This window comes from Dama dama, chromosome 12 (assembly GCF_033118175.1).
Source record: "Dama dama isolate Ldn47 chromosome 12, ASM3311817v1, whole genome shotgun sequence".
NCBI lineage: Eukaryota > Metazoa > Chordata > Mammalia > Artiodactyla > Cervidae > Dama > Dama dama.
In genome coordinates this window covers 71719822-71791910 of record NC_083692.1, presented here as the reverse complement: position 1 = coordinate 71791910, position 72089 = coordinate 71719822, and the positions used below count along the sequence as shown (strand labels likewise).

General features: G+C 40.3%; 1 protein-coding gene and 1 non-coding gene across 4 annotated transcripts; both read right to left on the bottom strand.

Moving 5' to 3' along the window:
- Positions 1-40525: 40525 nt before the first annotated feature.
- Positions 40526-40632, bottom strand: LOC133067618 (U6 spliceosomal RNA). The gene has a single exon (XR_009695385.1). It is a non-coding gene; the product is annotated as a U6 spliceosomal RNA (small nuclear RNA).
- A 6011-nt stretch (positions 40633-46643) lies between these two features.
- GREM1 (gremlin 1, DAN family BMP antagonist) lies at positions 46644-61551 on the bottom strand. 3 transcript variants are annotated; one of them, XM_061157640.1, is made up of 2 exons: positions 61400-61551; positions 46644-50629 (listed from the first exon to the last, which is right to left on the bottom strand). In XM_061157640.1, the coding sequence occupies exon 2, from the start codon at positions 50626-50628 to the stop codon at positions 50074-50076; it is 555 nt and encodes a 184-aa protein (XP_061013623.1). In that variant the 5' UTR covers position 50629; positions 61400-61551; the 3' UTR covers positions 46644-50073. The 3 variants fall into 3 exon arrangements, with proteins under 3 accessions (XP_061013623.1, XP_061013622.1, XP_061013625.1); XM_061157639.1 differs by lacking the exon at positions 61400-61551 and adding an exon at positions 60806-61146; XM_061157642.1 differs by lacking the exon at positions 61400-61551 and adding an exon at positions 59992-60280.
- Between the last annotated feature and the right edge of the window lie 10538 nt (positions 61552-72089).

The following is a 72089-nucleotide window of genomic DNA, read 5'->3' as shown; positions in this document are numbered from 1 at the left end:
AACAGATAGCTAGTGCAAGGTGCTATATAACACAGGGAGCTCAGCTGGTGCTCTGTGACAACCTCGAGGGGTGGGATGGGGTAGGGGAGGGGAGGAGGTTCAAGAGGGAGGGGAAATATGTATACTTATGGTTCATTCACATTGTTGTATGGCAGAAACCAAAACAACATTGTAAAGCAGTTATCTTCCAATTAAAAAAATTTTTTTAAGTACTGTTCTAGTAAAATAATAATTTGGTAAACACTAAGGAACAAAATATGGAGTTCAAAAATAGACTCACGTATATTTTCAACTGATTTTCAACCAAACTACCAAGTAGAATTCAATGGGAATAGGAAAGTATCTTTTTCTTTGTTTATTGGCTTACAAAGAGTGAAGTGTGAAAGTGAAAGTCGCTCAGTCATGTCTGACACTTTGCGACCCCATGAACTGTACCATTCATGGAATTCTCCAGACCAGAATACAGGAATGGGTAGATTTTCCCTTCTCCAGGGGCTCTTCCCAACCCAGGATCAAACCCAGGATCGAACCCAGGTCTCCTGCATCACAGGCGGATTCTTTATCAACTGAGCTATCAGGGAAGCCCTGCTTACAAATAATGCTAGAACAAATAGATATCAATGTGGAAACAAATGATCCTCAATTCTCACCACGATCTATATATAAAAGCTAATTTGAAATTAATCACGAGTGAAACAATTGAATATTTAGAAGTAAGTGAAACAATTAAATTTTTAGAAGAAAAATTAGGAGAGAAATATCCATAGCCCTGGAATAAAAACATATTTCTTAGATAAGATGTAAAACATACGACCCACAAAAGGAAAATATTGATAACTTGAACTTCATCAACCTTTAATATGTTTGTTTCTTAAAGGACACCATGAAGAAAATGAAAATGCAAGTCACAGATTGGGAGAAAATATTTCTAACTCATATATAAGAAAAAGAATAGGTATCTAAAATGTATAAAAACTGCCTATAATACAGTGAGATGAATAATCCAACAAAATATGACAAAATATTTAAACAAATCTTCCCAAAAGATGGCATGTGGATGGCAAATAAGCATACAAAAAAGATCTTCAACAGATAAAAATTAAATTTAAAGCCATAATGAGATATAACTACACACTCACTAGAATGAATAAAATTTAAAAGACTGACAGTATCAAGCGTTCCTGAAGGTATGTAGCATCTGGAGCTGTCATACTTTCTTGATGAAGTATGTCAACAAAGTAAAATGTAAAATGGTACAACTTTGGAGTGTAGTTCTGTGGTTTCTGATAAAGTTAAACCTATACCTACACCACGTGACCTACTGATTCCACTCCTAGATATTTATCCAATAAAAATTAAAGTGTTTGTCCCCAAAAATATTTCACAAGAATATACACAGCAGTCTTATGCATAGTCACCAAATAATTTAAATGTCACTTGACAGTTGAAATAAATAGTGTGTATTTAGGATGGATAAACACAATATCCAAAAACAAAATGTAAGAAACTACTGATATATCCAACATAAATGAATCTCAGGAGTATTACATACTGTAAAAGAAAGCAAATATAAAGGATACATATTGTATGGTTCCACTTACGTGACAGCAAAGAACAAATAAAACTAATCTATAGTGATAGAAGATAGCACCAGCTAATTTGGCTCAGATGGTAAAGAATCTTCCTACAATGCAGGAGACCTGGGTTTGATCCCTGGGTCAGGGAGATCCCCTGGAGAAAGGCATGGCAACCCATTCCAGTATTCTTGCCTGCAGAATTCCATGGCCAGAGGAGCCTGGCAGGCAACACTCCATGGGGTCACAAAGAGTCATGACTGAGCAATTAACACCTTCACTTTCTTTCATAGTGATAGGGGAAAAAAAGAATGAAAGAAGGGACATGATATATCACTACAGAGGCTACAGAAGTTGACAGAATTATCTAAAAACTGCATGCCAATGTATTTAAGACATAAGTAAAATGGAAAATGTAATATCCAATAACCAAAACTAAGAATAAAATATCAAGGACTGAGATGGACCAAGATAACAGAATAGAAGACCTTGAGCTCATCTCTCCATGGACACACCAACATTACAAATATTTACAGAACAACCATCTATGAAAAAGACCAGAACCTCATCAGAAAAGATCTTCTACAACTAAAAATATAAAGAAAGCACCAAAACGAGATGAGTTAGGAAGGGTCGAGTCACTGTATAGTCAAGTGTTTTACACTCAGGTGGGTGACACACAAACAGAAAAGTTTTGTTGCAGAAGTCCTCCCCAAAGAGTGAGAGATCTGAGTCCCACATCAAGCTCCCCAACCCCGGGGATCCTGCAACAGGAACACAAGCCTCCAGAATGTTTGGCTTTGAAGGCCAGTAGGGGCATACTCTGGGAGTCCCAGGGGGCTGAAAGAAGTAGACTCCACTCTTGGAAGGTATAGACAAAGCTCACTTGTTTAGGGATCCAGGAATGCATTAGCAATTTGAAATGAACCTGGGTCAGACCTACCTGCCAATCCTTGAGAGCCTCCTGGAGAGGCAGGAGGCAAATGGAGCTCATCCTGGGACACAGACACTGGTAGCAGTCATTCTGGTGAAGCTCGTTCTACTAGGTCGACATTGGTGCTGGAAAGCACCACTTTGGAATCCTCCCTCTAGCATATTAGCCTCAGAACCCAGCTGCGCCCTCTCCAGACAGCGTATAGGCACCAGGGCAGAGGCCTGGCCCCAGGAAACAGTAGCCACAGTCGCAGACCTAGCCTACCCGCCACAAAGCCAGCACCAGTATTAAGACCAATCACCATCAGGCCAACACAAGCTTCAGGACACCCTGGACCCCACAGCCAGCCGTGTCAGGAATCAGCCTACCCACCAGCAGCCTAAAACCAGCTCTGGGTCCCCTGAGCCCTACAATCAGACCACAGGACCCAGTTCTGCTTGCTGGTGGCCAGACACTAGACCTCAGGACCAAGCTTTACCCACTAGTTGGGGGCAAACCAGTCCTAGGCTCTCCTGGACCCCAACTTTGCTCACTCAGGAAACAGCACTAGTCCTGGGGTAGCACAGTCAGCCAACTTGTGATCCCAGCCCTGCCAGCCAGTGGTCAGCAGCCTCTGCAAATGTAAGGCTCATCAGTCAACTGGACAGGGGTACCAACCAAGCCTACAGACTGCCCACAGCCATGAGCCCACATAAAGGACAGCCCTAGAGCACAGAGCCCTGGTGATGAGAGGGAAGTGTGATCCTGGGACATAGGTCATCTCCTGAAAAGGCCACCTCCTAAAAAGGCCATTTCTGGAAGACTGGAAAATGTAACCAACCTACCAGATAACTAGAAATAAGAAAAACAAAGTTAGGCATAATGAGTCGACACAGGGACACATACTAACAAAGGAACAAAACAAAAACTCAGAAGAAGAAAGATTATTGAAGAACTCTGAAGACTGGATGCACAGATATACAAGTTAGAAGTTTTTAAACAAAGCAAAAAAAAAAAAAAAAATAGAAAAGATCAATGAAAATAAAGCTGGTTCTGTGAAAAGATATACTTGATAAATCTTTAGCCAGACTCATCAAGAACAAAAGGGAAAGGGTTCAAGTCAATGGAATTAGAAATGGAAAAAAAAAAAAAAAATTACAGTGGACACAACAGAAATACAAAGAATCACAAGCGACTACTACAAGCAACCATGTGCCAATAAAATGGACAATTTAAAAGAAATGGACAAATTCTTCAAAAGGTACAATCTCCCAAAACTAAACCAGGAAGAAATTCCCTGGTGGTCCCATGGTTATGTCTCAGCATTTTCACTGCCGGGAGCCTGGGTTTTGTTTCCGTTCAGTAAACTGGGATCACACAGGCAGTGCAGCACCGCCAGGGAAAAACACACACACACACAATTCAAAACCAAAAAACTCCCAATAAACAAAATTCCTGAACCAGATGTCTTCACAGGAAAATTCTATCAAACATTTAGAGAAGAGGTAACAGCTACCCTTCTGAACCCATTCCAAAAAACCTGCAGAGGAAGGAACACTCCAAAACTCATTTTATGAGGCCATGATCACCTTGATACCAAAACCAGACAAAGATATGACAAAGAAAATTATAGGCAATGTCACCAATGAACACAGGCACAAAAATCTGCAACAATATACTAGTGAACTGCATCCAACAATACATTAAAAGGATCCTACACCATGATCAAGTGGGATTTATCCCAAGAATGCAAGGATTTTTCAATATCTGCAAATCAATTGGTATGACATACACATTAGCAAATTGAAGAATAAAAACTGTATGATCATCTCAATAGATGCAGAGAAAGCTTTTGACAAAATTCAACAACCATTTATGATTTTTAAAAAAACTCTATAAAGTTGGCATAGAGAGAACATACTTCAATATAATAAAAAGCATATATGACAAACCCACAGCTAACATAATACTCAATGGTGAAAAGCTGAAAGCATTTCCTCTAAGATCAGGAACAAGATAAGGATGTCTACTCTCACCACTTTCATTTAACATGGTTTGGAATTTCCTAGCCAAGGCATCAGAGAAAAAAAAGAAATTAAAGGAATCCAAATTGGAAAAGAAGACATAAAACTGTCACTGTTTGCAAGTGACATGATTCTACACATAGAAAATCTTAAAGATGCTACCAGAAAGCTATTAATTAATTCAGTGAGGTTGCAAGATACAAAATTAATATACAGATATCTTTTTAATTTCTGTTCACTAACAGTGAAAGAGAAAATAAACAATTACAAAAAGAATATAATACCTAGGAATAAAGCTACCTAAGGAGTCAAAAGACTTGTACTCCAAAAACTACATGACACTAATGGAAGAAATAGAAGATGACAGAAACAGATGGAAAGGTATACCATGTTCTTGGATCAGAAGGATCAATATTGTCAAAATGACTATACTACCCAAGGCAATCTACAGATGGAAAAATATACCATGTTCTTGGATCAGAAGGATCAATATTGTCAAAATGACTATACTACCCGAGGCAATCTACAAATTCAATGCAATCCCTATCAAATAACTAACGGCATTTTTTGCAGATCTAGAACCAAAAAAAAATGTTAAAACTTGTGTGGAAACACCAAAGATCCTGAATGCAAAAGAAATCCTGAGAAAGAAAAATGGAGCTGAAAATCAGGCTCACCAACTCCAGACTGTACTATACAGCCACAGTAATCAAACAGTAGGGTACTAGAACAAGGACAGAGTTTTATTCCTTGGGATAGAAACCCAAGGAATAAACCTGTGCAACTACAGTCAATTAATCAATGACCAAGGAGTCAAGAATATACAATGGAGGAAAAAAGATGGTCTCTTCAATAAATGGTGCTGGGAAACTGGACAGCCACATGTAAAAGAATTAACTTAGAATATCCTCTAACACCATATACAAAAATAAACTCAAAATGGATTAAAGACCTAAATGTAAGACTGGATACTACAAAACTCTTAGAGGAAAATATAGGCAAGAACACTCTTGGACATAACTTGCAACAGTATGTTTTTGGATCCACCTCCAAGAGTAATGATAATAATAACAAAAATAAACAAATGGGACCTAATTAAACTTAAAAGCTTTTTCACAGCAAAGAAAACTATAAGCAATTAGAAAAGACAACCCACAGAAGGGGAGAAAATGTTTGCAAATAATGTAACCAACAAGGGATTCAGTTCAGTTCAGTCACTCAGTTGTGTCTGACTCTTTGCGACCCCATGGACTGCAGCATGCCAAGCTTTCCTGTCCGTCACTAACTCCTGGAGCCCAAACTCATGTCCATCGAGTCAGTTGTGCCATCTAACCATCTCATCCTCTGTCGTTCCTTTCTTCTCCTGCCTTCAATCTTTCCCAGAATCAGGGTCTTTTCCAATGATTCAGTTCTTCGCATCAGGTGGCCAAAGTATGGGAGCTTCAGCTTCAGCATCAATCCTTCCAATGAATATTCAGGACTGATCTCCTTTAGGATTGACTGGTTTGATCTCCTTGCAGTCAAAGGAACTCTCAAGAGTCCTCCAACACCACAGTTCAAAAGCATCAATTCTTTGGCGCTCAGCTTTCTTTATAGTCCCACTCTGACATCCATACATGATTATTGGAAAAACCATAGCTTTGACTAGACAAACCTTTGCTGGCAAAGTAATGTCTCTGCTTTTTAATATGCTGTCTTGGTTGGTCAAAGCTTTTCTTTCAAGGAGCAAGTGTTTTTTTTTTTTTTTTAATTTCACGGCTGTAATCACCATCTGCAGTGATTTGGGAGCTCAAAAAAATAGTCTCTCACCATTTCCATTGTTTCCCCATCTATTTGCCATGAAGTGATGGGACCGGATACCATGATCTTATTTTTCTGAATGTTGAGTTTTAGGCCAACTTTTTCACTCTCCTCTTTCACTTTCATCAAGAGGCTCTTTAGTTCTTCACTTTCTGCCATAAGTGTGGTGTCATCTGTATATCTGAGGTTATTGATATATCTCCCAGCAATCCTGATTCCAGCTTGTGGTTCATCAGGCCAGCATTTCACATGATGTACTCTGCATATAAGTTAAATAAGCAGGGTGACAATATACAGCCTTGACATACTCCTTTCCCAATTTGGAACCAGTCTGTTGTTCCAAGTCCAGTTCTAATTGTTGCTTCTTGACCTGCACACAGATTTCTCAGGAGGCAGGTCAGGTGGTCTGGTATTCCCAGCTCTTGAAGAATTTTCCATAGTTTGTTGTGATCCACACAGTCAAAGGCTTTAGTGTAGTCAATAAAGCAGAAATAAATGTTTCTCAGGAATTCTCTTGCTTTTTTGATGATTCAGTGGATGTTGGCAATTCAATCTCTGGTTCCTCTGCCTTTTCTAAATGCAGCTTGAACATCTGGAATTTCACAGTTCACATACTGTTGAAGCCTGACTTGGAGACTTTTGAGCATTACTTTGCTAGCATGCAAGATGAGTGCAATTGTGCGGTAGTTTGAGCATTCTTTGGCATTGCCTTTCTTTGGGATTGGAATGAAGACTGACATTTTCCAGTCCTGTGGCCACTGCTGAGGTTTCCAGATTTACTGGCATATTGAGTGCAGCACTTTCACAGCATCATCTTTCAGGATTTGAAATAGGTCAACTGGGATTCCATCACCTCCAACTAGCTTTGTTCGTAGTGATGCTTAAAGCCCACTTGATTTCAGATTCCAGAACGTCTGGCTCTAGGTGAGTGATCAGTCTCTCCCATCAGGAACTTCCAACAAGGGATTAATCACCAATATATACAAATAACTCATGTAGCTCAACACCAAAAAACAAAACAAGCTAATCAGAAATGTTTGCACTAGAAAATGTGTTTCAGTGCTCCTCTCTCAATTCGTCCCACCCTTTCCTTCCACTGCTGTGTCCACAAGTCTGTTCTCTATATCTGTGTCTCTGTTCCTGCCCTGAAAACATGTTCATTAGTATCATTTTTCTAGATTCCATATATGTGCATTGATACATTTGTTTTTCTCTTTCTGACTTACTTCACTCTGTGTAACAGGCTCTAAGTTCATCCACCTCACTAGAACTGACTCAAATTCATTCCCTTTTATGGCTGATTAGTATTTTATTATATATATGTACCACAACTTCTTTATCCATTCATCTGTTGATGAATATCTAGGTTGCTTCCATGTCCTTGCTATTGTAAATAGTGTAAATTGGGCTACATGTCTTTTTTTTTTTTTTACATGTTTTTTTAAACTATGGTTTTCTCAGGATATATGCCCAATAGTAGGATTGTTGAATCTTATGGTAGTTCTATTTTTATTTTTTTACGAATCCTCCATACTGATTGCCAAAGTGGCAGTGTCAATTTTCATTCCCACCAACAGTGTAGGAGGGTTCCCTTTTCTGCAGACCCTCTCTAACATTTATTGTTTGTAGACTTTTTGATGACTGTTCTGACTGGTGTGAGGTAATACCTCATTGTAGTTTTGATTTGCATTCTTTAATAACTAGTGATATTGAGCATCTTTTAATGTGCTTTTTAGTTATCTATATATCTTCTTTGGGGAAATGTCTATTTAGATATTCTGTCCTTTTAAAAATTTTATTTTAATTGAAGGATAATTACTTTATAGTATTGTGTTGGTTTCTACCAAACATCAACATGAATGAGCCATAGGCTTACCAGTGTTCCCTCCCACTTGAGCTTGACTCCCACCTCACTCCCCATCCCACCCCTCTAGGCTGTTACTGAGCCCTGGTTTGAGTTCCTCAAGTCATATAGCAAATTTCCATTGGCTGTCTATTTTACACATGGTAATGTGAGTTTCCATGTTACTCTGTCCATACTCCCATCCTCTCCATCCTCCCCCAAAAGCAGCCATGTCCACAAGTCTGTTCTCAATGTCTGTGTCTCCATTCTTGCTCTGCAAATAGGTTCATCAGTAACATCTTTCTAGATTCCATATATATGCGTTAATACATGATATTTGTTTTTCTCTTTCTGACTTACTTCAACATGAGGGAACAGAGAAACCTGTGCTAACAAAGGAATGAGGCAAAAATCCAGAAGAAAGATTATTAAAGAACTTAGAAGATGGGATGCACAGATTAAGAACTTAGAAGTTTTAAACAAAGTGTTAGTCACTCAGTCATGTCTGACTCTTTGCAACCCCATGGACTGTAGCCTGCCAGGCTTCTCTGCCCGTGGAATTCTCCAGGCAGCAATACTGGAGTGGGTTGCCATTCCCTTCAGGGAATCTTCTTGACCCCAAGGACTGAACCTGGGTCTCCCACAATGTGGAGAGATTCTTTACTGTCTGAGCCATCAGGGAAGCCCTGATAGCTTTAAACAACTCTTTGAACAAAGAGTTGGAAAATGAACCAAACAGATTAAGAATAATTGAGATGAAAAATACACTAGAATGTATTAATAAACTAAATGATACGTTCCATTCTATCAGCAAGCTGGAAGACAGTAGTGGATATCACTATTCCTAAACAGAAATAAAAGAAATAAGGACAGTTTAAGAGATCTCAGGCATAGTATTGAGCATACTAACGTTTACATTATAGGGGTCTCTATGGTCATATATGGGGCTTCCCTCATAACTCAGTTGGTAAAGAATATGCCTGCCATGCAGGACACCCAGGTTTGATCCCTGGGTCGGGAAGATCCCCTGGAGAAGGAAATGGCAACCAATTCCAGTATTCTTGCCTGGAGAATCCCATGGACAGAGGAGCTTGGCGGGCTACAGTCCATGGGGTCACAAGAGTTGGACACGACTGAGCAACTAAAGAGAGAGAGAGAGAGAGGTAGTTATATATAAGAGATATAGGCAGGGGCAGAGAATGTATTTGAAGACCTAATAGCTGTATACATCCCTAACCTGGGAAAGGAAACACATCCAGGTCCAGGAAACACAGAGATTCTAAACAGAGAGGACCATACCAAGACACATTGTAATCAAAGTGGCAAAAATCGGGGCCAGGGACAAGACAGCAGAGTAGAAGCACCTGAGGTCACCTACTCATGAAAACACCAAAGTCAAAACTAACTGCTGAACCATCATTGACTGAAAAAAGACTAGAACCTACAGAAAAGATATTCTACTTCAAAAGACAAAGAAGCCACCACAATGAGAAGGTAGGAGGGGGCACATGTGCAATACAAACAAATCCCACACCCAGTGGGCAGGCGACCCACAAACTGGGAAATAGTATCATAGAGGTTCTCCCACAAAAGTAAAAGTTCCTGGCCCCAGGTCAGGTTCTCCCAACTGGAGAACTCCAGGTCTGGCATCGGGAGGAGGAGCATCCTGAGCATTTAACTTTGAAGGCCAACAGGGCTTGATTGTGGAAACTCCACAGGACTGGGGGAAACAAATTCTACTTCTGGAGGGTGCACACAAAGTCTCATGAGCACCAGGACCCAGAGGAAAAAGCAGTGACTTCATAGGAGCGAGGGCCAGACCTACCTGCTGGGTTTGGAGGGTCTCCTGGGCAAGCAGGGTTGGCTGTACCTCACTACAGACAAAACACTGGTGGCAGAGTTAAATTTTAAAAATTTGAAATCATATCAAGCCTCTTTCCCACAACTATGAGATGAAAAATCAACTACAAGGGAAAAACTATGAACAACACAAATATATAGAGGAAAAACAATATGCTACTAAACAACCTGTGGACCACTGAAGAAATCAAAGGGGAAATAAAAAAAATTACCTAGAGACAAATCAAAATAAAACACAACAGTCCAAAACATTTGCAATGCAGCAAAAAGCAATTTTAAGAGGGAAGTTTATAGCAGCACAATCTTACTTCAGGAAACAAGAAAAATCCCAAATAAACAACCTAACTTTACACCTAAAGCAACTAGAGAAAGAACAAATGAAACCCAAAGTTAGCAGAAGGAAAGAAATCATAAAGATCAGAGCAGACATGAGATAGAGATGAAGAAAATAATAGAAAAGATCAATAAAACTAAAAACAGGTTCTGTGAAAAGACAAAACTGATAAATCTTTAGCCAGACTCATCAAGAAGAAAAGGGAAAGGGCCCAAATCAATAAAATTACAATTGAAAAAGAAGTTACAATGGACACCACAGAGATACAAAGGATCATAAGTGACTGCTACAAGCAACTATATGCCAATAAAATGGACAACTTAGAAAAAAATGGACAAATCCTTAGAAAGGTACAGTCTCCCAAAACTGAACCAAGAAGAACTCGGAAATGTGAACAGACCAAACACAAGCACTGATACTGTGATTTTAAAACTCCCAACGGAAATTCCCTGGTGGTCCAGTGGTTAGGTCTCAGTGCTTCCACTGCCGGCAGCCTGGGTTTGATCTCTGGCCAGGGACCTGGGATCTTGCAGGCCTTGCAGCACAGCCAAAAAAGAAATTACAACCCCTCAAAACAAACAAAAAACTCCCAACAAACAAAATTCCTGGACCAGATGGCTTCACAGGAAAATTCTATCAAACATTAGAATAGAGGTAACGCCTATCCTTCTGAACCTACTCCAAAAAAACTGCAGAGGAAGGAACACTCTGAAACTCATTCTATGAGGCCACCATCGCCCTGATACGAAAACCAAAGATACCACAAAAAAAAGAGAAAATTACAGGCAATATCACTAATGAACATAGACACAAAAATTTACAACGAAATACTAGCACACTGAATCCAATAGTACATTAAAAGGATCATACACCATGATCAAGTGGGATTTATCTCAGAGAGGCAAGAATTTTTCAATATCTGCAAATTAATCAGTGTGATAAACACATTAACAAATTGAAGAATAAAAACCATATGATCATCTTAAGTAGATGTGGAGAAAGCTTTTGACAAAATTCAACAACCATTTATGATTTAAAAACTCTAGAAGTTTGGTATAGAGAGAACATACCTCAACATAATAAACAGCATATATGACAAACCCACAGCTAACATAATACTCAATGGTGAAAATCTGAAATCATTTCCTCTAAAATCAGGAACAAGACAAGGATGTCTATACTCTTGCCACTTTTACTTAACATGGTTTGGAATTTCCTAGCCAAGGCAATCAGAGAAGAAAAAGAAATGAAAGGAATCCAAACTGGAAAAAAAAAATGACATAAAACTGTCACTGTTTGCAGATGACATGATCCTACAGATAGAAAATCCTAAAGATGCTACCAGATTAATTCAGTATAGTTGCAGGATGCAAATTAAATACACAGAAATCTCTTGCATTTTTACGTACTTACAATGAAAGAGAGATTAAGGAAATATCTACATTTATCGTTACATCAAAAAGAATATGACAGCTAGGAATTAAGCTGCCTAAGGAGCTGAAAGACCTGTACTCTGAAAACTGTAAGACACGAGTGAAAGAAGTATCAATAGAAGATTACGGAAACAGATGGAAAGATATACCATGTTCTTGGATTGAAAGAATCAATATTGTCAAAATGACTGTTCTACCCAAGGCAAAATCTCTATCAAATTACTGATGGTATTTTTTGCAGATCTAGAACAACAACAAAAAACCTTAAAACTTGTATGGACACACAAAAGACCCTGAAGAGCCAAAGCAATCCTGAGAAAGAAAAACAGAGCTGGAGAAATTAGGCTCACTGACCCCAGATTATACTATACTAGAGAGAGAGAGAGAGAGAGAGAGAGAGAGAGAGAGAGATTCATATTAGATAAGCCTGTGCTGTGCTGTGCTGAGTCACTCAGTAGTGTCCAACTCATTGTGACCCCCTGGCAGGCTCCTCTGTCCATGGAATTTTCCAAGCAAGAATACTGGAGTGGGTTGCCATGCCCTCCTCCAGGGGATCTTCCCAAACCAGGAATTGAACCCAGGTCTCCTGCATTGCAGGTGGATTCTTTACCATCTGAACTACCAGTGAAGCATGCACGTGTGTGTGCACACACACAAACACACACACACAAACACACACACACACACACTCTAAAGCCACAGTAATCAAAGAGTAGGGTACCAGCACAAAGACAGACTTACAGATCAATGGAACAGGACAGAAAACTCAGAAATAAACTTGTGCACCTACAGTCAATCTATGACAAAGGAGGCAAGAACATAACAATGGAGAAAAGAGTCTCTTCAATAAATGGCGCTAGAAAACTGGAAAGCCACATGTAAAAGAATTAACTTAAAACATCCTCTAACATTTTACACAAAAGTAAACTCAAAATGGATTAAATACCTAAATTTAAGACTGGATGCTACAAAACTCTTAGAGGAAAACATAGGCAGAACACATTTGACATAAATTGCAGCAGTATCTTTTTGGATCCGCCTTCTAGAGTAATGATAATAAAAATAAAAACAAAATAAACAATTGGACCTAACTAAACTTAAAAACTTTTGCACAGCAAAGAAAACCATGAACAAAATGAAAAGACAACCCACAGAATGGGAGAAAATGCTTGCAAATGATGCAATCGACAAGGGATTAATCTTCAAAATACACAGATAGCTCATGCAGCTCAATATCAAAAAACAAAACAGCCCAATCAAAAAAATGGGCCAAAACTCTAAATAGACATTTCCTCAAAGAAGAAATAGAGATAGCCAAAAAGCACTTAAAAAGATGTTCAACATCACTAGTTATTAGAGAAATGCAAATCAAAACTACAATGTATTATTTCACACCAGTCAGAATGGCCATCATCAAAAAGTTTGCACACAGTAAATGCTAGAGAAGGTGTGGGAAAAAGGGCACCCTCTTACACTGTTGGTGGCAATGTAAATTGGTACAGCCACTATGGACAAAAGCATGGTTTCTTAAAAAACTAAAAATAGAACTATCATATGATCCAGCAATCCCATTCCTGGGCATATATCTGGGAAAAAACTATGCTTTGAAAAGATACATGCACTCCAGTGTTCATTGGAGCACTACTTACAATAGTCAAAACATGGAAGCAACCTAAATGTCCGTCAACAGATGAAAAGGCATATATATAATAGAACATTACTGAGACATAAAAACTAATGAAATAATGTCATTCACAACATGGATGGACCTAGAGATTGTCACACTAGGTGAAGTCAGTCAGAGAAAGACAGATGTCATATGATATCACTTGTATGTGGAATCTAAAAAAAAATGATAAAAATAAACTTATTTACAAACCATAAACAGACTCACAGACTGAGAAAACAAATTTATGGCTACCACAGGGGAAAGGTGAGGGGAGGATAACATAGGCGGTTGGGATTAACATATATACACTGCTGTTACTGCTGCTGCTAAGTCGCTACAGTCGTGTCTGACTCTGTGCGACACCATAGACGGCAGCCCACCAGGCTCCCCTGTCCCTGGGATTCTCCAGGCACGAGTACTATAGTGGGTTGCCATTGCCTTCTCTGATATACACACTACTATATATAAAATAGATAATCAACAAGGAGCACAAGGAATTCTACTCAATACTCTGTAATTACCTATATGGGGAAAAGTCTGAAAAGGAATAGATATGTGTATATGCATAATTAAATCTCTTTGAGATACACCTAAAATTAACACAGCATTGCAAATAAACTATACTCCAAAATAAAATGAAAATTAAATGGCAAAAATCAAAGATAAATATTAAAAGTAGTGAGGGAAAAAAACAAGTTACATACAAAGGAGTTTCCCATAAGGTGATCACATAACATTTCAGCAGAAACTCTGCAGGCCAGAAGGGAATAGCATGATGTGTTTAGTGATGAAAAGTAAAAACCTATAACCAAGAATACTTTACTCAGCAAGGTTCTCATTCAGATTTGTTGAAGAGATCAGAAGGTTTACTGACAACCAAAACTTGAGTTCAATACCATCAAATCAGTTTTGTAAGAAAAGTTAAAGAGACTTCTTTAAGCAAAAAGAGAGGCCACAACTAGAAGCAAGAGAATTACACAGAAAGAAACAGTTCATTGGTGAAGGCAAATATACAATAAAAGTAGAAAAGTCAAATGTGCAAAGCTAGTAGAAAGGTTAAAAAAATAGAAAATCATCTATATCTACAGTAAGCAGTTAAGGGATACACAGAAAAATTAGATGTAAAATATAAGGTCAAAACTAAGAGGAAGAGTATAATTGTAAGGTTGTTAAAAAAGTATTTGAAATTAAGAGATCACCAACTTACCTTGTGTATATAGCTGGCTTTATATAATCTCACAGTAACTACAAACCTTGAGAGTCCCTTGAACTGCAAGGAGATCAAACCAGTCAATCCTAAAGGAAATCAATGCTGAATATTCATTGGAAGCACTGATGCTGAAGCTCCAATACTTTGGCCACCCGATGTGAAGAACTGACTCATTTGAAAAGACCCTGATGCTGGGAAAGATCGAAGGCAAGAGGAGAAGGGGACGACAGAAGATGAGATGGATGGATGACTTCACTGACTCAATGGACATGACTTTGAGCAAGCTTGAGGAGATGGTGAAGGACAGGGAAGCCTGCCGTGCTGCAGTCCATGGGGTTGCAAGCAGTTGGACATGACTCAGTAAACGAACAACAGCAACTACAAAGCAAAAATCTATGATAGATAAAAACTATAGAAAAAGGATCCAAACATAACACTAAAGAGTCATCAACTCACAAGGGAAGACAAAAAACAAAAAACTATAACAAACAACCCCAATACAATTAACAAAGATGACAATAAGAACATACACATTCCTTTAGACATAAATGGACTAGACAGTCTAATCAAAAGACAGAGTGGCTAAATGGATATAAAAACAAGACCTGCTGCCTATGAGAGACTCCCTTCAGATTTAGAAACAAAGTGGTGGTTATGGTTTAGTCACTAAGTCGTGTCCAACTCTTGTGACCCCATGGTCTGTAGCCCACCAGGCTTTTCTGTCCATTGGATTTCTCAAGCAGGAATACTGACGTCAGTTGCCATTTCCTTCTCCAGGGGATCTTCCTGCCCTAGGAATGGAACCCAGGTCTCCTGCATTGGAGGCAGATTACTGCATTACAGGCAGATTCTTTACTGACTGAGCTATGAGGAAAGTGAGGGAATAGATAAAGGTATTTGATTCTAACGGAAATCCAGACAAAGCTACGGTAGCAATACTTGTATTGACAAAATAGTCTTTAAAAGACAAAAACTGTTATAACAGACAAAGAAGTACAGTACATATGATGGAGGTATAAATCCAAGATGTAACAATTGTAAATATAAGTGTACCCAACATAGGAGCACCTTGATACATAAAGCAAATATTGACATAAAGAGAGAAATTGACAGTAACATAGTAGTAGAGGACTTCAACTCCCAATTTACATCAATGGACAGATCATTCAAACAAATATATATATATATAATATATACACATATATTACATATATCTACATATTTATTTCACTAAGGAAGCACTAAATTTAAAATGACTCAGACAGGATGGACTTGGGTTTTATATATATAGAACATTTCATCCAAAGATACATTCTTTTCAAACTCAAGTGGAACATTCTCCAGGATAGCTAGGCTACAAAACAAGCTTCAGTGAAGTTAAGAAAATTGAAACCATAATCAAGCATTTTCTGACCAGAAGGCTATTAGACTAGAAATAAACTACAGGAAATAAAAGCTGCAAAACATAAGTACACGGAGGCTCAATAATAAGCTTCTAAGAAACCAATGGCTAGCTGATGAAGTCAAAGATGAAATCAAATTATACCTTGAGACCAAAGAATATGAAAACACACTGACCTAAAAACCATGGGACAGAGCAAAAGCAGTTCTAACAGGGAAGTTTATAGTAATACATGCTCTCCTCAGAAAATAAGAAAAACCCCAGACCAGCCTAATCCTACACCTAAAAGAACTAGAGAGAAGAAAACAATCCAATGTTAGAAAGAAATCATGTTAGATCAGAGTAGAAAAAAAGGAAATAGAAACTGAAAAATAGAAAAGAAGAAACTAAGAGTTGGTTCTTTGAAAAGATAAACAAGATTGATCATCTTTTAGCCAGAGGCATGGAGAAAAAAGAGGGCCCAAATCAATAAAATCAAGAATGAAAAAGTTACAACCCACACCACAGAAATAAAAAGGCTCATAGAAATTACTAGGAATAACTATAAGTCAATAAAATTGACAGCCAAGAAGAAGTGGACAAATTCCTAGAAATGTATATTCTCCCAAGGCTAAATCAGGTAGAAATAGAAAATATGAACAAGCCAATTACCAGTAGAGTAACTGAATCAGTAATTTTAAAACTCTCAAACAAAAGTCCAGGACCATATGATTTTACAGGTTAATTTTACCAAACATTTAGAAGGAACTATTTCAAAACATTACAGAAGGAACACTTTCAAGCTCATTCTATGAAGCCAGCATTACCCTGACACCAAAACCAGACAAAGATATTACAAACAGAAAATTACAGGCCAGTATCACTGATGAACATAAATGCAAAAATCCTCAACAAAATGTTAGCAAACCAAATCCAACAATCCATTGAAAAGATCATACAACTTAATCAAGCGGGATTTTTTTCCCAAGAATGCAAGAATGGTTCAGTATCTACAAATCAATGTGATGTACCACTTAAAAATGGAGTAAAAACCATATGAAATCTCAATAGATGCAAAGAAGTTTTTGACAAAATTCAACATCCATTTATGATTAAAAAAAAAAAAACCTCTCCAGAAAGTGGACACAGAGGGACTATACCTCAACACAATATAGGTCATATATGACAAATCCACAGTTAACATCATACTCAGTGAAAAGCTGGTAAGATTTGTTCTAGGATCAGGAACAAGACAAGGATGCCTACTCTTGTCACTTTTATTCAACATGGTATTCAAAGTTCTAGCCACAGCAGTCCATCAAGAAAAATAATAGAAATTGGAAAGAAGTAAAATTGTCACTGTCTACAGATGATTTAATACTATACATAGAAAATCCTAAAGATGCTACCAAAAATACTACTAGATCCTGATGAATTTGGTTAAGCCACAGGACACAAAATATACAGAAATCTGTTGCATCTCTGTACACTGACAATGAAGTATCAGAAAAATCTATTTACCACTGCATCAAAAATAATAAAATACCTAGGAATAATTCTAAGGTGGTAAAAGACCTGTACTGAGAAAACTAAGACTCTGATGAAAGAAACTGTATCATATCCAAATAAATGGTAAGATACAGTGTTCATGGATTAGTAGTCATAGTTCATACTTTTAAAATGACCATACTATCCAAGTCAATCTAAAAAGTCAATGCAATCCCTATCAAAATAACAATGACATTTTTCATAGAACTAGAACAAGGAATTTTAAAATTTGTATGGAGACACAAAAGATCAAAAATGTCAAAACAATTTTGAGACAGAAGAACATAACTGAAGGTATCATGCTCCTTAACACAAACTATACTACAAAGCTACTGTAATCAAAACTGTGATACTGGCACAAAGACACAGATCAACGGAAGAAAACAAAGTTCAGAAATAAACCCATGCACTTATGATCAGGTAATCTACAACTGTGGGGACAGAATACATAAAGGAGAAAAGATAACCTCTTCAGTAAGTGCTGCTGGGGAAACTGGACAGCCACATGCAGAAAAAAATAGAACATTCCCTCATCGCATATATAAGAATAAACACAAAACAGATTAAAATCTTAGAGGCTGGCAACCATAAACTCCTTGAAGTGAACCTAGGTTTAACAGTCAAACATAAATCATAGCAACATCTTTTTGTATCTGTTTCCTAAGGGGAAACAAAAGCAAAACACACTAAATGGGACCTAATTAAACCAGAGCTTTTGCACAGCATGGAAAACCATCAACAAAATCAGAAGACAATCTACTGAATGAGAGAAAATATTTGCAAATGATATGACCTATATGGGGTTAATGTCCAAAATTTATCAAAAGTCCATACAACTTAACATCAAAAAGACATGAGAAAAAAAGTGGGCAGAAAACCTGAATAGATATTTAAAAAAAAAAAAAAAAAAGACATTCAGACGGCCAACAAGCATATGAAAGGATGCTCAATGTTGCTAATCAGAGAAATGCAAATCAAAACTACAATGAGATATCACCTCATACCTGTCAGAAGGGCTATAAAAAATACCCAAACTAATAAATTTTAGTGAGCATGTGGAGAAAAGGGAACCCACATACACGTGCGGCAATATAAATTGGTGAAACCACTGTGGAAAACATTATGGCTATCCCTCAAAACTAAAAATCAAACTCCCATATGATCCAGCAATTCCACTCCTGGGCATATATCCAAAGAAAATGAAAACATTAATTTGAATAGATACATGCACCCCAGTGTTCATGGCAGCATTATTTACAGCTGGCGAGATATGGAGAAGCAACCTAAGTGTCCATCAACAGATGAACAGTTAAGGTGTGTTGTGGAATACTACTCAGTCATAAAAAAGCATGAAATACTGCCATTTGTAGCAATGTAGATGGATCTAGAGAATATGCTTAGTGAAATACGTCAGACAGAAAGACAATTACTTATGTGGATTCTAAGAGATTAGTGAATACAACAAAAAAGAAACAGGTATAGGAAACCAGTACTTACCAGTGGTGAGAAGGAAGGGGGAGAGTCAAGGAGGGGGTTATGAGGTACAAACTAGGCATAAACTTCAAGGATGTGGTGCCGCACAGGGAATATTTCCTAAGTTCTATGATAACTATATACAGTATAATTTTTTTACATAATGAATCATTATGTTCTAAACCTGAAATTTATACACTGTAGATCAATTGTGCCTCAATAAACAAAGGAAAATACAAAATAATGATAAAAATTAATATGCAAATCTAACAAAGGCATACAAAGGAAAATTACAGTTAACTCTTAAGGCATAATATTTACTTTACCAAGTCTTAATAATTTTAGCAACCTGGATCTAAAGTGAAAGTGAAAGTCACTCAGTCTTGTCAGACTCTTTGCAACCCCATGGACTTCTCCATGGAATTCTCCAGGCCAAAAACCCCTACTCCAGGGGATCTTCCCAACCCAGGGATCAAACCCAGGTCTCCTGCATTGCAGGCAGATTCTTTACCAGCTAAGCCACCAGGGAAGCCCAAATTATCATTCAACCTATTATTTTCAACAACCAGAGGAGTCAGACCTCAGCATCTGGTATTGTGCCATCTGAGCCACCAGGGAAGCCCCCTGGATCTAACTAATACATAAAAATATACCATGGCTAAATTGAGTTTATTTTAGGAATACCGTGGTTATTTAATATTGGGGAGGGAACAGAATCAAGCAATTTAATCCACCACAGTCACAGAATAAAGGAGAATAATGATAATCTCAATTGATGTTCCTCAAAAGCGTTTGATGAAATCCAAATTTTAAAACTCTTACCAAAGTAGAATACAACAGAGCTTCCTAAACCTGATAAAGACATATATTTTTAAAAATCTAAGCAAACATACATGAAGGTAAAATGTTGAAAACTTTCCCCTTTGAGATTAAGAACAAGAATGCTACTATCATCTCTAATCATGTCTATTCTGGATGAAGAACCTAAACAGTACAATAATGTAAAAATTAAAATAAGAAAATTTTAGAAATTAGAATCAAAGAAATAAAATATACATTATTACATATATATAATCCAAAATAATCTATAGGTAAGTCATTAGAATAATCATATACAGTTTTTGGATATAAGGTAAATATATTTTATATAAAATTTGTTGCAGATAAATATAAAACTTTAAAAATACCATTTGCAATAGCATAACAAAATACCAAGTACCAAGGAACAAATCTAACAAAATCCATACCACCTCTACACAATTATTACCTTTGTGAGTAAAAATCTAAACAAGTAGAGGTAATCATATCTATTTATTGAATATTTTAGGTTGTCAATTCACTCATAACTCATTAACAGATTCAGTGCAATCCCGTCCATTGTAAAACTTGACAAGCTGATTATTTACTTATTTGTTTTTAATTATCTCCGTAGGGTCTTAGTTGTGGCATGTGGGATCTAGTTCCCTGACCAGGGATCAAACCTGGGCCTCCTGCATTGGGAGCACAGTATTAACCACTGAACCACTAAAGAAATCCTTGAGAAGCTGATTTTAAGATTTGAATGTAAAGGCAAAGTGTCAAGAGATAACCAAGAAACTCTTGAAGAGAGGTATTTTATAAAGTACTCAGATATAAAAATTTGAAACTACAGATATCATAGCAATGTGGTATTGGCGCAAGGATAAACAGAAAAGTAGAATAGAGCCTCAGAACGACACAAGACCTATGACACAGGTAGCATTCCAAAGAAATGGAAAAAGGATGTCTGCTATAAAGGGTGCTGAAATGGTGGTGTGTTTATATAGGAAAAAGAACTTGACCTCTTGCTAATAATATACACAAGTATCCCTTGAAGATCTTTTGTAGATCTAAATGTTAAAGGTGAAGCAGTCAAGCCTTTAGAAGTCTATCTTCATGATTTGAGCAAAGGGAAAGATTTTTAAACAGTGCATAAAAAATTACCAATGACCAAGATTGATAAATTTTACTACATTAAAACTAATACCATGGCTGATTCATGTCAATGTGTGACAAAACCCACTACAATATTGTAAAGTAAAAAAAAAAAAAAAAACTAATAGCATCTGTTTATCAAAAGCTATTGTTACCAAACCCGGTTTGTCTTTCCCTACACACAGCAAGCCAGAACACTGAGACACAGAGGTTTGCATTAAGGAAGGTTTATTTGCAAGGGAGCCAAAGGAGGAAACAGGAGAACAAATCCCAAATCCACCTCCCTGAAGGCAAGTGGCTCAGCATATTTACAGGGTAACAAATAAGGAACAAAGGCAGTGGGGAGCATGGGGAAAGGTGATTAGAAAAAGATGCAGTAATTGTCATTCTGTACAGGCAAAACAAGCTATGGGCCTCTGCATACTCAAGAAGTCACTAAGCAGATACTCACACATGCTCAGTTGGGAGATCAGGAGTTCTCTCCAGAACTAACCAACTCAGTTTGAACGAGATGCCACTTAGACTTTAAGTTCCTGGAAAATGAGTCAGGCAAACATCTTATTGTTTAGGATACATGCTGCACGGGGCACATGCGTGCTTGCATGCTCAGTTATGTTCGACTCTTTGTGACACCAGGCTCCTCTGTCCTTGGGATTATCCTGGCAAGGATATGGAGTGGGTTACCATTTCCTTCTCCAGAGGATCTTCCCAACTGGAGACTTGAACCCATATTCCTGGTGTCTCCTGCGTTGGCAGGTGGATTCTTTACCCTGCACCACCTGACCCTGGAGCACATGTAAGTCTCAAATCCATTTGACCCACAGTTTTGGTACCTCCCTATCTTTGGGTTATTTCTCAGTCTTGAAGAAAGAGGGGTGACTGCTCTGGGTATATAGGGGTATAGACCCAACAGGCCTTGAGGAATGGAACTGTTTAGCAATCACTTGAGAATATTCTCCTGTTCCCGGTTTCAAGTTAACATTTCGATCCCAATAAACAAATACCACCTTTGTGCCAGTTGTCAAGGCATTCATAGGCCCAAGATCGGTAATGGAAACCACAGACAAAGATGTACCCTGAGGGAACACAGAGAATGCAGGACATATTGTTAAATTTTACACGGTCAAGCCAAGGATCAGCGTTTTACCTATTTACATACTGGAGTGCCTGAATCACTCTGTTTGGCTGAAATACTTAGGTATTAAGACAATGTTTTCCTATTCTAAGGATGATATCTACAATATCCTGACCAAGTAGAACCTTGACAGGGGACATGAGGATAGAACCAAATTTCTGCATAGTAAGAAAAACACAGGGACGGCAATTCTGTTGATTAGTTTTACCCAATATGTTACATCTGAAGACACTGTCAAGTAAGGAGTGGTTGAAGAATTAATGACAGGCACAATCAAAGGGCCAGAATGATCAAATACAGAAGATGGTTTTGGATGACATATCCCATCACTAGAGAGATTACCTGCTTTTGCTAAAATTTGAGAAATCCTAATTATTGAATTTTCCTTCCAAGCCTGGGAAGTTAGAAACAAAGCCTAAAAAATAAACCATTCTGGTAGCCTAACAAGTTATTTAAATAGCCTTCTGAAGAATTTTACTTTGCCTACCCCCAAAAAACCACTGCATAATCTCATTCACCTAATTCCTTTCTTGCGGCTTCTTTCCAAAGAGCAACTTAAGATCCGTTAGGGGTTCACTTGCCCTCTTGGACAAGTCAGTAATAGGGTTCTGGAACCAGCCAAGATTTGGATGATATCAGCTGTGGTTTTTCTGCAACTTGGTTTTAATTTTCCATCATGTTCCTCATAAAGTCTGGTCCAGTGAGGGTGCAGCTGGTCTTCTGAATGTTTATCCTTCCACGATTTCATTCTAGAGGTTCGATGTCTCCTCCTTTAAGAGCTTCTGAAAGTGCCTTTTCCACAAGTCCAAAGTCGGTGATCCAAATAGGGCAGAACCCAGTCATTCCTAGGACTCTGTGCAATTTTACCTTGGTAGTTAAAACCCCACCCGTGGTTAGTGCTTCCTTTCTGTCAGGGATTTAGTGTCTCTATTCTTGTGAAAGTTCAAAACCAAAATATCAACTGAGGGATGAAAGATTTGTGCTTTCTTCTTGGATACCTTGTTCAGCCAAAAGTTCCAAGTCAAACTGTATCTTGGTTTAAGGTGTCCTTTGTTTTACTGGTGATCAGAGCATCATCTACAAACTGATCAGGGTTCTCTTGTGCCTTTAATTCTTTTCCTAGGATTTCTCTAAATATTGTGAGGAAACTTTTAGACTCCTGAGGAAGTGCTATTCAGCAGTACTGTTTAATATGTACCTAGATCTTCATTTTGAAAAGCAAACAGCTCTTGGGATTCAAAGCTCAAGGATATAACACGCATACACACACACACACACACACACACACACACACACATATCCTTCAAATCCAATATGGTGAGCCAACAAAAATCTTTAGACAGAGTAGTGAGCAGAGTGTATGTATTAGGGACTGGATGAATATCTCATCTTCTGTTTGATCAGTTGCTCTTAAGTGGGGTACAAACCATCTTAAGCCAGTGCCTAACCTGTGTAGGCATGGTCGTCTTTGTTGTCCCTCCCATCTGCCTGTATCTTCACACTCACCTTCTGCAGTATCTCTTCCAGAATGGATGCAGGCTTTGTTTTGGAGGTTGGCATAACTTCCAGTTACTGCAGTGCTCAAGCCTGCTCTGCTGGTACTTTCAAGTCCACTTGTCCATGTGCAAAGGTAACTGTGGTATTTAATTTACTTAGTAAATCTCATCCCAGAAGGGAATGGGGCATTGTATAGAAAGCTGTGCTTCAGGTGGGTTTTTCCCATCTGACAGTCTAGCAGCTGGAGAAAAGGCTTTTTCCAGGTTTCTCCAGACATCCCACAGTCTCAGAACAAAGTTTAGAAAATTAGGTATCTAAAACCTAGTAAATGGCCTCCATATCAACCAAAAAATTCAAAAGTTGATTTCCCACTGTCATAGTCACCTGGAACAACTGATGGACTCAACAGGATTTAGCAGAGACCCTGGGCCCTGTCTTAGGAATGACCAAGAGGTAACTGCCATCCTCAGCTCAGGTATCTTGTTTACCTTTAAGAGTCTTCCTTGGAACAGTCTCTTTCCCAGCATTCCTCCCCTTTGTAATATGCACTCTGGTGGGGTCCCACTATCCAGTGCCCTATTTCAGTGGAAGTTTGGGGCTTGGAACCACCAACCTCTTGCCAAGCCCCTCGTGGGGGTCCTCAATTTGGTCCAGCTCGTCCTCATGTTAAGGAAGCTGCCAGTGCTCGCTTAGGCAGCACATATACTAAAATTGAAAGGAAGCTGCCAGGAGAGTACAGTTTCACTCTACACTGTTCCCTTTTCTCCTAAACTTGGTCTTTGCTATTAAAAACTTTGAAGACAGTTTGAAGAAGTTGAGCAGAGGCATTCCTAAAGCCCCTTCCACCTTTTTCAGTTTCTTCTGTGTATCAGGAGTGCTCTGACCAGTGAAAGGCATTCAGTTCAGTTCAGTTGCTCAGTCGTGTCCGACTCCCTGCTACCCCACAAACAGCAGCACGCCAGGCCTCCCTGTTCATCACCAACTCCTGGAGTCCACTCAAACTCATGTCCATCGAGTCGGTGATGCCATCCAGCCATCTCATCCTCTGTCATCCCCTTCTCCTCCTGCCCTCAGTCCCTCCCAGCATCAGGGTCTTTTCCAATGAGTCAACTGAAAGTCATTAACCATCTTTAAATTCTCTGGGGCTTCAGGGTCTGTATCTGCACATAGCCTATAGGATTTAAAGACCCTTTCTAGAAATTCTGAAGGCTCCTCCATTGGTTTCTATTTTGCTTCCTGTACTTTACTAAGTCTTTCTGGGTTTTGCACCCTTCTTCACAATCTCACGAGAATACAATCTTGATTGTTTTCAACTTTAGCCCTATCCCCAACATTACATCCCAATTAGGATCTGCTGTTGGTATAGCTATGCTTGAAGCAGCACGTACTGTGTTGCCAGGGGTTTCTGTATGAAATTGATCTGCCACCTCCCTAGTTTTATCCAGCACCATTCTATATACTTCTCAAGTGAGGAGTGTCTTTAGTGAATTCTGAACATTTGCACAGGTTGTGTTGTGGGTTGCAAAAATCGATCAAAAAAGACGCTCCACTCTCTCTGAGTCAGCAAATGGTTCTTCCAGTTAAATAAATCCAAAACTGAAAAAGGGGGTTTAGACCCAGATCAATCCTGTGGGCTGCCCAGCTTTAGCATTCACACTCCCAACGTGTGTGACTTGCCTTAAGTGAATATTACCCCATCTAAGTTTAGATAACTCTCTGGCCAAATTAAGTCCCCTCGCATCTTTGACAGGGGTGACTATTTCTATATCTTAATCCTCAGAGACTGGGGGAAGAGACAAGCCTAGGGCTGTGGCTCAGGCACTGGGCAGGGAAGGAGCAGCAGCGCTATCATACAGGAGTGGAGAAGAAACAAACTGTTTGAATTAACAGCAGGCTGGCCTCCATTTCATTAGAGTCAGGCAAAACAGACGTATTCTAATTACACAAAAGACTATCCGTAAGATATTTCATCCCATTTTTCTTCTCATTTACAAAATAAGTCTGGTTGTGAAATTGTATCATAATTTAAGGATCCATTTTTAGGCCATTTTGCTCCAAGTGTAAAGGATATTGTGGCCATGCTGTGATACCAAAAACATATATATATGTGTGTGTGTGTGTGTGTTTGTGTGTGCGTGTGTGTGTGTATAGTATTTTTGTTTTTTTGCATGATACCATAACTGAAAGTCACCCAGTTTTGGAGAATGCAACCTAGGGAGCTGCAAGGGAGGATTAAACTTTCCCATTTTGAAGGGGCTTGGCTTCCAGGTGGTCACAACAACGAAATCTTTCTAAAGGTCCTTGCTCCAAGCACCAAGAAGCCATATCCCTAGTATCCAATTCTTAACAGTTAAGATAATCAGACACAGATGGACAAAGAAGACCGAAGCAAAACCAAAAATCAGAGCCCCCAGCTTCTGACCCGGGTACAGAGTACCTCGGCAGCTGTAACCTTTTATGTCATCTACCAAAGTCCCACAAGGTGGGCCTCCAACCCACAGTCTGATGGGGATCACAACAATAATCTAGGCACAGATGCTTTTTAACAAAGTTACTCATCCAAAGACGTCTTCCCAACACAGAAACCCAAAACCCATCTCTCTGCTGTAAGACAAAACTAAACACCCAAGGTCAATGGCACCTCACTGGGGAAATCCTGAGGACAGTCCCTGGAACAAAGAGACCAGGCAGATGCTTAGACTCATCCACAGACTCCCAATACCACCAAGGGGCTGACAGACCATGGGCAAAATGACCATCTGGACTTACATCCTGATTGGCTCACTAAATTTCTTACCAAACCAGGTTTGTCTTTCTCATGCACAGCAAGCCAAGACACTGATATATGGAAGCTTACAACAAAGACAGTGTTTATTCACAAGGCAGCCAAGCAAGGAAATGAGAAAACAAATTTCAAATCCACCTCCCCGCAGGCAAAGGGCTGAGGTATTTATGGAACAACTAATAATGAAGCAGGGTGATCTGGGCAGTGGGGAGCGTGGGGAAAGGTGATGGGGAAAAGGTGTGGCAGGACTTCCCTGGTAGTCCAGCAGTTAAGACTGTGCTCCTAATGCAGGGGGCTCAGGTTTGATCCCTGACCAGGCAACTAGATCCCATGTGCCTCAACTAAGACCTGGCAGGGCCAAATAAATAAATATTTTAAAAAATTTTTTAAAGAAAGAAAAAGGTGTGGTAACTATCATTATGCCCAGGTCTGACTATGCTAGAGACCTTTACACGTGCAAAAGGTTACCAAGCAGATACTCGGCGCTTGCCCGGTTGGAGTATAGATGGTCCCATTTAGTCTTAACCAGCTCAGGTCAAACTAGATGCAGCTGACACTCCTAGTTTCTGGAAAATAACTTGGGCAAACATCTTACTTAGACTATGTGCTGCCTGGAGGACATGCAAGTCTTGAAACTACCTTGATTAGTGAAGGCAGGTGAAATGGATTCAAGCCACGGTTTCAATATTTTTTAGGGATAGACTGGGATAAGATTATCTGCAGTATGTATTTCTGATAAAGGACTCCTGTCCAGAATACATAATGATCTCCCATAATAAATTCATATGAAAAGATCCCCAAATATTATAATACAATAATCAGTGAGAAATGAGACTCCCTGGTGGCCCAGTGGCTAAGACTCTGAGCTCCCAATGCAGGGGGCCCAGGTTCCATCCCTGGTCAGGGAACTAGATCCCACATGCACAACTAAAGCTCCTGAGTGTCTCAACCAAGACCCCAAACAGCCAAATAAATAAATATATTTTTTAAAAAAAGAATCATTAAGAAACTAGACAAATGAGTTTATTCAAATGGCCAATACATTTATGAAAAGATACTCAAATTCATTACTGATCAGGGAAATCCAAATTAAAATCACAATGAGAAATCACTATGATTTAGTATAACCACAAGAAGGGTTGAAATTAAAAGATAGATAATACCCATTGCTGATAAGAATGCAGAGCGAGGAAGTTCTCTTATGCTGTTAGAGAATGTAAATTGAGAAGCTACTTTAGGAAAAGTGTGGCATTATCTGCTACAGCTGAGCAAACATACTTTCTGACCTAGCCATTTCATCTTAGGAAAACGCCCAACAGAAGTGGATGTATTTTTGTACAAGGATGCATACATAACAATGTTTATAGCAGCTTGATTCATAATAGCCAAAACTGGAAAAAAACACTCAAATTTCCATCAAAAGTATAATAAAATATTGTGATATATATTAATATGTTAGAATATGATACAACTGAATGAATGACCAGCTACAAATAAAACACAGATAAAACTCCCAAACAAGGCTGACTGAAACAAGTCATACACACAAAATAATATGCCATATTATTCCATTTATATAAAATTCAGAAACAAATAAAATAAACCATAATGTTCACATGTGCATAGTGTGGTGATAAAAACTATAGAGAAGAGTTAGACCATCAAAGTTAGGATAATGGTTACTTTGGAGGAGGCGGCATGACTAGGTAGGAGCATGACCAGAAACATAATTTATAGGCCCAGTGCAAAATGAAATATAGGGTCCCTTGTTCATAAATTATTAAGAATTTCACAACAGTGACAGCAGAAAATCCACCAAGAGTAGAGCCCAGATAAACACAGGATCCTGTCTCATACCTACGCAGCTTCCCCAAGGCAGCACAGAAAGCCTCCATGGTGCTGGCAGCGTCATCCAATTCTTTGTTTTCTAATGATTCAATAAACTTAACTTTGCTTTGTGTGTTTTTCTGTATGTATATAAGACATCTTTAAAAGGATCAAAAGGAAACAAAGGACAGAAGCCACAATTTCATTCTAATCCAGGCAATCCTGGAGGCTAACACAGATCCTACTATGAGGCAAAAATAAACTAGTAAAAATGCTCAAAAGTACAATGAAAATTAGAAAACACTGATGAAAGAAATTATTCTTTATATTATTATTATTTTAAAAAACAGAAAATAATAAGCATTTTTAAGAATGTGGAGGAAACCATGTACAATGCTGATAGGAATGTAAAATGGCACAGCTATTGTAGAAAATACTACTGTGGTTCCTCGAAAAGTTAAACATAGAATTACCATATAATCCAGCAATTACATTCCTATTTATATAGCCAAAAGAATTGAAAATAGAGACTCAAAACAGATACTGGTACACCAAAGTTTACAGCACCATTATTCATAATAGCCTAAAGGTAGAAACCCAAATGTCTATCAACAAATGAGTGAATAAACAAAATGTGGCATATATACACAGTGGAATATTACCCAACCATAAAAAAGAATAAAATTCTAATACACACTACAATATGAATGAACATAGAAAGCATTTTAATAAGTGAAATAAGCCAGACATAAAAAAACAAAAAAAAAGAAAAAAGAAAAAAAATGCTCAAAAGTGCTAAATTAGGCTGGGTAAGGCTAATTTGTAAGGCTGGTTTCTTGTCACATCTCTGCCCTGTGACTTCAGGCAAGTCACTGGACCTTTCAGAATGTTGATCTCTCAATCTGCCGAAGGTGCATTCACCTCCCTACCTCGTAGAGTGATGAGAATCTAATGGGATCAGACGTCAGCACTGAGAGAACAAGTTGCTATACACTGTAAGACAGTGGAACTAGCGTACTCTAAATTTCATGTTTAAATATCCCCATGCTATCTATGTACATCAGGGGATCTCAATTTAAATGGTGTCCTCAGCTACCTTCTTCATGTTTTGACTGGGACGAGGACAAGGCCTGACGACGGAATTTCCAGGCTCCTTTGCAATCTCAAATGCATTTGAATCCGAGGACTGGACAGATCATCCTGAACTGTAAACCTCCGTTCCCAGCAGTGATCTCTCCCTCACGCAGAATTAAAGTGGCACCCTGCTTCCCTGCCCACGGCACTGTGTCACCTGTAGCCCAGACCTTATCCTGGAGAGCACCCAATTCTCCCATTCTATCTTCCAGAATGGGAGTCAGAGGGAAGAACTGGGGCTCATAGAAAATGAGTAAAAACGGAGGTTCTGAGCCTTTGGGATAAAATCCCACACTCCCTATATGGTTCTTTCTCAGACCATCTAAAGCAATTTGATCATGTAGTTGGAACCTGCTAGTCATTCATTCAACATATTGGAAGTCTTCATTCAGATAGGAAGGTCTATTGAAAAAGGATGAAAGTGTAGAGAAGAAACAGGTCTGAAAGGACACCTTGAAGCAGTCACTTTAAGACACCTCTCTTTAAAACATAAGTGAATCCAGCCACATCAACAGTTCTGTGACTGGTCCTGAGTCTATCTCCAGGTGTCTGTTAGGATATTATCCTGCAGTTGCTGACTTCACAGGATTTTTTTTGAAGTGCTTTTCCAACCTCACAGCCCCTCCTGACTATCCTCTAAGTTTGTAAGAGCCTCTCTAGGGAGCCATCCCCATCAGGCTTAAAAGCTTCAGCTGTGGCCATCCTTCATATTTCATAACCATAAAGGAGAAGGGAAAAAAAAGTGCTTTCTAGCTTAATACCTGATATCCAAGGAATTGATTGAAGACGGCCTGGAAAATCTGATGGATGTGCTACACAAAGGTGATTCTCCGGGACTCTGCTCCCACGCTGCAAAGGTAAGCTGCAGTCTCAGAAGGCAGGGAAACGAGCATTTGATGTTTTCTTATTCCTCACCTCACTGAGTCCTTGCATGGCTTGTCCTTTCTTCACGGAGAAGTTCGCAGAGGATTCTTGGGGAGAGGAATCAGAATTTTGCTGTAATCTGTAATAACTGTATCCATTTGCAAAGCCACCCTACAGACAAAACCAGCTCTGTTCCTCACGACCCACAAGCGGAGAGACAAGGGCAGGTCTTACCAGGCAGGCAGAGCGCTGGAGAAGCTACCGTGAGATCTCAGTCCTGGTTTCACCTTAATTTCAGACTAGTTATAAGGCTTCCAGGAACACCTTCATCCCTTTAGCTCAAAAAACGAGATGAAGGCAAGCCATGACTTACTCAAGATCACAAAGCTGCATTGCAAACACGCGGAGACGTGAACCCCTTTCACTGCCATCCTTTTGGTGCTCTTCCTAGAACAGGCGGACTTCTTGGGGCAATTTTCTGTGGTTTGATCCATTTCAGGGGAGGAACTGGACCAAGTATTTTTACCCATTTAATGACCTGGTCGGTACTGCTCACTTAGTTGAAGGAGATTCCCAAATACTTAACAATTTAACCCTTCTCAGGGAGTGAAGTTGGATTCAGACCTTTACATCTCCACCCTCAACAGAACTAATGAAATCAAGCCCGTGGCCTCAGCTGACAGCCTTACACAGGCTCCACAACCAAGGACAGGAATAAATCATTAACTGTGGTGAAGGTTATAGAGAGCTTCGAGGAGGGAGACATTCTGATATTAGGTTCCTTCACTTAAACTTCTGGATTCTTCTGCTTTAGTGCTTTGCTAAGAGGAGAGTTCTGCAAGGAACTTTTCCACAAATCTGGCTGGAACCAGGAGTGGGAAACTTTCTTTTGGAGTAAAACTCCTGGAAAAGAAAAAGGTTCCTACCCGCAAGTAAGTCGTCTTTGTTTCCTTGCAGAGAAATATGCACAAGCCTCTGCCCAGCACTTCTCAAAAGCTACTGGCATTTTTTTGGCCTCCATTGAACCACCCCAGTTGCCTATATATAGCCCTGTCTTGTGTAAAGAATTTAAAAAGCATTAGAATGCAGAAATCAAAGAGACAATAAATTTAAAACCAATCTTATTGTCTGCAGCCTAAAGTGTTATTCAGATCAAAGGGGAGGGGACATCTGGCTTCTGGCTTGCTACAAAAGGCAGATCACGTTACCTACCAATCACTAGATACATCCACTCTCTCTGATTTGGGGTCTAGAGAACAGGGCTTTTTACTCCTAGGGAAGCATGTTGGATAAATCAGTCAAACCTGGTACTTTTGAAAATAAACAAGTTCCACAGAATCACCTAAATATGTACTGAGAAGTTCAACCCTATGCCTCTCTGGTCATGTGCAAGGACTTCAAGGGCTCAAAGCCATGACCATGTTGTTATCATGTGGTCCAGTACACTGACCCCTCTTCTGCAGTCCCCTCCCCCAAAGCGAGAACTTTCGGTTTGCAAAGCTAACTTCATAATTGAGGATGTATATCCACGTTAGATTATTCAAATCTGTTTTGCCCAAATCATAGTTTAAAACCAAGTAACAATGTTTAGTTGAAAACTCATGCGCTTATTTTCCTCCATTTTGGTTATAAAAGCACAGGTTTGTCCTACCATGTGAAGTGAAGTGAAAGTCACTCAGTCGTGTCTGACTCTTTGTGACCCCATGGACTATATAGTCCATGGAATTCTCCAGGCCAGAATACTGGAATGGGTAGCCATTCCCTTCTCCAGGGGATCTTCCCAACCCAGGGATTGAACCCAAGTCTCCCATATTGCAAGTGCATTGTTTACCAATTGAGCCATAAGGGAAGCCTACCATAAGTATTTCATAAAAACAGTTTTGAAAGAAAGGTCAACTTTGCAATTGTCGACTGTGCAATTTGCTTAATGTCTGTACAAATTCTATACAAGATTCAGTTCTAAATTACATGAATAAGATCTCCCTTGTAGCATTGTTGAGGGAATCACAGCAATTTAAAGGCCATCATTAATATTCAAAACTAGAAACTCTTCACTTAGTCAGTGCTTGTGCTCATTTGTGCCCGACTCTTTGCAACCCCATGGACTGTAGCCTGCCAGATTCCTCTGTCCATGGGATTTTCCAGGCAAGAATACCACAGTGGGTTGCCATTTCCTACTCCAGGGGATCTTCACAACCCAGGGATCGAACTCACGTCTCCTCATTGACAGACATGTTCTTTACCACTATGCCACCTGGGTGCTTGCCTCTAATTTCATTGGTTTTCATGAGCTAATAATACAAAACACAGAGTATTTTTCTCCCAGGTTGTTTGAGGGGAGCAAATAGAGAGGTAAGCACCATAATTAAGAATTCTTTCCAGTTCTCTAGCACCTCAACACCACCCTCTCTCTCCTCTCCTGTTCATCACCCCCAAGAGTCTAGAAGCAACTGCAGAAATGGCAGTAGGAATTCTGTGTGGGGTACATCACATAAAGCTCCCAGAAACATTCTTCATCTACTAACATGGTTCACTCTCTTTAAAAAAAAAAAAAAATTTTTTATTGTGGTAAAAGTCACACCAACATAAAACATACTATTTGAACCATGTTGAACTGGACATTTCAGTGACGCTAAGTACATTCACATTGTTGTGCAACTCTCACCATCATCTGTCTCCCAAATTTTCCACCTTCCTAAATTGAAACTCTGTCCCCATTAAACACTAACTCCCCACTCACTTTCCAGTAATGGAATAGGTTTCCCTGAAGGATCCCCACAGATTACTTGATATTATTCAGTCCTTTGTCTATTTCCTTTCCACCCCAATGTCCTTCTAATTTTGGTCTTCTCCATTGAGGGCCTTCTGGAAACTTCCAAAACAAATCAAAATTTTGCCTTCTCTTCTCATCTATTCTCCCCTATCCATCTTTCAGGTGAAAGGTTCTTGGCCAACCAAAAGTTAAGAAGAAGAGAATCATCAAGAGATTTGGAGTAATCCTAGCTGATAATCTTCTCCAAGAGACTAGAGTCTCTTCTGTAATTTTTGTTCATTTGTCCCTGAGTATGCCTTTTTTTTTTTTTGGCTGATGAAAGACTGTCATTCACAAACAGAATCCTGGGTGAGAGATAAGAGTAAATGGGGAAATTTTAATTTTATTGCACAACGAGATCTCAGAGTATGGTATCAAAAGTGTCTTCAGTTTCTGGGGGGAGTTGGAATTTTTACATTTAGTATTTCATTAACATTAATGGTTCTTTAATTCTATTTTGAGAGTACTGCCCAGTTTCACTTGAATCATGAGTAAACATCAGAAGTGAGATTGTGGTATGGATCTGATATTCAAGTTTTGACAGTTGTGTCTGGAAAGGCAAGGAAGAGTTGAAATGTTTAATAAAATGTAGAGGGAGAGACCAGCAGGGATGAAACTAACCTTTCCAGGCTTGCTTCAAAGAACTGGAAAGGTAATTTTTCAGTGTTGAGTATCAGGGCAAGAAACCCAAATAAAGTATCTTCTTTTAGCACTGACTTTTCTTTTTGCTTTTTTCCTAACAAACTCAGCCTCTCTCTGGGGCTCTGTGCCACATCCCATAAACTCTTTTCTGGATGCCTTCCTGCTCTCAGAAAAGCCTGAGAAATAGGGTAACACAAATCCTAACTTCTATCTACTAAAAGAAAAACTTAATACTTCCTTAATGAGGGTGATGATAACATAAAATAGCCTATGGCTCTGAAAAGACCCAGGAATGCCTACAGATAGGCTCTTTTCATTATGATATGTCTATGTATTTATTGTGGATACAATGACAAATGTTATGTTTTCCCCCATTAGGGAGCCTAGGTTTTATATTGATAGACATATACTTTTTCTCAGATTTCTAAAAAGTAGACTTTTTTTCCACCCCTGTCCTCTCCCATGCCTCCAGAAAGCACATCAATAAAGCCAAATTTGGGCAGCATAGAAAGAAATTGAAGAGCAGAAATGAATGTTTAATAATTGAAAGCATCATGGACCCCATTATGGTTTATGGCCTTATTCTAGGGGTCGGATGAGCACACTGTAAAGAATGTGGCACTAAATTTATTAGCATGGTTATCATCTTTCAGGCAAGACATAAAGCTGAGGGGACCCTCTTCTTCCATCACCTGCCATCACTAGAGATCCCATGGCACCTTCTACAAGAAGAGTCGAGTTATCCTGGCCCAGATCCAGATCCAACTGTCTGCTGACTTATATTTCCTTTGTAGTATGCCTGGGAGACATTATAGGGTCTTCCTCTTTGAAACTCAGTGGCTACCCTAAGAACAGCCAAAATGGGCTCCTGCAAAGAGACGTGGGAAAAAATTCTCACATCCTAGCATGTGGATCAAGTGAACAAAATCACCAGTGTGGCCTGAACAGGAAGCTGAGCTAGGTCGTGAAAATCTTCCTACTTCATTACTAAACTGGGTCCTGACCCACCTACCACAGCTACCCATTTATATAAAAATTCCAGATTGTGACATGACTGCTTCAATGCTATACAAATTCTAATTTTTCTGAACTCCATGTACAATACCCTCCCCCTCAAATAAAAAGAAAAACAAGTTTTCTTTTGACTTGCCCTTGTCCTTTAGACTTAATTCCAGAACATTTCCCTAGAGGATTTAAATGAAAGCAAATCACATGTGCAATATTATATAAATCATTTTGTATCTCTGATTCAGCTTGTTCACCTCTAAAATAGAGATAATTTAGATATCTATCCTGCCTTCTTTCAAAATTAATGAGAATCGATACGATGTATGCAAAAGTACATTTGTAAATTTTAAAGCACTCTGCAAAGTCAACTTGCTAACAAGTAACAAGGGGTATAATTTTTTGTTGAACTCAGAAAAATGCACCACATCATTTCTTTCTTGTGGAAGTCCTTTAAAATGAAAGTAAAAACTGTAAAGGGGTATGATCATACAAGGATAGAGAATAAGAAAAAAAGAGACAATAGCAATTGAGTGATTTCAGTAAATTTTTTAGGAAATGGGTGGCAGACAGGAAAATGAACATTGACATCACAATGGAAGAAGTTTCAAACTGAATTAAAAATCTTAAGAGAATCAAGGCTCAGAGGCAAGATACATCAGAAGAGAGATGTCACAGCAATTTGCAAGGCTGAACAAAAGGAGATGGAATCTAAGTCCCTACACAGAAGGGCTGAACCCCCGTCCCTTCTCAGCCAGGGAAGTCAGGTGTGGTAAGTTAAAGATGGTTACAAATTACGTGACACTCTTTTCATCAAGAGGTAGGGACACACCCTTTCTTGAATCTGGGCAAGTCTAGTTTGCTCTGACCAACTGACGATGGTAGGAGTCACACAGCATAGTTTTCAGGAAACTGGCAGTTTTCTCCTTCTTTTTCTTGGAACCTAACCACTATGATGACAGAAGCCTAAGACACATTAAAGGATCACTTGAAACTAAGCTTCCAGCTGTAGCCAGCATCTACTGCCAAACATCTGAGGGAGTCACTGGGGCATTTACACCACTTGAGCCTTCAGATGATTCCAGCCCCAAGTGTGATCTGACTGTTTTAGCGTGAGAAACCTCTATCCCAATTAAGAATCACTTTGCTGGCCAAGACCCTGATTCTGTGGAAGACTGAGGGCAGGAGGAGAAAGGAGAGACAGAGGATGAGATGGTTGGATGATATCACCAACTCAATGGACATGAGTTTGAGCAAACTCCCGGAGATAGTGAAGGACAGGGAAGCCCAGCATGCTTCAGTCCAGGGGGTCTCAAAGAGTTGGACATGGCTTAGTGACTGAACATACATACAAACACCTGGGTTCAGTCAGTGCACAGAACACTGAGAGATAATAAGTTTAAAAGCCACTAAGTTTTAGAGTGGTTTTTCATGCAACAAGAGATAACTGGAACCCCAGGAATACCTGACTTAACTTGACCCTTAAAAATTTATTTTTTTTAAAGAAAGTAACCTAGAAACCTCTGAATTCAGGAAACTAGGCCAGCTAAAGACTGGAATGAGCCATGGAGCTAAAACTAAAAGAAAAAAATGAAGGTCTTCATGCTAAATAAAGAACTCAACCATCCTTTTTCTCCCTCACAGAAGACTAGTAGTGTCCAGAAAAAGATAACAGGGTCTTCTTTGGGGAAACTGAATGGCCCCAGAGAAAAGATTATTAAATACTGACATCTGGGAGTTATCCAATGAGAAGGTTGCCTCACTAGTAGATAATTTTGCAGTGAAGGATACCAATTTAATGGCCACTCCTGCATACAGATCTTCTCATCAGCTTATTTGAGTGTCACTCTTAAATATGAAACACCACTAAAGATCAACCAACGTCTTAGCAAAGCTAGAAATTAAACACACACACCTAAAAAGCTAGAGTTAAACAGAAACAATAGAGAGAACAAGAAATAAATTGACAAAGATATCACATCCGTGAAACAAGAATAGGATGTTACTTAGAGAGGATAATAAGCAAAAGAAAGACTTTAGAAATGATAACTATAATAGCCCAAGTTTAAAATTCACAGGAAAATAAATAATTTTATATACTGCAAAACTAATTACCACAAACTCAGTGGCTTAAAACAACACACATTTTTAAAGTCACAGCTTCTGTGGGTCAGGAGTCAAGGCACAACTTAGCTGTGTCCTCTGCTGCGGATCTCACAAGGCAACAATAAGCGTTTTAGCCAGAACTAGGTTCAGCTTGACTGGGGGAGGATGCAATTATAAACTCCTTCAAGTAGCCTGTAAAATTCATTTCCTTACAGTTGTAGGATTCATGGCAGCTTGTCTCTTCAAAGTCACCAGTGGGAAGAGAAAAAGATCCCAGAAAGATGGGAGCTACACTTTTATGCAATCACACTCACGTGATGATCATATGGATTCTATACACCTAGTCACATTCCATTGATTAGAATCGAGTTCTAGGACCCAGCCACACTGAAGGGGAGGGTACCAGGTAAACATTTGAATATCAGTAAATGGTTTTTCCAGTGGAAAGACCTAAAACATGATAGGGGCCACTTACAAATCTGCTTGCCACAAAAGAGTTTTATTAGTGCATTCAGAAAATCACTAGAAAGCAAAAAGCTCTGAAATGAAGTGAAGATATAAGAAACTAAGAGGATTAGTCTAAGATGTCTAATATCTGACTAATAGTATTTTTAGAAAGAGAGACCAGAAGAAAAATGTGGAGAAGAAATTAAGAAAGAGGTAATACAGGAAAATGTCCCAGAACTGAAGGACATGATTCTATAGATTAAAAGGATACATGGAATACCTATCAAAAATTAAGAAGAAACTCAACATCAAAGCACATCATTTGTGTGTGAATTTTTAGAACACAAAAGATGAAAACTCTAATTGTTTCCAGAGAGAAAAATTAGAATTCCATTGGACTTCTTAAAAGCATAGCAGAACATAGATAATGATGGAGGAATGTCTTAAAAATTCTGAGGGCCTTAAAATTTTATGCTCATTGACTCTATAAATAAAGGGGGGAGAAACAAGAGACATCTAAAAAAGCACAAGGACTCAGAGAACTCTCAAACAAAGAACAACCAGTCCACACTGAGGCTGGTTAAGTAGAGTCCTGAAAGGGAGTTCTTCAGTGAACAAAATGGAACTAATACATTCTTTGAAATATTTGGACACCTAAAATCACTATCATAAACATAAAAAACTAATGGAGTATATAAAAATAAGGATAAGAGTATATGCATATATATGAATACCCTGTGAATGAAGAAAGATAAAATAATTCTAAGATCAAAAAATTGAATAAGGATGGGACTTCCCTGGTGGTCCAGTTAAGACTCTGCCTTCCAACGCAGGGATTGAGCATTTGATCCCTTGTTGGGGAGTTAAGATTCTACATGCCTCAAGGTCACAAAGCAAAAAACATAAAATAGAAACAATATTGTAACAAATTCAATAAAGGCTTTAAAAATGGTCCATATTTTTTTAAAAAACCTTAAAAAATGAACAAGGAAAAGTAATTCAGCAGTAAATAATAATTGGCATAACAATATGAACTCTGGTTATTGATGTAAGCAAAATTTGTGATACAATTGTGTTAATAGGTTGGATAGTGTCACTGACTAAATTAACATGAATTTGAGCAAACTCCGGGAGATAGTGGAAGACAGAGGAGTCTGGTGTGCTGCAGTCCATGGGGTCACAAAGAGTCTAATACAACTTAGTAACTGAACAACGCAACAACAGGATGGAATGAGCAAAGTGGAAAATGAATGAGCTGAAGATTCCTTCCCACAATACATTGATGATAGGTAATATGTAAAATTAAAAATAAGAAACAAGAAAAATGGATGAAGAAACAGATAAAAATAATTGAAGAGTTGATCCTGAGAAGTAGAAGAGATGAGGTAAGAGACAGTTTTTTTCAATAGAAGCCTTTAAATTTTTTTCCCCAACCCCTGTGTTTATGAATTACCTGGTCATCTATTCCAATATCCTTTTAGATTGTCTCCTATGCTATAGAGCATAGAAAGCTAAACACTTGTACTCCTCAGACTCCCAAGAAGTTAATAATTTGCACTAGGTCCCAATGAACAGATCTTACACTAGACTTGTAGGCAGAGGCAATCACCCTGAGTCAGCAACCAATCATAGAGACTCATAACTTCTGTTAGGCATGGAGAGGAAGTCCTTGGGTTCTTGGGCAACTTGGTTGCAGCTTTTACATAGGCCCCTGGCAAACCAGTGGTATTTTTCTACAATAGCCCTCTGGTGTGTGGAAACACCTAGATCATTTCTGGATTTTATATTCTTGACCCTTCAGAGATTCTCTGAGCTATCTGATAACTTCTTATATAGTCTTGTATGGTTAAACTATCTAGAAAGGATTCTGTTATTTAACCAAGAACATTCACTGATATATTTAAAAAAAAACAAAAATTAATAATAATTGTTCTAGCCAACTAGTTTATAAATATAATTCAAAGTACAATTTTTTTCATGGGTTATGGTCCCTTCCATAACTGCAGTCCATCGGGTCACAAGGAGTCAGACACGACTGAGCGGCTGAACTGAACTGATGGTCCCTTCCTTTCAAACACACTTTGCTTTACTGGCATAAACTTTCAAAAATGTGATATTTAGAATCTTCAACATTAATATTCTCTTGTTGAACCTTTAAAGGTTAACAAGTGCTAATAAGGCATTTTCTGCTTCTAATTGAAAATTGATTCCCAAATTTTAATCTACAGAAAGGATGCCTGAATTTGAGATTTGGAGAATAAACCGGAAGGTACTATAGACTTGTTATATAAATATTAGATCCTATGAAAAAGGCCATGCTCTGGACCTGCTGGAAAGTAAGTTTCCTCTGCTATATGTTATGGTCTCACCTTCTATAGACCAGTTTTGTTACCTACTGGTGATACATATGTAAGACAGTGAAAGTAACACTGCTGTGATTGCATTAGATCATGAGAGATGAACTAGCTAGAGTAAAAGCAATAGACTATAACATCTAAATCTTTCTGAGTGATTAAGATATAGATGTTGGTCAGGATTATGAGTTTTAAGTGACATAAGTCCAACACAAATTAAATCAAAAAGAGGAATTTATTTATGTAGCTGCAAGTGTGCTGGTTTTTAAACTCCTTGATACTTCTCCCTTAAAATGTTGAAGTCTAAAAACCCTCCTCTTGTTTGAGGGCAAATTTAGTGACTTGCTTCTAGTAGGGGCTTCCCTCACTGCTCAGTTGGTAAAGAATCTGCCTGTAATGCTGGAGACCCAGGTTTGATTCCTGCGTTGGGAAGATCCCCTAGAGAAGGAAATGGCAACCGAATCCAGTATTCTTGCCTGGAAAATCCCTGGGACAGAGGAGCCTAGCAGGCTACAGTTCATGGTGGGGCTTCTGTCTAATAGAATAAAGTAAAAGTAAAGGTATATGACTTTGGAGGCTAAGTCATGAAAGGTATGGTGGCTTCTCCCTTGCTTCCTCTGAGTTACTTTCCTGAAGGAAGCCAACTACCATGTTGTGAAGAGAGGTCCACATTGTGAGGAGCTGAGGCCTCCAGCCAACAGCCATGTGGGTCAGCCATATTGGAGACAGATTCTATAGCACCTCTCAGCCTTAAGATGAACTTAGCCCCTGCTGACACCTTGACTACAAGCTCATGAAAGATTTTGAGCCAGATATATCCAGTTTAGTCACTCCTAGATCCCTATCTGAACATGTGTGAGATAGTAAATGTGAGTTTAAAGCTACTAACTTTTTTTTTTTTTTTAAATATGGAACGCTTCACGAATTTGCGTGTCATCCTTGCGCAGGGGCCATGCTAATCTTCTCTGTATCGTTCCAATTTTAGTATATGTGCTGCCGAAGTGAGCACAGCTACTAACTTTTGACATAATTCGTTAGAGCAATATATAACTAATATGAGATGATTCAGAGGTTGGCCTGACTTCCATCATAGCTTGATCCAGGAGGGGGCAGGAGGAGGGGAATCTGTCAAGACATTCAGTTCATCTTTTTGGCTCTACTTTTCTGTGTGGAAGCTTTATTCTTCAGAATGTCCATACATTTGGGAAAGATGGCTGTCAGCAGATTTTGTTCTGCAGGCTTATTATGACTTGTGATCCTAGAAAAGGAAATAGATCCCCCAGCTTCCATATTCAAATGTTAAAGAAGATTCTATGGACTCGGCTTGGTTTCAAGCCCATTTCTAAAGCCAATCATGGTGGCCAAGTGGAATGAGTAGTCTGAATGTCTACTGTGGTCTTATCCACCCCTACACCTAGAGAGGGAATAGGGACAAAATGTACAATGATAACAAGCCTAGATGGCCCCACATGAAATGAGGGAAGGGTAATTCTCTAAAAATGTATAGAAAAGAGATGAAAGAAATAAACAATAGTTATCTACTCAAAAGTCATTCCCATGTTTAACCTTCTGCTGTCATTGTGCATAGTAATAAACTTCTACATTCAAGGGATCAGTATTGGCAATTTTGGAATAAATTGTCTGAATGGTAGGGAAGTTCATTTCCAATGGACCTGTGCTACATGTGTTTAATGATAAATAAAGTGGTTTTTTAAGCTTTGAAGATGATAGAGTCCTTTTGTGAGCATCAGAATCTAAGTCTTGTTTCTATGATGGTAGAAAACAGTGAGGAAAATTATTTTAAATACCTTGATATGTCCAATTATTTTAACCTTTTGCCCAGTAAACTTGTTGGTGCAACAGGAAGTGAGCTGGTAATTCTCTACTTGGTAAACTCCATCAAGATCATAGGAAGGGGTTTAGTGCTATTGTCATTCAGGCTTTTATCTTTTCCTGTTTAAAATATTTGCAATCAGACTACACTGTAGAGTTTAGGGATTCACATTTTGTAATAAAACTAAAGCCATGGAAAGAAGAAACTACTATAAAAGTTTGACTGTTACTGTGATGTGAAAAAGTGTGTACAGTTGGGCTGCGGCATAGGAGAGCTTCAGGGGAGACTGGAAAAATTATTATTTCTTAACCTAATGACTGTTAAAAATGAGTGTTCACCTTGTAACAATTCTTTGTGTAAATTTTGAAACCAGAAAGTGTGAGTCCTTTAACTTTGTCCTTTTTTCTATAATGTTTTGGCTATTCTGGGCCGTTTGCATTTTCATGTAAATTGGCTTATTAACTTCTGCAAAGAAGTCAATTAGGATTTTGATAGAGATCGTGTAGAATCTGTATAGCAATATTAATGCTAATTTATAAACACAAAGTATCTTTCTATTTATTTTGGTGTTTTCTAAATCCTTTAAATAATGTTTTATAGTTTTATTATAAAACTTCCTCTGTCAAATGTATTCCTATGTATTTTATTCTTTTGATGCTATTGCAAATGGAATTAGTTTTTAAGTTTGTTTCAGATTTTTTATTGCTAGTGTCTAGATGATGGTTAATTTTTGAATATTGATCTTGCACCCATAACTTTGATATTCATTTTTGCTATGGTCTGAATGTTTGGGTCCACCCATCACCCCAAATTCATAGGTTGAAATCCTAACCTCCAAATATGATGGAATTAGTAGATGGGGCCTTTGGGAGAGCAGAAACTTCATGAATGAAATTAGTAACTTATAAAAGGGGCCCCAGAAATATCCCTAGCTCCTTTCCCCCTATGAGGACACAATGAAAAGTTGGGGACCTGAAAGCAAGCCCTCACCAGGCCATGATAGCACCCTGAACTTGGATTTCCAGCCTCCCAAACTGTAAGAAATAATGTTTGATGTTTATAAGCTACCTAGTCTATGGTATTTTGTTACAGTTCCTGAATGGACTGTTGTTCAGTTGCTCAGTTGTGTCTGACTCTTTGCAACTCCACGGACCCCAGGAACCCCCAGGCTCCGCTGTCCTTGGGATTTCCCGGGCAGGAATACTGGAGTGGGTCACCGTTTCCTTTTCCAGGGGATCTTCCTAACCCAGGGATCAATTTGAGCTGGTATGAGGATTCTTTACCACTGAGCCATGAAAGAAGCTCCTGAATGGACTAAGACAATGCTAATTTTTTAATTTTTTGGGTCAATTCCTTAGTATTTCTACATACAAGTTTTTGTTGTCTGAAGATAGAAATAGTTTTACTTCTTCCTTTCTAATTTGGATGACTTTATTTTCCCTTCCTTGCCTAATTACCAGGCTACAGCCTCAAGTACAATATTGAAAAGAAGTAAAGATACCCTCATGGGGAAAGTTTTCAGTCTTTCTTTCACCTTTAAGTAACATCAGTTGTTGGTTTTTCATAGATGCCTTTATATCAGGTTACAGAAATTCCCTTTTATTCCTAGCATTTTGAGTAACTGTATCATGAAAAGATGTATTTTATCAAGTGTTTTTTCCGTATGACTGTATGGGCTTTTTTTTTCTATATTCCATGAATGTTTTATTACATTGATATTTGAGTAAACCAACCTAAAATTCCTGGGGCAAATCTCATTCAATCATGGTATATAATCTTTTTTATATGTTGCTGGATTCACCTACTTATTTTGCTGAGGATTTTTGCATCTCTATGAGAGATATTTGTCTATAATTTTCTTTTATGATGTTTTGTCTGGTTTTGGTTGTCAGGGTACATAGGATGAGATAGAATGTGTTTCTATTTTTTTTTTAGAAGAGGTATAAAGAATTGATATTAATTCTTTAAATATTTGGTGAAATTCACCAGTGAAGCTTATGATCTTGGCTTTTTTGTATGTGTGGAAAGTTTGTTTTTATTACAAATTCAATCTCATTTATTTATAATAATTCTATTCAAATATCTATTTCTTCTTGAGTCAGTTTCAGGAGTTTGTGTGTTTCTAGGTGTTATGCACACCTGCATAAACAGAATGGACCTTACCTAAAGTTTGGTTCAGACCGATAACACCACAGACACCCCAAGAGTATACGAAAAGATTTATTACTCACATAGAGAGGCTTTCTGTAGAGAACAGGGCAGGCCTCCCAACCTGGTCTGAGAAATGGCTTGAGAGAGCAGGAGAAGGAAGCTGACGTGGAGCTTTTATGGTGGTTAGAGAATGATGCTGGGATGAGAGCTCCCACCTGGAGGAGATGGGCCCTTGTTTAGTTTAATCATCTCATCAGAGGCTAATGAAAGAGAACCTGGTCTTTCTTATCAGCTTTATCAGATGTGGGGCATAAGGGGAAGATAGAGGGATGAGGCTTAAAAGATTTTAGTAGTCAAACATCAAAAAAATGGAATCAGACTCGTATATTAGAAATTTGTCTATTTCCTCAGTTATCTAATTTGTTGGCCTACAATTTTTCATGGTATTCTCTTATAGTCCTTTTTATTTCTGTAAGTTTCATAGTATTATTCCCTCTTTTCCTGGATTTAGTACTTTCTCTCATATTTAGTACTTTCTGTCATATCAGTCTAGGTAAAGGTTTCTTAATTTCCTTTTGCCGGCTCAAATCTGCTGTGCAGCCCCTCTAGTAAAATTTTTATTTTACTTATAATACTTTTCAGCTTCAAAATTTCTATTGTTTACAGTAATTTCTGTCTCTTTACTGACATTACAAATTTAGTGAGATTTCATTCTCCTATTTTCCTTAGATTCTTCACAAATGGTTTTTCTCAGTTCTTGAACATATTTTAAAAGTTGACGAAGCTTTTGTCTAATGTCTGAGCTTTCTAGGGCACTGTTTCTTTTTTTTTCTCTTCTGTATGGGCCATACTTTCTTGGATTTTATTTTATTTATTTTTTTGCTTGTTTCAATCTTCTGTTGAAAAGTGGGCATTTTAAATAATATGATGTGGTGACTTTTGAAATCAGTCTCTCTCCCCCTCCCCAGGATTTGTTGTTGCTTCTGTTTGTTAATATTTATTTCATTCTTTAGAAGCTTTTCCAAGCTAATTGTGTAAAGTCTATATTTTGTGTTGTGTATGGCCACTAAGACCTCTGCTTGGCTAGCTTGGTGTTCAGCTAATAGCTGAACAGTAATTTCCTCAAATACTTGGAACCCATAAGTCCTCCAGTCTTTGCTGAGGGGCTCTGTGTGAACATTGGGGCACACGGTCAATACTCAGCCAGACAGCTCACAGCCCTGCCTTCGCTTTCTGCCTGAGCAGAGCCTCAAGTTCAGCCTGCGGTAAGACCTTATGGCCTGCTCAGAGTCTTCCTGAGCTTGTCCACAGCCTTGGGCAGGCACACAGCCCTATATATGATTTGGCTTTCTAGATTCCCAGTAATATGTTGAAGCTTTTCAAAGCCCCCCACAATGTCACTCTGCAGTCTCCTTTTTAAGCTTTTTGTTTAACCTATTGTGAGCCCCAATTGCTATCCACTGCCTCAGGTGGCCACAAAAATAATCAATTGCCTCTAATTGTTTTCAACAGGGCTTTTCACACTAGGCAGTTTCCAATTAGGTCAAGTAAAGATACTTTTGCAAGTGGGGCCTCCAGGGCCTGACAGACAGGTCAAATAATTACAATTCTCTGGGTATTTGGCTTTCAAAGAACTCAAATCCCATTCTACCTCTCCCACCGACTGTCAGACTGCTGGTGCTTGCCATAATTGCAGGCTGTTGGTTTCAAGGCTTCTGCAGAACTGGAGAGGGAGATGAGAATAGGGCCAAGTTACAATATAGACAAGGCTCACTGTTGTTACAGATATTCAGCCTTTCTCTTTAATAAGCACTCCTCAGACTGCTGCAAGTCTTTAGGTAAATTTCCTGAGTTCTAAATATCTGATTCTATTTTTGCAGACTTCCAAAGATTTTATGGAGGAAAGAATTTTCAATGCCTCTCACTCCAACATTTTTGCTGATGTCCTATTACATACTTTTTTTGAAACCTAGAACGTATTTCTCTTTCCAGTCCCACTACCTTTTCAAACCCTGTCCAGATATTATCTCCTAGGTGTGCATGTGATTTTTCTGAGGACACTGTCTTTTTGAGACTTGCCACCTTTTTTCCCAAGTCCAAGGAGGCCATGACAAAAAGAGGTGGCAAAGAGACTTTGAATGCTTCAGAACAGGAGTTCCTGATGATGCCAATACAACCTCAGGGTGGCTTTGATCATTAGATGCAAATAGTCAAGACTGAATCTGTTTTTAAACTGCTGCAGTCTATCCTTAAAAGAAGTGGTAAGTTGAAAAATCTCACAACTTTCCATAGTGTTTAAGGGCACAGGTGCTGTAGTAAGACAAGAATTCACCATTTCCTAGCAGCGATCATAATGGTACACACATTGTTGAGTCACTATGAAAATTAAGTGGGAAATAATTAAAATAAAATCCTTGAGAGTGTCTGGCATAGGCATTTTATCAGTTAGAACATCAAAACGTAGCAGCAATCCTGTATTGCCCATCTAAGTAGGAAGGGACCTCAGAAATTCACTCATTCAGTTGCATAACCAGGGCAACAATTCACAATGCCTCAAATCCCTATCAAATGATATCAAGCATATGTTTTAATATTTCCAAGGGAGTTGACTATCTCAAAGATAGTTCATTGCATTGCTGAATCACTCTCATCATTAGAGAGCTCCTTATTCTACTAAGCCCCAAATCTTTCTCCCCTTTTTCCCTTGAATACCTCAAGAATAAAGCTATTACCATTTCAGCTCAACAATTCGTCCACTATCTGAAGGCTTCTCAGAAGCATTTTAACTCTTCTTTCTAGCTCTGGGGAAGAAGTTGGTACTTTCTACTGTTCACCAGCTTTCCCCTGCCTCTAACTGCCATTCCCTGAGGTGTCCTCCTGAAATCAAGTGAGATCTGGAAAGTATGAATGGAGGAAATAAATTCCTTTTCTGATCACAAGAGATCTCATGATCTATTTTCTACCTCACTTCCCATGACAAATGAATCCCTGCCCCAGCTCTATCCTGTGAACACTACCAGTGAAACACACACACAAACAGAGAAGAAGTTCAATTTATTGGTTGTTCTTTGGGAAAGGTTATATAGAACATTATTGGGGTGAAGTTAAATTCTAGTTATAGATTCATAAAACTTTGCTTTCAACCAAATTAGCTTTTATGAGACTACCAAATCCCCCCTTATCCTCATAGACAGCAAAGGACCTTGATCATAGTCTTCATAATTCTCTGTTTTTCAAATGATTAAAGCAGACATAATACATAATACAGTTGATATTAAATATATTGAGAATGACAAATCAGTAGAACTACTTTCACTCTTTAGCATTAACTTGTCATTTATAAATGTTCTGTACATACATTTTTTATTTTAGATTTTCTCCATAAAAGGACTTGTGGACAATTCATTATTATTTGCTATTAGTATATGCACATTTAATTCTTCCAAAATAACATTTAAGATCTCTCTTAGGATGCCTCAGAAATGTTAACCTTTAAGGAACATTCAATTATAAAAATAAAAGCTCAGGTCTTGACTCTATAAGCACGTTCAGATGTGTCAAGATTTTATTGTTTCCCTCTGACCTGATAAAAACCTCCAACAACATACAATGTGCCAGCTTCTTCTTTGCTCAACTCAGAGGAAGTCATATAAAGGAGAAGAAAAAAACATGCTTGAAATCACAGTGACCAAAGGATTTGAGTTAATAATTACATTAAATAACCATAACTTTTTGTTTAACTATTCACATTCCACACAGTGGAAATTATCCTTTCCTCCAGATTATTCGCTTACATTTTTAACTTTGCAGAACTACAATAACAAAAAACAACTTACAGACGCAGGATGTGTGTTTTTTCTCTTTTAATGCCAAGCACAAAGTGTACATCATAAAATTCATATTTGGTGTTTGGCATTATTTTAATAGGAAAGATCTAGATCACAAATATCTTGCCATAAAAATTCTACTATAGTAATGAAAAAAACATATCATTACATCATCAGTGACTCCAATACAATATTAACAGATATGGCACTTTCAATAAATGTTGGAAGATGCATGGGACTTGGGCTAGTTTAATATAGGCACAAAAAGAAAAGCAGACATCCCCTTCTTTGGGTAGCGCTATGCTTTTAGGGCAGTTATGTTGCATATTATCCCAGTGAAGTTCATTTTGAGCAAATTCTCTTCACTTAAGCCAAATCTGACTTACATGCAAAACTGTGGTACAAGCTACTAAAAGAAGATTCCTGCTGCCAACTTAAGTCATCTCTTTTTAACAAAATTGCAAGCTTGTGGCAGTTAAAACAACAAGAGAGATTTGGTGTCTGCTGGTTCTGAATGTCATTTTTCCTCTCTAGTGTGGTTGTATATTTTCAGCTCCTTCTCCTTTCTTTTCTTCTCTTCCACCCTCAAAATTCTAGCTTAGTATTTGCATGCTTAATTAAATCCATTCTGTGCTTTATTGCTGGAGGATGTGGACGATAGAAGGATTTAGGGCAGGGACTACAGTGTATGTGAAATGCACAGACTATATGTTAGCACAAATTCTCCTAGTGTAGAATCATCAGTAGTGAGTTTCAACGTTGTAAAATTAGACTCAATATTTTGGGTGTTCAAGATGACTTTCTGCTTCAAAGTATGGTTCCTATTTAGTTGTTAGTGGGGAGAGCACTGGACCAAAACAAAAATAAAATAAAAGCGGCCTCTTTAGTTGCAATGATTCTTTGAACGCTAGAGCCTACATGGGCAACCTAAATGCAAGTCCATGGTGTTTGTTTCCCATATTACACATGACTTGGCTGGTGAGATTGAGAAGATGCAAGGCAAAAAGAGTATGGGGGTGGGGTGGTTTACATATAAAACCTCAGGCTTGAAGAAAGCAGGTTGGCCAAATCCAAAATGCAGGAAGGTTTCCCCACCCTGAACTTTGGCCATTAGATAAATCCTAAATAGGCATTGCAAATAACCCAAGTTTAATCAGAGAACAGCAACTACAGGTAGGTTCCAAGAGGCTATAATGTTATATAAATGCTACCAGCAGTAGGACAGCGAATGCACACAAATGCTCTGATTTCTTAACTGGGGTTTCCCTTAGGCCCTCAGAGGGTGAAGGAAGAAACACAGGTCATACCCTTACATCTCCTCCCTGCCTTTTAACTACTCCTTAGCCAGAAGCAATTGCCTTCCTTGCCTTACTCTGCTCTGCTCTCCAGCTCAATCTCCTAACGATGGCTAAAACAGATCCCAAATGAGTGGAAAGGAGCAGGCCCTAAACTCTTTTATCTCAGCCGGATCCTTCACTGCCAGGTACACTCACTCAGCAGACAGCATCTTTATCCTACAGGGTTGTGGTTCTCAGAAGCACCACACAGAAACAATGAACCGGGGAAAGGGTGATGATAACCCAGCCAAAAGGACAGATAACAAGACCTTCTGCTTACAGGTTTTTGTCTTTTTCCTATTCCTGTGTAGGAGTTTCTGAATTACATCTCTTGTCCATCTGAGGGGCAAAGCAGGAGGGGCTGTTTTGGTTTCACTCACTTGGTTCTGAAAATAGGAGTGGTCAATATTTATGTTTTAAGTTTGGTATTGAGTTACAGCTAATTTCAACGGTCACAGTGACTGCCAAAGTTAATGATTTTTTGGCAATTCTATTTCTCTTCTTTAAACATCAGGGGGAAATTTGCTAAAGCAAGAGTCTCGTTGTGTTTGGAGGCTGGCCTTTCCACACCCTGCCCATCTCCCGCCTGAATTTTGCTGGACCAACTGGTTCTCACCTGCAATCTCTCCCTTCTCTCCACCCTCTATCCTTCTTGTCCTTGCACCATCAACTTCCCCCAGAGCCTCAAAGGTCTTCCCCAAATAGGAAACATTTGCATCTATGGTCAAGCAAGTTGCTTTAGAATCCTTGACAGGGAAGGTGGTGGATGGAAATAGTCACTGAGATCCTAAGAGGGGATGGCCTGGGAGAGGGAAGAGGAAGGAGGGAAGCAAGCACAGGGTAAAACATCTTTTCCAAGGCCAAGGCAGCACAAAACAGGTCTCGCGCCCTCAGAGAAGCCTCTCCATTAATATTCATTTGGAAAGGAGGATCTGGTCTCCAGGAGGGCACATGGAAGACCGAGGCAGACCCAGAGGACAGCCTGCCCACCGCCCCCTCCCCACAAAGTGCCTGGGGTAGTAGCTTGGGTTTTCTGTGTCATCCCGCAAGGAAGCAGATACATTTACATACTAGGAAGTGCCCTCTAGCAGAGACTGTGTTTCCTCTGGTGTCTGCAAACACCCACAGGCACCCGCGAACACTCATGCACACAAACTACGCACTAGCAGGCTCCTGGGAGGAGGCAGCTGGTGGTCCTTCTTGCCTCTAGGTTTAAGCCAAGTAAGAATCAGGTTGATTGAGGTCTGTCTCTGGGCCCGCCTGAGGCCTGCATCCCAAGGACAGGCTGGGTGTGCCTGGCTTTAATCCAAATCGATGGATATGCAACGACACTGCTTGACACGCGTGACCCTCTTCTTCTTGGTGGGTGGCTGGAGTTCGGGACAGTTGAGGGTGACCATCATGGTGGTGAATTTCTTGGGCTTGCAAAAGGAGCAGGACTGAAAGGAGCCCTCCTCCTTCCGGATGTGCCTGGGGATGTAGAAGGAGTTGCACTGGCCGTAGCAGAAGCGGTTGATGATGGTGCGGCTGTTGCAGCCCTCCTCGTGGATGGTCTGCTTCAGCGGCTGGGTTTTGCACCAGTCTCGCTTCAGGTATTTGCGCTCGGTCACATGCAGGGCCTCCTGGCTGGACTCCAGCACCTCCTCTCCGGGCATGGCGGTGCCCCGCCCCTGGCCCCGCCCCCGGTTCCTGGAGCCAGGCTGCTGGGGAGACTGAGTCTGCTCCGAGTCATTGTGCTGGGCCTTGTCTGGTGGGGGAATAGCCCCTTGGGACCCCTTCTTTTTCCCCTCGGCAGCTGGCAGCAGGGTCCCCAAGAGGAGAAGCAGGGCTCCCACAGTGTAGGCTGTGCGGCTCATGCTAAAAAGAGGAGATAGAGAGGAGGCGTGAAAAACAGAAAAGTTAATTAACAAAAGCATGAATAAAACAGCCAATATTTTATCAGGCACTTGGTAAACACTTGATGTAAATGATTTCTTTTGTTTCACAACATCTCCAGGAATTGGGTACTGCTGTTCTCATTACCCTCTGAGCCATGAAGCCATGAATTAGCTCATCCAGAGTTATACAGCAAATAAGCCAAGATATGGACTCAACTGGGACTTCCAAGGTGGTTGAGTGGTAAAGAATCTGCCTGCCAATGCAGGAGACTCAGGAGACACAGGTTCGGTCCCTGGGTAGGGGAATATCTCCTGCAGCAGGGAATGGCAACCCACTCCAGTATTCTTGCCTGAAATCTCATGAACAATGTGCATGTGTGTTCAATCACTCAGTAGTGTTGGACTCTTTGCGACCCTATGGACTGTGGCCCAGCAGGCTCCTCTGTTCATGGGATTCTCCAGGCAAAAACACTGGAGTGGGTTGCCATTTCCTTCTACAGGGGATCTTCCCGACCCCGGAATGGAACCTGCATCTCCTGAGTCTCCTGCACTGCAAGCAGATTCTAAACCACTGAGCCACCAGGGAAGCCCACCCGTGAACCATACAAAAAGGCAAAAAGATATAACACCAAAATATGATTCCCCACCCCCCATCTGCCCAGGTCAGAAGGTGTCCAATATGCTACTGGGGAAGAGCAGAGGGCAATTACTAATAGCTTCAGAAAGAATGAAGTGGCTGAGCCAAAGCAGAAATGACGCTCAGTTGTGGGATGTGTCTGGTGGTGAAAGTAAACTCTGATGCTGTAAAGAACAATATTACATAGGAACCTGGAATGTTAGGTCCACCAATCAAGGTAAATTGAACATGGTCAGACAGGAGATGGCAAGATTGAACATCAACATCTTAAGGATCCATGAACTAAAATGGACCGGAATGGGTGACTTCAACAGATGACCATTATATCTACTACTGTGGGCAAGAATCCCTTAGAAGAAATAGAGTAGCCTTCATAGTCAACAAAAGAGTCTGAAATGCAGTACTTGGGTGCAAGCTCAAAAATGACAGAATGATCTTGGTGCATTTCCAAGGCAAACCATTCAACATCACAGTAATCAAAGTCTATTCCCCAACCACTGGTGCTGAAGAAGCTGAAGTTGACCAGTTCTGTGAAGACTGAAGACTCACAACACCTTCTGAAACTAACACCAAAAAAAAAAAAAAAATGTCCTTTTTATCATAGGGGATTGGAATGCAAAAGTAAAGCCAAGAGGTACCTGGAATAACAGGCAAGTTTGACCTTGGAGTACAAAATGAAGCAGGGCAAAGGCTAACAGAGATTTGTCAAGAGACCATGCTGGTCATAGCAAACACTTTTCCAACAACCCAGGAGACAGCTCTACACATGGACATCACCAAATGGTCAATAATGAAATCAGATTGATTATGTTCTTTGCTGCTGAAGATGGAGAAGCTCTATCCAGTCAGCAAAAATAAGACTGGGAGCTGACTATGGCTCAGATCATGAAAACCGCATTGCAAAATTCAGGCTTAAACTGAAGAAAGTAGGGAAAACCACTATATCATTCAGGTATGACCTAAATCAAATCCCTATGATTATACAGTAGAGGTGATCAATAGATTCAAGGTATTAGATCTGGTAGGGTGCCTGAAGAATTATGGTTGGAGGTTCATAACGTTGTACAAGAGATAGTGACCAAAACCATCCCAAAGAAAAAGAAATGCAAGAAGGCAAAATGGTTATCTAAGGAGGCTTTAAAGTAGCTGAGAAAAGAAGAAAAGTGAAAGGCAAGGGTAAAGGGAAAGATATACCCAAATGAATGCAAAGTTACAGAGAATATCAAAGGGAAGATTTTTTTTTTAAAGGGGGGAGGGACTTAAGAGAAAAATGCAAAGAAATAGAGGAAAACAATAGAATGGGAAAGATTAGAAATCTCTTCAAGATGTAAAGGGAACATTTCATGCAATGATGGGCATGATAAAGGACAGAAATGGTAAGGACCTCCCAGAAGCAGAAGAGATTAAGAACAGGTGACATGAATACACAGAAGAACTGTAGAGAAAAGATCTTAATGACCAGGATAACCATGATGGTGTGGTCACTCACCTAGAGCTGGACATCCTGAAGTGAAAAGTAAGCGAATGGGGGTGATGGAATTCCAGTTGCACTCTTTAAAATTCTAAAAGTTTATGCTGTTAAAGTGCTGCACTCAAAAAAGTTGCTCAGTCATGAGTCATGTCAGATTCTTTGTGACCCCGTGGGCTGTAGCCTGCCAGGCTCTTCTGGCTATGGAATTCTCCAGGCAAGAATACTGGAGTGGGTAGTCATTCCCTTCTCCAGGGGGTCTTCCTGACCCAGGGATCGAACCCAGGTTTCCTGCATTGCAGGCATTTTTTTTACTGTCTGAGCCACCAGGGAAGCCCCCAGTATGTCAGCAAGTTTGGAAAACTCAGCAGTGGCCACAGGACTGGGAAAGGTCAGTTTTCATTCCAACCCCAAAGAAAGGGCAATCCCAAAGAATGTTCAATTGCACAATACTGCACAATTTTGTGTGTTTCACAAGCTAGCAAGGTCACTCCGCTCAAAATCCTTCAAGCTAGGCTTCAACAGTACATGAACTGAGAACTTCCAGATGTACACCAGGATTTAGAAAAGGAAGAGGAACCAGAGATCAAACTGACATTTGTTGGATCATAGAGAAAGAAAGGGATTCCAGAAAAGCATCTACTTCTGGTTCATTGACTATGCTAAAGCCTTTGACAGTTTGGATCACAACAAACTGAAAAGTTCTTAAAGAGATGGAAGTACCAGACTGCCTTACCTGTCTCTTGAGAAACCTGTAAGCAACAGTTAGAACTGGACATGGAACAACTGACTGGTTCTAAATTGGGAAAGGAGAACAAGGCTGTGTATTATCAAACTATATGCAGAGTACATCATGCAAAATGCTGGGCTAGATGAATCACAAGCTGGAATCAAGATTGCCAGGAGAAATAACCTGATATGCAGATGATACTACTCTAATGGCAGAAAGTGAAGAGGAACTAAAGAATCTCTTGATGAGGGTGAAAGAAGAGAGTGAAAAAGCTGGCTTGAAACTCAGCATTAAAAAAATAAAGATCATGGCATCCAGTCCCATTGCTTCATGGCAAATAATAGGTGAAAAAGTAGAATCAGGGACAGATTTTTCTCTTCTTGGGCTCCCAAATCACTGCGGATGGTGACTGCAGCCATGAAATTAAAAGATGCTTGCTTCTTAGAAGAAAAGCTATGACAAACCTAGACAGCATATTAAAAAGCAAAGATATCACTTTGACAACAAAGGTCCATATAGTCAAAGCTATGGTTTTTCCAGTAGTCATGTATGGATATGAGAACTGGACCATAAAGAAGTGCAGAAGTGCTGCTTTCGAATTGTGGTGCTGGAGAAGATTCTTAACAATCCCTTGGACTGCAAGGAGATCAAACCAGTCAACCCTAAGGGACATCAACCCTGAATATTCACTGGAAGGACTGATGCTGAAGCTGATGCTCTAATACTTTGACCACTGAAGAGCTGACTCACTGGAAAAGACCCTGATGCTGGGAAAGTTTGAAGGCAAAAGGAGAAGGTGCTGGCAGAGGATGAGATGGTTAGACAGCATCACCGACTCAACGGACATGAATCTGAGCAAACTCCGGGAGACAGCGAAGGACAGGGAAGCCTGGTGTGCTGCAATCCATGGGGTTGCAAAGAGTCGGACACAACTTAGCAACTGAACAACAACAAATACCATGATACACTTCCAAATGATGAAACATGTCCTTCACATATATGTGTGTATGTGCATGGATGTGTATATGAAATTTACAAGGTAGAAAAGTGGGCACAAGAAAACAGGTGTGTGCAAATATTTACATAGATAAGTGCCAGAGATATGTTGAATAAGTTTATGATAGTGAATTATTATGACTGGGCCTGGAATTAGATATTGGTCAGCAGGAACAATGGCAAAAAAAAATTAAAATAAGAGAAGAGGAGGCTATAGGAAAACTGACCAAAAAGGAAAAAAAAAGGAAAGCAAAGGTGGAGAGAAAGAAAAATGAATGGAATGAGGAGTGTAAATCAGAGAAAGGAAGACTATTTTAAAGCAGTATATTCGGGGAAGGCGGGACAAACAGAGAAGGAAGAACAAGAGAAGTATATTTTTCAAAAGGAGGGTGCAAGAGAGAAGCATCAGAGTATTAAAGATTCTGCTGGGACAGTGCTTCTCGAACCTGACTTTGCAGACAGTCACACAGGGATATTGTTATAATGCAGATTGTCATTCAGTAGGTCTGCCTTTCTAACAAGCTTGCAACAGCAAGGTCTGTGGTACCCACAGCTATGGGGCATGGAAGGTGCTGTGAAAATGTGAAAGGATTTTCTTTTCAATGAGTGCAGTTTCAAATTCACAGCCTCCCTCCTCAGGCTATAACAGTGAACCTGATGGATCCTGAGGCTTCCCCTGTCTTACACGGCCATTGTGGTTCTGAACCCAAGGAGACAGTTGTGAAGCACCCATTTGCTTGCTCCCTTCTGACCACCAGTGTGACACATGATAACTACTGAGTGCAATTGAACAGTAACCTCATCACGCCCCCCTAGAACAATACAGGCTGGAATTAGTAGCTGGAGCAGTTACCTTCCAAAGACAAAGGCAGGGTAGATTCTACATCCTCTAAGGGGCAAGTCCTGTGGTAAAGACCATGCAACCCTAAGGATAATGTCAAATTAAGACAATTAAATATGAAAATCAAGATATTCTTAAATGGCACCTTTTAAACATTAACCTAACACTTTTGGGCAAGTTCAAGTTTGGAGCTGATAATGTGACATTTAGCTCCAGCTCTGACTGCAGACTCCCTGGTTTTTGTCAGTTTATGTTACAACATCCCCGTTCTTTAAACAGAGCCTTTTTGGCCTCAACAACAACAAAAAATTAATTTCCTTGTTTTGTCTTTAAAAAAAAAAAAAATCACTCATGAGGACAACCCAGTTATAAAACAGTCTGATTTTCTCCAGAGACCAGGATAACTTGAGCCGTGACAATCGTCTCCTGAGCAAATGTAGTGTGAATTTGGGAAGCTTTCAAAGTTTCTGTTCTTCACTCAATTCCAGGCCAGGATCTAAACTAAAATTCAGTCTCTGCCCATGTCCAAGAGGAGCACATAAGACAGCCTTAGGCCTCCACCCACCATCTTCCCCATCTATCCTAAAAGGGGCCTCCAGAAAAACTGAAGCCTCCAAAGCAAGACTGCAGAGCCAGCATCACAGAGGCCAATCGGAGACTTGACTAGGAATGTATGATGACCTTATAGGACAGGTTCGAGTCATGCGGCCATGGGGCCAGCCCTACCCACAAACAGCTATCCAAAAAATGCAGTTTTCTTTCTCTTCACCTCTTAGGACCTTCTTTATATTCATCTTTTCCTATCTGGCATTTTTCCATTTGTCCTTAAATAAAACCAAGTTTGAGAGTTCTAAGGGCTTATTCATTGCCTCTTCTTCCATTCCTGGCAGAGTGGGCTCTCTTTTATTCAATGATGATTGTCATGGACCACACTGACCAGCAAAACTTCTGTTCTTTGCATTTAAAATGCATTCCCACAAGCTGATGAGCCAAGCCAACTTTTGATTTCTGTCTCCTTCTAGCCTTGGGAGCTTCTTAATACTTTTCTTCCTTTTTCTAGGAAAACTCCAAATACTCACTACTTTTTACCAGGTCCCTGGAGAACACCGTGGGGTTTATTTTCCCATTGAAGCCACTGGATTCACTTGGGCAGAAACCAAGAGTAAAGCAGTAAATTCAAAATTAGTCAACTGTGGTTTTCTGTTTTAATTTGGACCAACTTCCTGTTCCTATGGGAGTGTGCAAACCCCATAAGAAAAAGGGGTCTAGAGTGACAGATTGTTTTTAAGAAAAGTAAATTTTTTCTCAAAATAAGATTTATCATGTGTGAAAAAATATTATGAAATGGCTACACAGAAATGTAAAGCTTACTCTTAAATATCTTCAGCTTTTGAGTTCTTAAATCTTATAACTAATTATTTGAAGAGAAGAAAAAAACAACTTTATGAATCTCAGTCAACAGAGACCTCAAGTTCTTAGAGCAATGCTCTGAAAACTCTGCATATCCCACATGAGTAAGGCTGGGGTGGGCGGGGGCGGGGAGGTGCAGGGGGGATGAAAACTATACTTAGTGGTAGTACCAGGGCTCTGTTAAGTCATCGTGATCAATCATTCAACCTCCCCCCACACCAAATGATCTTGATTATGTATTGAAGGAAATAGGATTGATGTGTTCTTGAAATTCCAATTGTATCGTCACTAAATAATTTACAATCTGTAAATATCTAGACATAAGGGAAACCAAGAAAATATAAGTTTCTTGCACATAAATTCTTCACCTTGACATCTAGCAGAGTGCCCCATTATAAAAAATAGAAGCAAAGGCCAACCCAGATTTAGGTCTTATGGATTATCACCCATGTTCAACCATGAGCTGAAAACATTTCTGGTAACTTGCATTCTGAAATGACCCATTCACATTACTAAATTAAAGCTGCAACTCATGGACCCAGAGTGCATCAGACACCTACAAAGATCTCCCTTATTTCTCCTTTGCAGATAATATTCTTTCCAAAGGCTGCCTCAGCTTCCCCTCAATGCATTTCTGCTTCACCAAGTCATGTGATTATATTTTCATGGTGAGTTTTCTCTGCAACTGTTTCCTACCAGCAAGACCCACCCACTCCTAACTTTTTTTCCCCTTTACCACTGTCCTCCCATCTAATCCACTTGTCTCAGAGGACATAGATACTCTCAAAGTATGTCTTCTGTCCCTGATGCTTTCCTTCAGGTTACCCTGAGTGATCAAAAGCAAACATCTGCCCAAAGATAACCCATATCAGCCACCTTTGTCCTGTGCAGGTCATGGTGATTTATTCTAACCTTCACCAGGCCATAAGAATACAATCATCTAATTCTTGGGAATGAGGAATAAAAGTGCTATGTGTAACCTGTTTCTAATATCCTCAATGTCTTTGGGAAAGTTTAGGCCAGCTCCTTTCAGCATGCTTCTCGCCATATTTCTCATTTTAGCTAACCAACCTGCTTGTAATCAGTTACATGGAGTGCTGAGTGGGATTAACAGTGAGGAGACAATGATCAGCAAGCCAGATGTCTGTGGCTGAATGTCTGATCAATGTTTTAGAAAGCTATTCAACAGGCATGACAGCAAATTATTCACCAGCATTAAAAAAAAAAGTAAAAGATGGAAATGACAGCAAAGGCTCTAAGTTCAGGCCTGATTATAGAAGACCCTATTTCTTTTTCTCAGGACTACATCTTTAAGGACAAACATTTTAAATTGGATCTTCAAGTTTTAGAAAGATAGTCAAATTTTAAAAATTGAGCAGTGATGTTCTTAAGAATCTGCTGGGTTGATTTTCTGTTTTCAATTTGTACCAAAATGGTTGGCAAAATAGTAGAGGATAAATCTCACCTGTGTGTCCTAGAAGCGCACTAACTGCATCTTTTCTATTTTGAAGACCACCCAGGCTAAATCAGGCTGGGGGCCAACATCATAGAGGGCTCAGAGAAGCATCTCAGGGGCTCTCCAGTCTCTTGGAAGATTTTTTTTTTTTTTTATGAAGTTAATGATAGTATACAATTTTTGCGGTCAACAGGAAACAAGTTGGGAAGTAATGAATGTTAAATGTTCACTAAGCGGCACAATTGAGACAGCCAAAGCATAGGTTCTATGTTGTAGCAAAAGGTGTGTGTTGATCTCTGTGTGAGCAGGACTTGGGATTTAATTTCAGAACCATCTTGTGGTACACCTTGAAGTCCTAAAATCTTACTGCCTCTCCAAATGCCACCACTCATAATGAGAGCTACCTATATTTTTAAACCCTATGTGAGGCAATATACTCAATTCTGACAGAACTTTATAATTGATTTTTCACAACAAAATAGGAGGTAGATAATATCGTCTTCCTTTTACCAACCAGGGAATCTAGACTCTGAAAAGTTAGGAGTGTGTCCAAGGTTACACATCCCCTCGTGGGGAAGTCGGGGTTTGAGTCCCATTCTTCTGAGTCCCCAAACACATGTCCTTAAGAATTATTCTACGGACACGCAGCACAGTATTTAATAAGGGACACATGGACTTGTTTCTAATGCAATCAAATGTGATGAATATTGTAACTCAAATAATTCTCTGTTTTGTTCATATGTGAAGGAGAAAACCTTTCTGATCCCAGGAAATACTGTTGTACTTCACATTTCTAAAAGCGTATGTTAAAACTAAAGACAATTCCTTGCAGATGCAAGACATAGGCTTATAACACTGGCCTGATCTGTGCCTTTCAGTTGGATGCTAAGTCGCCTCCCCTACATCTCCCACTCCTTTTACATATAAGGTTTAGGTTTTCCATCTGTCCTTCACTTTGTTCTGTGCTGCTTTGCTGCTGACAAGCATTTCTTGGGAGAGGGGTTTGTGGCATAAAATTTCTTGGCATTATATCACTTTTAATACTTAAACCTTAAGAACTTAAGTATAAAGACAAGGCAGGCAGCTTTCATTCAGAGATGCAGAGATGTAATAGGTTTCTACTCTCCCCTGTGTAGCCATTCACCTAAAATTAGGTTAGCCAACTTGAATTTCCCATAGATCGTGCATGGGTTAGCCAAACATTTTACTCAAAATGAACTTTTAAGAAAATAGGAAACCTGTGAAATTACAAAGTTTACAAAACACTTTAATTCCTACAATGACCTGGGGGTTAAATACACACACACACACACACACACACACACACACGCTACAGCACTACACCCAGCAACCAAGTTCTAGAGAGCCCTTAAATAATTAATTAATACTAACAATTTGGAGTGTGCAATTTATCCAGTGATGGTTACTGGATGATCACCTACTGTTGTATGCTGGAGTGTACCAGGGAGGAGAGGAGAACCTGTGGTTTTCTGAAAATACTTCTTTCCCTCGTTGCTTTGAAAAGCCCACCCTTTCAAGTGCCCCTCTTCCAAAAAAAAAGAAAAAGAAAGAGGTGAGGGCTGAAAAGCCCTGGGGTGAAAGAAGACTCCATGCCCTAGGATGGGGGTTATCTTAAACTCTTCTCCGCTATTTATTTATCTTGCGTGTACAGTCAGAGAAAGCCACTACTCTGCGGTCCCTAGGGCAGTTTAAATCCCTGGTGACCCACTTAACACAATAGATTATTTTAATCAACTCGTGCCCTGGCACCATCTCGAAGAGGAACGTACACAGACGCACTCACCGCTTGGATCTGCTCTTCGCAGCCGGAGATCCAATTTCCTACCGATGGTCGCCTCTCTGCCCTTGTACCATTTAAGAAGAGACTTTTAACCCCTAACTCCGAGGCTGTATTTCTATCTAAAAGAGCCGGGATTCAGAGACGGAAGGGGAGGAGAAGGCTGGCAGGGCTTCACCGGAGAGACTCCTGTCTGCCCCCTGCCTCGCCGGGGTACCTTATCAGCGCCCCGCTCTGGGAAAAGTCTGACTGGGGCGCCCCCAAGGCGGTGCTAGGATCCGAAGACAATGCCAAGTCAGAACGGTGGCGCGTCTGTTTTTCCCAAGCCAGAAATCTACAAATAACTCCAACTGGCAAGGTGACGGCCCCCGACACCCCACCATCCCCCGACCCTGCTCCGTGAGCTGCAGAGCGGTCAGCAAAGTGGCGGGTGAAGACGAGGGGATGACCTGGGTTTCCAAGCCGGGGACCAGCCTCCCGCGGCCAGTCCCGCGTCGTCCGCGCAGCGAGACGCTGCACGGTCCTCTCGGACACAAATTAGGGCGGTACTCGCGGAATTAGGACCCGATGGATTGTCACTGCCCAGCGCCTGGACGTCCGCGGTTCAGCCGAGACGCGCATCGGGCAGGAAGAATCCTAGGAGGAAACGCAGCACCCAAGAGTGCGCAGCCCGCAAGTACTTGTGTGTGCTATTTGCGGTGTGAGCACCATGGACTCCCCGGCCTCGGCGTCCCGGACGGCTCACTGTACCTCACCCGTCCGGTTACCTGACCGTCGGGTTTCCGCCGCGGCTCCGCCGTTGCACAAGTCTCCATCTCACCTTGAGGATAGGCAAATGGATACATCGCTCATTCTCAGGATCTTCCAGCCCACGGCAGGATCAGTCACAGCCCTCCGAAGGGCGCGCCCTGAAGTCCCCAGACCCAGAGTCCCGCCTCAAACACAGGGGACCCTCTCGTTGCAACTTTTCCCGTCGTCTGTGGTCGGGCCGAAGGTTCCTGCTGCTCCCCCCTACTCCCCGGCGCTCATTCTCCCTCTGCGCTCTGTACGTACGGTCTCCGCGCCCTCACCCAGCGGGCACGCCTGGCAAGCGCGGCTGCCACGCACACTAGCAGAGTATTAGCGGAGCTCCGGGAGGTGGCAATGGGGTGCGGGGTTCCTGCTCTTAACATCCTCTTTCCCAGTCATGCCCTGCACACTGCACAAGGTGAGGTCAAGGCAGCCAAGACCTTGGCCACGAAGGACCCCGCGATGGTTCTTTGGGGTTCACCCAGGGAACGCTGGGCTTCGGCCTGCGCGCAGGAAGGGCTGTCGCGCACCGAGGGGGACGCGGGAGTCGTTTCCCGACCCCTACACACACACGCACACACACACACGCACACACACACACACACGCCTGCGTCTCCGCGCTCACCTGTCAATGCGGCGGGCCTTCGGGGCCTGCGCTCTCGACGCGTGGCGCGGTGTGCGGCCGCGGCCAGAGCCGCGCGGGCTCCGCGTGGGGTCAGCGGGGCAGAGAGCACCGCTCTTGCGGCACACTGGGTCGCCCGGTCCGCGGAGGGCGCACCGAGTGAGGGGCATCGCGCCGTCTCCCGTTTAAATGCCGGCGGCGGAGCGCGGCGCCCCGGGCCGCGCCTCTTCATTGGCCAGGCGCCGCCGCCGCCGCGGGACCCGCTATCCGCCCCCTTTCCCGGTACTGCCCCCGCCCCCCGCACCCCTCCTGCCTCCCCGCGGGGTCCCCTCTCTCTGCCGGCCTCGCCTCTTTGTCTGCTCCCCCCGCCCGGACCGGCTGGGAGAGGTCACCCCAGGGAACTGCGCCTGGAATGCACAGCAAATCACATTTTCCGCTCCCGTTGGAGGGGGAAGCGCGGGAGGAAATCCCCCCGGCTCTCGGCCCCTCATTCCTCCTCCGCCCCAGGCCTGGGCTTTTCCTCTCGTCGGCCCCGCGACGCGCTCGTTCGCGGAGACTGCCAGGGAAGAGCAAGATCTCCGTGGGATCGCGACAGATTAGGCGATTCTTTTCCGGTGGAGGCAGCGGGACTGGCGGGAGCTCCGGTTGAGCGGTCGCCGCGGCCCTGGTGCGGCTCCGCCCGAGGCCCCCAACTTCGAGGGCGCTGACCCCAGCGCCCCCGTTAACCTCGGCGGGCTCGCTGGCCGCCAGCAGGAGCCTGTCGCCAACATGACACCCTCTCTCCTAGCCCGCCACGGGCGCTTTCAGCTCAGATGCCGGCGGCCTCGGCTGTGAGTGTATAGAGCGAGTAACGGGGGGGCAGAATAACCGAAAAGAACCCTACAAATCTAAAATGCAAAGTCAAGGTTTCCATGCAGATTACTTTTAAAAGGGACAGAACAGTCGCTAGGAGAGAAGAGGTTTTTCGTAGCAAGTTGAAGATGAATAAATCAAGAAAATAAAACGTCAGACGAGGAAATAACTCTCCAGAAATGGAAGACAAAAACCTACGTGTGTGAAAAACCGATGTCACATTCTGTATTCATTACTGAGAACCCGATGAAGAGTGGCGAACATATCAAGCGCAGGAATATTTTTTGAAAGATGAGCGAACACTTTCATTTGTTCTCTTAGCTTGGAAATCGGTTCCTCAAAGAGGCCGTAAACTTTTTGTGTCGACGTTAGAAGCCCGTGCAAAAATCGACCCGGCTGCAAGGTTTGCAGACCGGCTCCATCAGCGAGGTCAGATGATGACTTTGAAAAACATTTGTTACAGAAGGAAATTTGAAGGTGTTTGTACTGACTACAGCAAAATAAACAAAACAATGAAACCCATCAAAAGGTACTTGTGAAACATTCGTGATTTAAGTACTCAGCTTAAGAAAACAAAACAAACCCCCAAACAGCCTGGATTTTTTTTTTTTTTCTCTCTAGGCAGGCATTAGGGGGAGAGGGCAAGAAGTATTGAACTCCTTCTAGATGATGTTAGGAACTTGAAATCGACTTTTCAAAATAAATGAAACAAGAAGGACGTCTGCATTAAATCACTATCTAGAGAATCTTCATCAATCTGCATGTTTTGTTTGGGCAAATGGCAGTTTTTACCCATGAACTCAGTGCTGCACTTTAAATGTTTTCAGTAATTTTTTGTTTAGAAAAAAAAAAAAAGTCATAGTTTGGCCCATAGTTTCTAGTTGCCTGCAAGATTCAAACATTCAACAGGGCTCAAAGACTTATCTTGGTCAAGTGGACTGCAGGAGAGATACACAGAAATATACAAAATATTTAGGCAATTAACAGCCCAGCCAAAGCCCACCAAGCTGTAGGAGCCAGCTGCTCTCTGTGTGTGTAAACTATTTCACCAAAGAAAAGGAAGCATATTTTACAGATTCATAAACTCCTAATCTAAAATCAACGCTTTAGTCGTGGGTTTTTTTTCCTCAAGATTCATATAAATTGCTCCGAATAAAACTACAGGGACAGAGTTTACCTCCTACATTGGAAGTAATTGTTTTAGAGCCCCAACACTCCGGTTTTGTATATCTCAATCTATCTCCATCACTGTGTCTATCTAGTAAATGTTGATCTCTAGGATCCCTCCTCAAGAGGCTTCTCAGACCACACTCCCTACAGTAGAAACACCCCCACCCCACCCCGCTACCCCACAGCTCTCTGCCTCATTTCACTGCATCATTTTTCTTCTTTGCCATTTTCTCTCCATGCCCCTTGAATGTAAGCTTCATGAGAGTGGGCACTTTGTCTGTCTTGGTCACTTTGGTTCCACAAAGTACGTAGAATACAGAGTGTCTAACACAGACTTGGGGTTCAATAAGTAGCTGTGGATTGGGAATATTCAGCATATGCCCACTAGGTATGATTATCAGCTGAACCAATGCTGAGGATATACCCATCATGCATTTGGTAAAGACAGGCCCTCCCCTTGCAGAGTTTATAGTCTACTCTGTTAGTAAATATTTATATAGAGAGTTAAGCTTTCTGCCTCACATTTGTGTTTCCACAGCTCTCAACCAGTCATTGCAAACCATTATCCAATCTAGATGAAGGCATAAGAGTAAAAATTCTTCAGACCTCTTTAACCATAATTACATAATTGAAACCTGCTCTTACTGAGAGAGGGAAGGAGTAGAAAGACTCCATGTAGGCAAACTTAAAATTTGAAATCTGAGATGCCTAAACAATAATCACTCAATGACAAATTTCACTTACAGAAATCACTCTCAAATTAATTTGAGGCTGTTATGAGAAGTGTCAGTGCTGCTCAGCTACTGGTTTATAAAAGGAAAGTCCATTTCTCTTATTTTGCTCACCTATCTATAAAACGTGTTTCTCTCCATTTAACTCACAAGATGCTAAGAGGAGGCTACTCTCCCAATCTGGAGAAGAAATTTGAAGACCTTTGCAAGGAAGTTTTTGCTTAGGTCTGCTAAAGCTATTTATGTCTGTTTCCTTAATTTCAGAGACTGTGTATGCCATCTTGCATTGGCTTAAAAAAGAATAAAGCCCTTTGTCCATTTGGAACTGATCTTATGTGGTGATGGTTTAGTCACTAAGTTGTGTCTGACTCTTATATCCCATGGACTGTAGCCCGCTAGGCTCTTCTGTCCATGGAATTGTCCAGGCAAGAATACTGGAGTGGGTTGCCATTTCCTTTTCCAGGGGATCTTCCTAACCCAGGTATCGAACCTGGGTCTCCTACACTGCAGGCAGAGTCTTTACCAACTGAGCCTCAGAGATATGTTGACCTTATGTGGTCCTTAAAAAATGTGATCATGAACTTGACAATGATTACAGAGAAAAATATTCGCAATTGTCAAATAACAGTTAAATGATTTACATTCAGAATAGATTCTTTTATTATAGAAAAAATAAAAATAAATTAACAAAAAAATTCCACAAATAGCTCAATAGGAGTTGACAAAGCACATGACCAGGCATTTCACAAAAGAAGGAAACTGAACAGCCAATAAACATGAAAACTAGTAGGTTATACTAGTAAATTGTGAAATGCAAACAGAAATAAGAAGGCACCCTTGCTTATCAAGCAGATTAGCAAAGATTTAAGTCTGTCAGTATCCAGAATTGAAGAGTATGGAGAAGCAGGTAATTACATGTATTGCCAATGAGACTGTAAATTGGTACAACCATCTCAGAGAATAATTCATTAAATCGTGATAAAATTAAACATGCACCTTGTATGCTGGGCTGTGCTTAGTCACTCAGTCATGTCCGACTCTGCGACCTTATGGACTGTAGCCTACCAGGCTCCTCTTTCCATGGAGATTATCCAGGCAAGAATACTGGAATAGGTAGCTGTTCCCTCCTCCAGGGGATCTTCCTAACCCAGGGATCAAACCCAGATCTCCCACATGCAAGCAGATTCTTTACCGTCTGAGCCACCAGGAAAGCACAGACCTAGTGTACCACCCAGCCATTCCACTTCTAGGCAGACACCTTAGAAGAACTTGAGTGCATGTATATGGAAGAGAAACTTACATGAGTACTTCAATTGTGGTTTGCTTATAACAATCTTAGTGCCTATTAACAAGAGTAGGAGGAGGCATAATAAATTATTTTATCCATATAACAAAATGCTTTACAGTTACTAAAGAGAAGGGACTAGATTTTTCTATTTCAACACAACAGCTCCAAAACCTAGAGATGTCTGAAAAAAAGCAAGTTGTAAAATGATACAAGCAGTATGACACCATTACATATATTTTATAATAAACATATAAAACAATAGTATAAATTGTTTACAGAAACATATGTGTTCGTGTAAATATATAAATAGTGACTTGGAAACCAGACCCTTGATGGTGCCCACCAGAATGGAGTGGGGGAGGGGGTTGAACTGGCAGTAGAAGACAAAAGAGATTTCAACTTTATAATGCTTTTGAAAGTTTTCTTTTTAAAAAAATATTGAAATTAATATGACAAAAATGTTGACAGTTTTCATCTCTGGGTGTGGGCACATGGATATCTGTTAGATTATTCTCTTCATGTTCTGGTTATTTTTTTCAAATTTCTCCAAATTAAAAAAAAGGGGGTTTGATCTGTCATGATTTCAAGAGTGATTTTGATCCTTATGTGGGCCCTGAAGACTTTTCCTTTCTAAGTGTCTTCTGTAACAAGCTCTAATCAAGGTAGGCAGGCTTTCAGAACACATCCAAGCCCTTACTCGTATCTGTCTGTCTGCAGATCTGTCTGAGAGTCAACTCCTGCCGAGTTACCTTGCTCTTCACACATAAGCAGTCAATTGTTCACTGGTTTTCTATATATTCAAAAATGCACATTCATGTGAAAATTCTGAACAATGCTGCCAAATGAAAGGCTGAATCATGCAAATTTTAATACACTTTGGACTTAATTCTATATAAGTATTTACTGTTCACCTTACATGTACAGTGCAATATATAAAAAGCGAAAGCATAAAAGTATGGACCAAAGTGTGAAAGTCCTTCCTAGTAGATATGTGGACATGGTGGAAAACATGAACTGGGAGTCAGAAATTCAGTTTTCTGATGCAGCATAGGAACCGGGTGCTCCTGGGTTAGATATTTAAACCTTCTAAGCCTGAATTCAATCATCAGTATTATAGGAATGGTAATAATACCAACCTCTAGGTGGATGATAGAACTAAGTAACATAAGCTCCGTGAAAGTGCCAGGCTCATAAGAGACATGTAATAAACAATGGTATCTGCATGCACACTAGAGTTCAATTGGTAGCTGAAACAAGACAATGAAACTATAATATCAGCATCAGTCATGTCTTCGGCTCTTAATTTCATAGTGTGTAATGCAATGGATGCCACATAGTAGGTGTTTGATAAAGCTCAATGAGTACTTGCAGGGGGAAAAGAAGAAAGAGAGGAAGGAAGAGAGGGAAGGGGAAAGAGGGAGGAGGGAAAGGAGAAGAAAGGGAAAGAAGAAAAAGAAATGAAAAGAAGCAGTCCTGTTTCAGTAAATGGCACAGCAACTTCTATTTTTGGTAAAACCAGTGAGGAGTATAAATACCCCATGGAGGGGCAGAGCAAAAGAGCAAACCCTTCTGGCTCTCTTCTGTCTGCGTCGTAAGAATCACTTTAACCCAAACTTAAAATCCTCAGGATGTTTTCACTGCAGTGACAAAACTTGAGAAAAAGAGACCAGAAGATACCTGAACACATAACAAGACAGGCTGACGCTCTGCCGGCCGAGGTCTACTGGCAGAGACATGGGCCTGAAACAAGACCAAGACAGAGACAGAAACATATCACTCGGCAAAAATTCGCATCCCTAGTGCCAGAATATAACAGAACCTGATGGATGTGAAGATCCCATCCTTGTGTGCAGACTCAGTGACTCTTGTTCAGTCTGAAAAGTTTCCATTTGTTTTGAGCTCTTTGATGTGACCTCACTCACTCTTAGAAAAACTTGGATGGGATTTGCATCAGTCATTGATTTCCTGCTTTCCCTTAGTATTTGAACTGCTGTGGGTCTTCATTTTCCAAATCTTTTTTGGGGAGCACAATTCCCCCCCAAAAAGTCTCATCCTACTGCAAATTTTAAATGTCGGCACCTTGGAGAAGATCTGCTGAAGGTGCTTATTAAACTGAAGGTCTCTTGGTTTTACCCCCATTGTCTTTCACTGCCCCGCTCCTTCTTCTTTCACTTTTGGCTCAATTTAACTCACTTATAGCCTTTGTTCCTTTGAGACATTTGCTGTTTACTAGGAGCTGTATTTTACGGCTCTATCTTTTTTTAAGGCATGGACAACTATATCTGATTTTGCTCTTGCTATAACTGTCCTAATAAGTAACTTGTTCTGCCTCATTACCTTTTTTAAAAAGAGCTTATAACATTACAAAAATATTAATTCATCCAAGAAAACTTGGGAAATAGAGAAAATACAATGAAAATTTCCATAATCTCATCCCACCAAACCACTGTTTACACATACCCAACACATACACAGACACACACAATATCTATATATACATATATGGATTTACTTTCAGTGATATAAAGTGTGTATGTATATCTTAAAGTTGACTTTTATTAACTGCTTAACTTGTACCAAACCCTAGGCTTTACATTTAATTTTTAAAACAATCCTGTGAAGTTGCTGCTATTATTTGCTCTCTTTGAAGGTGAGGAAATGGATATCCAGAGAGGCTGTGTAACTGTCTCAAGAGCACACAGATATATGAGACAGAGGAAATATTCACAGTCGGTTGATATCTACACCCCTTCCACACCATACACTGTGTAGAGTCTATACTGCATACTGTGTTAGAGCTGGTATTCAAACACCATGATTGCACCACAAAAAAGCACCTTAAATGCCAAGTAATTTAAATAATTCAGTAGCTGCTATTGTCAAGACATTGATTGTATAAGATGTGAACATATGTATGAGAAATACAAGTTTAGATTCTACATGACTTTACATGTAAAAAATTCTGAACATGTGAACTCTGAAAACTCAGGTATGCTGTTTTGTTGGGGTTTCCTGTAAAAACTGCTTTATTGCTATTACAATTGTTATTAGTGAGAGACAGTATCAGTCTGTTTTTAAAATTAGGTGCTCATTAATAAGCTCCGTGTTCGGGATCTGCTCAGGGGAGAGAAGTGCAGAGCTGAAGGTGGGAAAGTAAATTCAAGACCTACTTTCGCATCTAAAGAACAGGCGCTCATATGTCAATTTGCACTGGGCTCACAAAGGGTTCAAATTTAAATCTCTTTTAAGTCTTGGTTCCTTCTTCACTCGTTCCCTCCCTGGCTTAAAAGGTTGGATCATCTGGAATATGATTTCTCATTCCTTTTTAAAAGAAAGACAAAAAATGTAAACTGTGGGCTCCTCGCTGCTTATGTCAGAGCAATACATGTGTGCTTTATATAAACTAACCATTTGTCTATTAATGTTTGTAAAGAGCTTCGTAGACAGAAGGCATTTGGGACACACTCTCTAGAGAAATGTGGTGCCTTTGCAAAGAGGATCAGAGAAGGATGAAACCAATGTAAAGAGAAATCCCTTTTTGCTCACACCCAGAATGTGAAAGGAAATCGCTAAGATGAGCAGCAAATTGCATTTCCCACTGTGTTGAAGGCCATGGCACGAGGTGGAACCTTCCAAGGAGATTAGGTAGCCTGGCCTTTAATGTTGGTTTTTAGATCCTATGTTAGTTGTCTGTGTGACAAGAGAGAGAAAAGTACAGAGGACATACTTCAGACTGGACAGTGTGATAGTGGATCCTCACATACTAGCTTTCAGATGATCTCCCAGGGGGTTCCTGATGACTGGTTACCCCATCAGCCTGAGTGGTGAGGGGGTCTTGGGATCTCCTAGGGGCATGTGTCTACCTGCCTACACACCCACCATGGTGTAGGGAAATGCAGGACTGGGCATAGGCTCTTAAAGACTGTAATGTGTGGACAACAAACTGGTGAACATAACAAAAAAAGAAGCAGACTCCAGATATAGAGAATAAATTAGTGGTTACCAGTGGGGAGCCTGGCGGGCTACAGTCCATGGGGTTGTGAAGAGTCAGACAGGACTGAGCAACTAACCACTAACATCGGTGGGAAGAAGGAAGCGGGGAGGGGCAATATAGGGGCAGGAGAGTAAGAGGTACAATCTATTAGGTATAAAATAAGCTAGAGAGATAAATTGTACAACACAAGGAATACAGTCAATATTTTATAATAACTGTAAATATACTTCAATAAAAATAAATAAATACTGTCAAGCATGGCTTTTAGTCACTGTCACATAGAGCCAAAGAAGAAAAACTTTCTGAAATAAATCACAATGATTCCCTGCAGCAGCTACTCTGCTAGCCAGAGAGATCCATGAACATCCATGGGCAGATTAGGGTATACTTTCCTTGGACAAATCTCTGTGGCCACCTCTCAACACCATGCTTAGTCACTCAGTTTTGCCCAACTCTTTGCAACCCTGTGGACTGTAGCCCACCAGGATCCTCTGTCCATGGAATTTTCCAGGCAAGAATACTGAAGTGGGTTGCCATTTCCTTCTCCAGGGGATCTTCCCAACCCAGGGATGGAACCCACATCTCTTGCACCTCCTGCATTGGCAGGCAGATTCTTTAACAATTGCACTACCTGGGCAGCCTCAAAAAGCCTGCCTAGCTAAAACCTCAGGACACTAGCCTGAGCCCCTTGTTATGTTTCCAATATTCCTTGAAAGGATGAAAGGGTGGGAGGGAGAGGGAGAAGGAAGAAAGGGATCATACCTTTTAAATAAGAAAGATAAATTATTTCAGAAAAGAACAGCTTCCCTTAACTGGGACCTAAACTTTGGCTTTGTCTCTCTAAGTGTCTATTTTAATAGTCATGATTGCTATGTGAGCTCTGTGCTGTCAATCTAGGGAAAAGAATCTTGCCACTAGGAAGAAGAATTAGAGTTTGCTTTTGATAAAAACATTTGATATAAAGTTGCACAAATACAGCTGGAGGAAGATGGGAAAGGAGCTACAGGTGGTTGCTCCTACCCCTGGGGACACTCTCAGTCTCACTTTCTGCAAATCCAATGCTCCAGCCAAACTGGAACACGGCTGGTCCCTAAGCATATCCCCAGGCTTTTGCTCCTGCCGCTCCTTCCACTTAGAATTTCCCACCCTCACCTCTTTCTTTTAAATTGTTGCTTATACCTCAAGGCTTCCTTTCAGACCCTTGAGCATTTTCTGTGATTCTAGGAGTATATTTTACTTTGTTTTAGTCACACATCAACTTGATGTATCTTTGTCTATGGAACGTAGACTTTGAGATCTGGCATCATTTCATTCTTCATCCTTGAGTTCACTGTGGGTCTAGGATTGTGTCCTGAGCAAAGAAGATGCTCACTCAGTAAATATTTGTTGAACTGGATTTCACTTAAAATAAAGGAGGCTGAATCAAATGGTAACAAAACTGTCCCAAATCTTTTTTTTTTCTTTCAAAACTGTCCCAAATCTTATTGCTTTAGTCTGCTGTTTTATCCTATCACCTGTGGAAACTGTATCAGAAGTACTAAGCACTAGTGTTGACCCTTCAGCTAGATGCTGGTGTTGGCCTTTCAGGTGCTGAGTTCGAGTCCACCCCATCTCTTTGCTGCCAGCACCCCAGTCCAGGTCACGGTCATTTCTCATCTGGATGGATGTAGTATCTCCCTATCGACTGCTCTCCTCAATTCCATTGACATGGACATGCAGCTGCTGGAGTCAGCTTCTTAAATCACATACTAGATAATGTCCTTCCCTTACCTAAGACCCACTCTTCCTAACTCTTACCAGTCATATTATTCAGTTTAACTTAGCTCATTTTCGTCTGTCTCCTCCACTCTGTGGGGCATGGATCGCCTCTGCCTGGTTCCCTGTCTCCTCAGGCTCTAGCAGAGTACCTAGAATATAGTAGATGCTCACAGACGTTTGTTAAATGAATAGATAAAAGTGCAGAGTTGTTATCATCCTCCTTTGCATTAGAAGCCTTGCTCTAACTCCAATTTTCCTGGCTTTTGCACTTTGCTTAGAACTTGCTGGACAAATGAGCATGGAATGGCCCTGGAGCTGAGCCTTCCGGTAGAACCTCAATTCTTAGTTATTTCTTAGTGGAATCAGAGAGCACATCTCTGTGCTCTGTGGCCCCCACCCATTGAAGACCAGCCAGAAATGATGGCACAGACTCACGCTAGGAACTTCAACCACATCCCAACTTCCCTTGTAAAACCAATCAGGAAACAACATTCCAAAGACCCCAGAGAAGTGAGGAAGTTTCACTGGCTGCCAGATAGGATAGCATCCACTCCATTAAAAATATCACAGTAAAGTTTCGTGAGAAATCAATAATGCATTGTTTCTCTTGTCTTTGGGGGAGAACTTAAAGATGTGCGGTAAGCAGATATTTTCATTTTCTTGGCCTGATGAAATAGGGCACAAAAGAAGAAAGCGATATTAAATGAGAGAAGGAACATATGCGTACGTGCCCAGGAATGATGCACATTTTGTCAACTGATTTTACTTTTTACTCTTTTTCTTTGAAGCAGGGTCAACGTACACTTTCAGGGCATCCATATTTCCTGATGCCTTTCGCTTTACTATTTATTGATGGACGCTTGTGTATCTTATCCGAATTCATCTTGAGGAGACAGGGTA

Bases quoted from the DNA above. Each gene is read 5' to 3' on its own strand.
- GREM1 (XM_061157639.1), bottom strand. From the start codon at position 60,837: ATGAGCGATGTATCCATTTGCCTATCCTCAAG. The intron at 50,630-60,805 runs GTGAGATGGAGA...TCCTCTTTTTAG, and splicing joins TCCATTTGCCTATCCTCAAG to CATGAGCCGCACAGCCTACA.